Source organism: Lactuca virosa, chromosome 1 (genome assembly GCF_052849685.1).
Source record: "Lactuca virosa cultivar CGN04683 chromosome 1, Lactuca_virosa_CGN04683_v6, whole genome shotgun sequence".
Classification (NCBI taxonomy): domain Eukaryota; kingdom Viridiplantae; phylum Streptophyta; class Magnoliopsida; order Asterales; family Asteraceae; genus Lactuca; species Lactuca virosa.
In genome coordinates this window covers 114,878,419-114,950,507 of record NC_136426.1, presented here as the reverse complement: position 1 = coordinate 114,950,507, position 72,089 = coordinate 114,878,419, and the positions used below count along the sequence as shown (strand labels likewise).

At 40.3% G+C, this 72,089-nt stretch overlaps 1 protein-coding gene across 1 annotated transcript; it reads right to left on the bottom strand.

Moving 5' to 3' along the window:
* Positions 1-26,842: 26,842 nt before the first annotated feature.
* LOC145119385 (uncharacterized) lies at positions 26,843-45,104 on the bottom strand. Its single transcript, XM_079055039.1, has 4 exons — positions 44,993-45,104; positions 44,727-44,824; positions 27,856-28,689; positions 26,843-27,709 (listed from the first exon to the last, which is right to left on the bottom strand). Exons 1-4 carry the CDS (start codon positions 45,102-45,104, stop codon positions 26,843-26,845), a joined length of 1,911 nt encoding a protein of 636 aa, XP_078911165.1.
* Positions 45,105-72,089: the final 26,985 nt, after the last annotated feature.

Here is a 72,089-nt window from a genome sequence, read left to right as displayed (position 1 = left end):
ACCCAACTAGACAAGGCCCCAAAACCCTAATGGCCCAAAGCCCAAAAATGGCCCAAGAGGGTTTCCTATTAGTACGCCCTGCGTACTACCCATTACCCCCCGCGTACAACATTTGATGTGGAAGGATTACAGGGCAACGATCCAGTACGCGCAACGTACACATGGTTACGCCCGAGGTACTCTTTAGAAATCTAGACCTTCTATTAAGGTCTTAATGATTTAAGACTTAATGTCCAAACTTTAGATCTAGCTCTAGTAAACGTTTAAAACCATAAAGTTGCAACCTTTATGCCTTTGCATGGATACAAGGAGCCCAACACCAAAACCCTAACTCGTTTAACCGTCTAAAACTCCATAACTCTTGCATCAAAGAACACCAAGGTCCAAGCTTGCATTTTTATGACACTAAACACTGTAAAGTGCCTTAAAGGACATCTTAAAAGCTCTGGAGTATTCCTTACCCACAAAGATCAAGGTTTTGGGACAAAAGGACATAAATCTAATCTTAATAAAGATCTATAAAAGCAATCATCAAGATTTGAACTTTATACCTCCTAAAGATGCACAAAGATGTGAAGAATCTAGATCCAAAGGCTTGAGAGAAACACCACAACTCCGAAGGCCTTCCTTTACCACCAAGAACACAAAAATATCACTAAAAAGCTTCAAATTTTGCACCCAAGGATTAGGGTTTCGAGATGAGGGTTAAGAGGGATGGAGGCTGGTGGTAAGTAAGGGTTTGAGGCCATAAATTTCTTTAAATATGGTCCAAACCCTAAAAATTAGGGTTTGAAGTTTTTGTGAGTACGCCCAGCGTACTCTTTCGTATTCCCAGCGTACACAACACCTTCCCCGCTACCACTTAGTGCACTACGCTCGGCGTACCAAAAGGTACGCCCCACGTAAGGACCATTTTTTCAAATAATTTTATAATTTAAATAAAAATTAAAAGATACCTGGACCAAAGGGTGTTACAACTCTCTCCCACTTGAATCAGACTTCATCCTCAAAGTCCGCCGTTGCAAACAAATCTGGGTAGTGCTCCCTCATCTCATCCTCGGGATCCCAAGTCCATTCGGAGCCTTTCCGGTGCTGCCACTGCGCCTTCACCAGGTTCACCACCTTGTTGTGTAGAGCCTTGGTCTTCCTGTAGAGAATCACAATAGGCCTCTCCACATAATTCAGACGCTCATCGACCTGAATATCATCCAAAGAAATCACAGATGAATTATCAGCTACACACTTATGCATCTAAGAGACATTGAAAGTGTTGTGGGTCTGACTGAGCTCATTGGGAAAATCCAATCGGTATGCAACCTTGCCCACCCGGGCGGAAATCCTTAATGGACCAATAAACCGAGGGCCCAACTTGAACCAGATGACACCTTTTCAAGGTGACACCTTCAGAAGCACCAAGTCCCCCACCTGAAACTCGAGGTCCGAACGTTGCCGATATGCATAACTCTTCTGCCGGCTTTGCTCGACTCGCAACCTGTCGTACACCTACAAAATCAATTCAGTGGTCTTAAGCACCACTTCAGTACTCCCCATGACCCGATGCCCGACCTTGCCCCAACAAACCATGAGCCTGCACCTCCTCACATACAAGATCTGAAAAGGTGGTCGGTCAATACTGGCGTGATAACTGTTGTTGTAAGAGAACTCGGCCAATGGAAGGTAAGTATCCCAACTCCCTCCAAAATCTAACACGCACGCCCAGAGCATATCTTCGAGCGTCTGAATCGTCCGCTCACTCTGTCCATCGGTCTGGGGGTGGTATATTGTACTGAAATGCAGTTGAGTACCTAGCTCCTCATGAAACTTCCTCCAAAACCTAGAGGTGAAGTGAACATCTCGGTCCGAAACCACTGAAACTGGCACCCCGTGCCAAACCACCACCTCCCGAATGTAAATGTCAGCTAGCTTCTCAGTACATATACTCTCGGAAATCGATATAAAGTGTGCACTCTTGATCAATCTATCAACAATGGACCAAATTGAGTCAACTCCATGCGTCGTCCTTGGCAGTATCGTGATAAAATCCATGGTGATTTCCTCCCATTTCCACATGGAAATGGGTAATGGTTGCGTCTTGCCGTGGGGTTTCTGATGTTCGGCCTTGACTTTCCGACAAGTCAGACACCGCTCTACAAACCCTGCTATCTCCTCTTTTATACAGAGACACCAATAACTCAACTTCAAATCCCTATACATCTTCGCGGCCCCAGATGGATTGAAAACTTTGAATTATAAGCCTCTTCTAGAACTGTCTACCTCACCCCACCAGTAGTCGAAACCCAAACTCTACCACACTGAGTCAACAAACCCCGACTATCTCTGATGAATAAAGGAATCTGCCCTCTAATCCGCTCTACCTTCCAATTCACCTTTTTTAATCCCTCCACTTGATCCTCCGTGATCAAATCTAGCAAAGGAGAAATGAAAACCATCCTCAGACACATATCCTCGATAGGGGCACTCAAAGCCTTATGACTCAGAGCATCGTCCACCACATTGGCCTTCCCAGGGTGGTACACGATCTCACAATCATAATCCTTTACCACATCCAACCACCTCCGCTTCCATATATTCAAGTTCGACTGATCCATTAGGCACCTCAAGCTCTTATGGTCAATGTAGATAGTACACCTAATCCCATAAACATAGTGCCTCCAAATCTTGAGGGCAAAAACCACAACCCCCAACTCCAAATCATACGTAGGGTAATTCGCCTCATGAGGCTTCCGCTGCCTCGAAGTGTAAGCAATCTAATGACCCCTCTGCATAAGAACAACTCCCAAACCCGATATAGAGGCATCACAATAAACAAAAAAATCATCCATACCCTCAGGAAGTGTGTCAGGGCCTTGCATAATCTCTACCTCAGTGTCTCAAAAACGAACTGCCGATCGGGCCCCCACCGAAAGGTAACATTCTTCTTCGTCAAGCGGGTCAATGGTACAAAAATCTTGGAGAAATCATAGATAATTTTCCGATAATATCTTGCAAGGCCCAGGAAGCTCCCTTCTGGTTGACGATGTGCCGTAAGAACTGCACCTCGCGTAACCAAAACTCGCATTTAGAGAACTTGGCATACAACCTCTCCCTCCTCAGGGTCTCCAATACCTCCCATAAATGATCCTCGTGCTACTCCTTGGTCTTGGAGTAGACCAGAATATCATCAATAAACACGATCATCGACCGATCCAACATCGGCCTGCATACCCGGTTCATGAGATCCATGAATGTTGTTGGCGTGTTGGTAAGCCCAAAAGGCATCACCACGAACTCGTAATGACCATAACGAGCTCTAAAGGCCATCTTCTGCACATCCTCGTCTTTGAACCTCATCTCATGGTAACCTGATTGCAAATCAATTTTGGAAAACCAAGATGCACCCTGAAGCTGGTCATATAATTCGTTGATCATTGGAAGTGGGTAACGGTTCTTCACCGTTAGCTTATTCACCTCCCGATATTCAATACACATCCTACGTGAATCGTCCTTCTTCTTCACGAACATGATCGGTGCTCCCCAAGGTGAGCTACTCGGCCGAATAAATCCCTTGTCTAGCAACTTCTGAAGATGCGTAGACAACTCCTGCATCTCCGGTGGTGCCAAGCGAAACGGTTCCTTGGCTATTGGGGCCACTACAGGAACTAAATCAATCTGGAACTCGACCTACCTATCGGGAGGCACTCTTGGAAAATGCTCAGGAAACACATTGGAGAAGTCTCGAAAAACGGGCACCTCACTCAATATCGTCGTGCTCCTAACCCGAGTATCCGCCACATAAGCCAAAAACCCAGAACAACCTTGCTAAAGATATCTCCTTGCCCTCATAGCTGAATAGAGAGTCAGCCCATGCAAAGCTCCCTCACATGAATAATAAGTTCTCCCCTACTTGGGGTTCGAACTCTCACCATCTGGCGCTCACACTTAATCATGGCCCCATTGGGACCCAACCAATCCATCCTGATAATAACCTTCGACCCTCGTAGAGGAATCGACACCAAATCAATAGAGTACTTATCGCTGAACAAGTTCAGGACACACCCACGATATACCCTCGAAGCACTCACAAAACGATCATCAGCAATATCGACCTCCAACAGATAATCCAGAATCCTAGGAGCATCACTAAACTTCTTGCTGAGCGCAAGAGATACAAAGAATCGAGTCCCGAATTAAACAAAGTCACTATACATGATCAGATACAATATAAGAAAAAAAATAAGGAAAGCAACAAAGATAAAATAAAATTACATACCAGTAACCACATCCGGTGCTTTCTCGAGCCTCATCGGTAGTCAGCTGAAATGTCCTGATCTTCACCACAGGTGTCTCTACTTTACCCTGGCGGCCATCGGTAATCCTCAAGGTGGCTGGTGCAGGCGCCGTCACTTCCCCTCCTGACAACCTCTGACAATTGTCATTTTTATGGCTTGTGTTGTGACATCCCCATTTTCACGGCCAGAAAAGACCGATTTTGTTTATGCTTTGTTTAAAAATCAGAGTAACATTTTAAATAAAAGTGTTGCGGAATTTGTTCCCAAAATAAAATATGATAAAGATTTATCAAAGCATTTCCGTAGAAATGTATTTCATTAAAAACCTCGGGATGTCATGTTCAATACAGATCAAAAGCATAAACAGTACAATATAAGCCTTACTACATTTATTCATATCTACAGGCCTATATCCGTAATCTCTCATCCCAAACATCATATCTATGCTCGTGCGCCACTACCTGTAATACAAGAAACTGAGTGGGTCAGGCTTGGGAGCCTGGTGAGCACATAGGGTTTTTAACCCACAATAAATAAGTTTATTAATTTCATCAATCAACAATAACCCGATTACCCGTTCTCGTTATCCTCACATTACGTCCCTAAAACACCTATCATAAGGGACCTAGACTAAGGATCAATATCGGGATGGACACTACTGCCAAGGGGTTTCCTCAGCAATAAATGTCCTAAAGGCAACCATGAGGGGGATGGAGTACACCGGTGAACACATCGTTCACAAACACCTACAGGTTGCGAGCCTGCTAGCGTTCCACTGGACTGTCTAGAAGAGTCCGTGGTCGTCATCCATACTCCGCTAGATGACAGAATCAATAACAACAACATCGAGGCCTCTCATCATTTTATCACACATTGTCTTATTACATCTACCCATGTTTTACCCCAACATTTTTGTAGATATAAAATACATATACAGTTTAAATTATTTAAAACATGTATAAAAATCTTTCATCAGCATAGGCAGCAAGTATTCAGATAATATGCACACATAGCACGTAATTAATATAAAATACTTCATATCTATGTGTAAGATGAAAGTAACTATGCACTCACCTGATTAGGTGGTGACTCGGTATTTGAACAACACTTCGTTATCTCAAAACAATTTTTCCTTGACCAAAACCTTACTTACAGCGGGTTTTTCTCAAAACCGGGCTTCGCTGGAGCAGCGTTTCCGAGCCGAAAGGTTCTTTTCTCGGGACTCCGGGAGCCTCGGAACTTCCTTCGGGTGCTAGGGGGTTTACCTAGACTTTTAGGGGCTCAAGGGAGCTTAGAGAGAGAGAGTTTAGAGAGGGAAAGTGGAAGAGGAAAGGTGTAAGAAATGAGAGAACCCGGCACTTCTATTTATAGTGAGTTGGGGCATGTGGTGGCCTTCTGGTGGTGCCACTTGTCCAAATTCTGGTGGTGTCACATGTCCAATTTCTGGTGGTGCCATGTGTCCAATTTCTGGTGGTGCCACATGTCCAATTTCTGGTGGTGCCATGTCACCCAATATCGCGTATCGGCCTCCCGTCTTAGAAAAATCTTAACTCTCGCATACGAGCTCCGTTTTTGACGTTATTTATATCCACGCGAAGGCGGGAACGTAATCTACAACTTTCGTTTAGACTCCGTTGGCTAATTTTGAATTTATTTTAAAAGTTATATTTTTAACAGGCCGGGACAGGATTGGTCCGTTAAAATTTCATAACTTCTTCATCCGACGTCCGTTTTCGTCTGTCTTTTTATTGTTACGCCACAATTAAAGAGCTCTTCGATTCTCGTTTAGGTCGTGTCGGCTAAAAACTCGCTTTATCATAAATTCACTATTCACGCTTCCCGGTATCGTGCCGGTTCCGTCGTGAAACTTCGTCGGGTCATAACTTCTTCGTTATAACTCGGATTTCGGCGTTCTTTATATCTCCGGAATCCTTGTTTTGACCACTACAACTTTATATAAAGATATCGGGCTTATCTCATATTTTAATTTTGACGCTTATTTTTATTCTTTATTAATTATACATTTATAATTAAATAATAAGCACATAAATTCACAAAATACTCAAATATTTCATTTTTATTACATCAAAAGAGTTACAATAGTTGACCTAGACTATTACATCGTCTAAAAATGCTTAGCCCCGAAACCCGGGCGTTACATGTGTGGTTGTAGTGAAAATAGATAAATGCACTCCGGGGGCAATCCCTACTCATATGACCAGACTGACCACACCTGTAACAACCCGAACCCGTTAATCGACATGCCCCACTATGCTGCTTGTCGTAGCGACCCCGACCCTGCTAGCCCCTAGAATGCGAATAAGAAGCCTTGGAACTCTTAGTCTGGCCCATGATAGTCTGCACCTGCTTCGGCTTGCGCTTCGTCCGAAGCTCCAACTCAGTCTCCCGCTAGCGGGCCCTCTCAATGATATCATTCAAGGTCTTGCACCACGAAAAGCTCACGAACTCCCTAATGTCATCCCTCAACATTTCATGATATCTCGTATGTTTCATCTCCTCATCCGCATCGTACTGCAGAAAAAAAGATCCCTCTCCCGGAACTTGGCAGTGATCTCCACCACAGTCTCAGTAGTCTGGTGAAGGTCCTGAAACTCCCTCGCCAACTACTGCACCTCGATCGCCGGTGAAAATTACCTCTAGAACCTTGCAACAAACTTCTCCCAAGTCATGGATGCCATCGCCGCAATCCTAATGGCTCGACCGACCTCATCCCACCAATCACGTGCTCGGTCCCTCAGCACGAAGGGTGTAAACCCTACCTTTTCCCCCTCCGGGAAAAAACTCATCTGATGAGCATTCTGCATATCAGCAATCCAGCGTCGGCTAGAGATGGGGTCCTTTTCCTCGAAGAACTCTTGAGCTCCACAAGCCTTGAACTCCCGAAATGAGGGAGTTCGCGCTCCTAACTGACTTGCAGTAATCTTGGCTCAAAAGGCCCTGAGCCACTCATCTATAAGCTCCATAATCCCCTACTTGATGGTACTAAACATCACATGAGTAGCATCCACGATACCGCGAGTAACCTCAGCCGCAATAAACTCACGTAGCCTCACATCAATCGGTTCTATGCCCTAGCTAGAACTAGAACCAGAACCAGAGCCAGATCCAGAACCTCCTCCTCGAGTGATCTCCACCATACTCAAAATGAAGTACAAACGTATAAACGATCATCATAAAACTTGAGGGAAATCTCACTATACATGTCTCCTTAGAGTCCCCAGGTTTGTCTCTGTCTTGAGTACATATCCTTTGCTTCCAGTAGAACGAGCCTAATACTACATTCCACACCTATCTGTAGCCTCCTCAAGAGCCGACCTGATTCCTCTAAGTCACCATACTAAATCTATATACCAATCCTATGATATACATCATACAAAATCTACTATGGCATTACCGAGTCTTTCCTAGGAATTCTCAATCTAACGACCTCTTCCATACAAAGAATCTCAATCAACATTGTCGGTTGCCTTATGCATGCAAGTTATACACAGTATGAGATCACATAGACTGTCAAATAATGATTCTACCCTAAGTTCACAACCAGAAAAGGAACATGAAATGAGACTAAATCGATCATTCTAGCGTTATATCATCGTAATCGTATACAAATTTTAAAGCATACACTTAGCAATTAACTGAGCTGATATCAATTCCAAGCAATACATAGCATCCAAATCCCATAGGCTATAAGGAATGACACAAATCAGGCAATTCTATCATACGATTCCTAAAGGTATCCTTAGCCTTATTGTAGCATGCAATTCATATATTAGGCATACTAATCACAACACAAAAATATGGGTATTTTGGGAATCACTTACTTGAGCTTGGCTGATTGCACACATCGCACCCATTTTACTTGGTGAAACTCTTTTTAGAATTTGAATTTCCTTTTGAAAATATTATAATTTCCTCAGTTTTATTCCTGACACACCCGAAAGTGTGCCCGAATCCCTCAAACCAAGGCTCTGATACCAAATTGTAACGACCCAAAATCCATAAGTAAAAATTTCATTTTTCAATTCATCAATCCAAACATCACATGTCTCGAATACATCCAAAATACAAACTATCACAAAATATCAGAGTAAAAGAGATCATAAAATGCGAAAATCATGAGGGGGAAGATGTCGTGCCATCACGTTGGGCCCTTTCCTTTTGTACCAGAAATGTCTGAAACCAAAAACATATCTGTAAGCATAAAGCTTAGTGAGCTTCCCCAAAATACCACATATTCATACACATAAATATAACAACACGTGGCTGTGTCGGGTCCGTATCAATCCTATGGAACAACAAATGGTTGTGTCGGGTCTGTATCAACCCCGAGTCCATAATGACTCCGGGCCAAGATTGGTTCCATGCATATATCATATGATCACATCAATAATGGTCACATAAATGCATACATTCTACACATACAAAACAATGGGCCGGCCTTGGTGCCTTCGACCTACTAATGTGGTAAAAAGACTCACCTCTAACTAAAGATAACTAAATCGCACACTCGAGCTGCTGTTAACATGGGTCCTCACACTAAACATAACCCAATAACAATCCTAATTAATAAACGAGATTAATCCATAAACGAAGGTCTATTTCATCCTTTATCTATCTAAGGGAAAAAGAGCATTTTGCCTTTCCCTTTCATAACCCAACTAGACAAGGCCCAAAGCCCTAATGGCCCAAGGCCCAAAAAAGTCCCTAGAGGGTTTCATGGTAGTCAGCCCTGTGTACTACCCATTACGCCCTGCATATAAAATTTGATGCGGAAGGATTACGGTGCAACAATCTGGTACACACAACGTACACATGGTTACGCCCGACTTACTCTTCAGAAATCTAGAACTTAATGTCCAAACTTCAAATCTAACTCCAGTAAACATCTAAAACCATAAAGTTGCAACCTTTATGCCTTCGCATGGCTACATGGAGCCCAACACCAAAACCCTAACTCATTTAACCATCTAAAACTCCATAACTCTTGCATGGAAGAATACCAAGGTCCAAGCTTGCATTTTTACGACACTAAACAATCTAAAGTGCCTAAAAGGACAGCTCAAAAGCTCTGGAGTATTCCATACTCACAAATATCAAGGTCTTGGGGACAAAAGGACATAAATCTAAGATTAAACAAGATCTATCAAATCAATCATCAAGATTTGAACTTTATACCTCTTGAAGATGCACAAAGATGAGAAGAATCTGGATCCAAAGGATTGAGAGCAACACCACAACTCCAAAGGTTTTCCTTCACCACCAAGAACACCAAAACATCACTAAAAAGCTTCAAATTTTGCACACAAGGATTAGGAATTTTAGATGAGGGCTAAGATGGATGGAAGTTGGAGGCAAGTAAGGGTTTGAGGCCATAAAGTTATTTAAATAGGGTCCAAACCGTAAAAATTAGGGTTTGAAGTCTTTGTGAGTACAACCAGTGTACTGTTTCGTACGCCCAACGTACGCAACACCCTCCCTGCCACCACTTAGTGCACTACGCTCGGCGTACCAAAAGGTACACCCCACGTAAGGACCATTTTTGCAAATAGTTTTATAATTTAAGTAAAAAATGAAAGATACCTGGAACACGGGTGTTACAAGCTCTTTCTTGGTGATCTGCATAGTTACCTTAGTGTAAGCATCTACATTTCTTGTCGTATGAGTGAGGTTCTCTTTTAACCTTGTGATCCCTCCACATAATCTTTTGTCACATAAGTTGTACCAAATATTTTCTTTTCTTAGGGATCTTTTTGAACTCCCCACTCCCAAGCCATATCTCTATTTGTGCTAGTTGTATCAACATTCGATGTTGTATTAGAAGGAGTGCTGGTGGTGTTCAGATTCACAGAAGCATGTGAAGAATGACCTTCCATATTTGCCAATTCACAATTGGTTACACATGTTTCACATTAGTGAAACATTAGTTAATGATTATACAAACATATATGAGATTAATAATATGATATATGCATACAACACAGATTGAGAATATAAAACCATAACTGCATAACTTCATAATTCACTAATTTAAGTTCCAAAACTCCAAATCACAGCTTCACGGTTTGATTGCTTCATAATCATAAATTCACAGATTAACTAGTTTATAAGTTTGAAGCATTGAAAGGAAACATCATATTTAACATTTAATTTTTAACATAGACTCATCACAATGAATAATTGAAGAATGAAGCATTTGAAAGACACATATTCACATCAGGCATTTGAAAGTCACATATTGACATCAGGTCAAAGGTAACTGTTTGTCGTAGTGTGTGTGTAGAAATAAAAGGATTAAAGGAAATATTATATATCTGGTAGTATGGTACTATGTACTATGGAATGGAGTGTGGAATAGTGGAAGTCGATTGAAGGAGGGAAGCCGATGTTGGATAAAGTGTGTTGTGGAGATCAATTGAAGGAGAGTGAAGACCAATTTCAAGTAGTAGCTCAACCGATCAAGTCTTCATTAATCGTGGTTGATTTAAGGAGTGAAGTCCCAAGTCATAGTCTCGCAGGTGTGGGTCGATTTACAAAAAACCAAGATGGAGTTCAACCATAGCAACCACTTATACAAGTTGTCGTGAGTTTACAAAGAGATGAGAATGAGAAATGTCAGTACTTTCTTTGAACGCATTTTCTTAGGTTAGTTATTGGGGCTTTCTAAAATGTTAAGTGGGCTCATTAAAAACAATAGATTAAACATTAAATTAGCCCACAACCAGTTTTTTTTCTTTAACAAAATGAACAAATGGCCCAAATGTAAACGAAAATGCAATATCACATGTATCGTCGCTATATCGGTTATGGAAATCGCGGTAAATTATGGTAAAGAGCGCCACAAATTGCGCTACCGCGATTCTAAAATGGTAAGTTCAAAATAGCGGTTGGTGACCACCGCGAAGCACTATAGCAGCGCTATATCACCGCTATAGCGCGCGATTGATAGCTTAGGGTATAAGGAAACGACCTATAAAATGACTGTTTAATGGGTTTCTATTCTCACCCACCGCTCGCTTGCGTGGTGGAGGTTTGTTAGCTGAATGAGTTGATAGGACATAACCTCTTAAAAGTATAATGCTATAAAGTACTAGAACTCACTTTAAAAATCTCACTCTAGTTACTTTAGGAAAAATGTGAAATTGTATGCTAATCCATGAAAACGCACATCACTCTTTACATGTCGTTAGTGGAGCGTGTGTGGCTAATCGACACACTAATTTGGGACTATGAAGTTGAGGTGATGGATAAATCGAAAATTATCATTATTGATGGAGCGTGTGTGGTTAACCGACACATCAATTCAAGATGATAAACGAAATTGAGGTTGTCAAGCGGGTTTGCATGGTTTTTCACATCTTAATTGTGATCCTTGGCATCCCAGCCACAATTGGTAAGAGCATAATCGAGATTAAACATGCCATTGATAAGATTCAATGAATCTCAAAAGATCTAGGAGTTTCGTGTGGTTGAAATTGGTGAGATGACTCTACCTACCTAAAATAGATTCGATTTTGATTACGACATCCCTCTTTAAAGGTTGAATCGAAATATGGATCCTAGCCTTGATTTAATTTATGGGTTAGTAATTTAGGATTAAAATCAACTCACTTAAATTCTCTCTTCTCCCAAAATTTAGATGTCAAATCATGACAATGATGGTATTCCTCGTTCTTTTGAAAATGCTTTTCCTCGTTCTTCTGGAGATGGTCTTCCACCTTCAATTCAAGGTAAAAACGTTTTCCCGTCTTTGGTTAACGGTGGAACTGGACATCATCTCTCTTCAACTCTTCCTCCTCCTTCTATGACTCTCCCAACGTCATGTTTTCTTAGAGTTAAAAGATATGAAACTACTCAAGCCCTATTGGCATGTAAACACGAAGATGGAAAATTTGTGTGTACGCACGTTCTGAAAATGAAGTCGTACATCGATAAGTTGAAAAGGATGGGTGTCATATTCCCAAAGGAGCAATCCATTGATTTGGTTCTTCTTTTGCTTCCTAATTTATTCCAATTTATTAATCAGATAATAAATTACCAATTCAGCCTTTTCCTCCAAAAGTCATTCTATCTCAATACTAGTTTTGAGGGTAACCCAAAAAGGACTTTTCTTCTAATTCAAGAATATAACAATTTAGTTATTGGCTTAGACATCTCAATCCAAAAACTATTGGATTAAGGTGTCTAATCCACTAACTAAATTGGTATATTCTTGTAATTAGAAACAAATTCCTTTTTGGGTTGCCCTCAAAACTAGTATTTGGATGTAATGACTTTTGGAGGAAGAGACTAAATTGCTAATTTATTATATGATTAATAAATTAGAATAAATAGTTTATTAATATAACATATGATTAATATATTAATAAGAAATAATAATAATTAATTTGGAATTAATAAGGAATTAATTTTGAGATTATTTGAATTGATTAAAAGTGTAGGGACTGTTTGGTTATTTATTGAAGGTTGAAGCAGAAAAACTCTAGAACCCCATGGGATGGGGGTGAATGAAATTTGGCTAGGAATAACCTATAATTTTCGTTCATAAGGCTTAGGATAAGGAGATAAGACAACTTGATTATTATATTAATTGATCTAGGCCTTTTCCCAAAACCATAGCTTGGGCCTCAAGTTTCTTTCAGCTATATAAATCCCTCACCGGCTCTTATTATTTTCGTCCATTCCTTCTTGCCTTCATAGAGCCGAAATTTTGCTCAAGCATCCTCTCTCCTCAATTCTTCTTGCTAATAGGGTTTTAGGTACGAGCCATTAGAGACATCCATTCCTTTAGTGCTAGCTTTCCAAGATCTAGAAGAAGGATTCTACTTTGATTATTTACAATAATAATCAAAAGGTATGTTATCCTAATTTTGTATGAATTTCGATTTCATAGCTTCTCTCCTTGGGTTTCTTGATATTCATAGTTAGTCGGTATCAATATAGAAAACATAGATCATTTCTAGGTTGTATGTGAACTTAAGGGTTTAAGTGTTTTTCCGCTACATGTAAATTTTGTTTATAACCTAGAAAACCCATCAGTGGCATCATAGCCATAGTTTTCTATTGATTGTGCATAAAATGAATAGATCAAATAATTAGGGCTTATCGAAAATCAACCGTAGTCCATGAGATTTTCGACTTTGCTAGGGTTTCTTGAAACCTTAACCTCCCTAACCTTATTTTCGAAAATATGGGGGTTCATTTAGGGTTTATCTTGTTTTCTTTAATTATTATTTTAAATACCTTAAAGTTTGAATAATTAAAACCTAATAAACCTAACCCTAATTTTTTAAAATTATAGGGTTAATGATTAGGATTAAATTTGAATTATTTAATTAATTGTTTAATTGAAGAAAATTATTTAATCCCCAAGGATTGTGATTTAATTTGAATTATTTTATTAATTATTTTAATTGAAGGTAATTATTTTATAATTCCTAAAGATAATGATTAAATTTGAATTATTTAATTGAAGATAATTATTTAATCTCTAGTGATTTAAATTTGAATTATTTTATTAATTGTTTAATTGAAGATGATTATTTAAATCCTTAATGATTTAACTAAAAGATAATTGGTAAATCATTAATTGTTTAAAATTAATTAATTATTAAAAGTTTAATTCGAAAATTAACTTCGTTCCCTAGTATTTTTAAAAGTTGTAAAATACACCTTATACTATATATATGATTAAAAGTTTAATATATTATATGTATAAGACAAGTCAGTCAAATCACTAATATGCCTCATTCACGAAACCATACTATATGCAGGTATAAGGAAACGACCAATAAAATGACCGTCATTGGGTATCCACTCTCACCCACTGCTCCCTTGTATGGTGGAGGGTCATTAGCCGAATGGGTTTGTTGGACATAACTTCTTAAAAGTATAATGCAATTAAAGTACTAGAATCTTTTAAATCCCAACTCTACTTACTTTAGGAAAATGTGAAATTGTATGCTAATCCATTAAAAACCACATCACTCCTTATATGTCATTAGTGGAGCGTGTGTGGCTAACCGCCACACTAATTTGTGACTATAAAGTTGAGGTGATGGTCAAATCGAACTTATCATTATTGATGGAGCGTGCGTGGTTAACCGACATATCAATTCGAGATGATAAATGACCTCGAGGTTGTCAAGCGGGTTTTCATGGTTATTCACATCTTAATTGTGATCATCGGTATCCCAGTCACAATTATCAATTGGTAATAGCATAATCGAGATTAAACATGCCATTGATAAGATTCAATGAATCTCAAAAGGTCTAGGAGTTTCACATAATTGAAATTGGTGAAATGTTGTACCTACCTAAAATAAATTCGAATTTAATTACGACATCCCTCTTCAAAGTTCGAATCGAAAATATGGATTCTAGCCTTAATTTAAAATTTGGGTTAATGATTAATGATTAAAATCAACTAACTTGAATTCTCTCTTCTCCTGATTTTAGATGTCAAATCAAGATAATGATGGTCTTCTTTATTCTTATGGAAATGTTTTTCCTCAATCTTTTAAAGATGGTCTTCCACATTCAGATCAAGATAAAAATGTGTTCTCTTCTTCGAGTAATGGTGGAACTGGACATCATGCTTCTTCAACTCTTCCACCACCTCCTCTTGTGACTCTCCCAACATCACGAGTTCAAAGATATGAAACAACTCAAGCCCTTTTAGCATGTAAACGTGAAGATGGAAATCATGTGTGTGTGCACGTTCTAAAAATGAATTTGTACATTGACAAATTGGATAGGATGTGTATCGTATTCCCGAAGGAGCATGCCCATTATTTGGTTCTTCTTTCTCTTCCTAGGTGATATGGCCCGTTCGTTAAGAAATTTCATATGAGGAATCTCGACGTGACCCTAATTGATCTGACCCAAATGTTGATGGTTGCTGAGGCAAAAATGCTTAAGAACATATATGAAGCAGAGATGCTTATAGGGTCTGATTCCAAGGTTTCCATGAACATTGGCAATGGTGACATTGGTGGTCCAAAAAAGATTTTTCTTCCCAATGGAAAGGGTCGTCCAAGATCAAACCGTTTGATTGTATGGTTAAGAGAAAGGCTTGTTATGCGATCGTTCCATGTGTTAAACCCAAAGAGTCCATTTGTTTTTACTTCCAATTGAAGGGACATTGGTTGCGAAACTGCCCAAAGTACCTGAAGGATCTTAAAGATGGTAAAGTCAATTCGTGTGACTCTACATCCATTATCTAACTCCATTGTCTTATAAGTTCCTATTCTTAGACTCTTAAGACATAATATGATGATCATATTCTAATGGTATTGCATGATCTAAAAGAAAGAAGGAAACTTATGCGAAGTAAGCTAAATTTGATCATGGGAAATGGACTTTGATCACATGGTTCGATGATCATAATTTGGAGCTACTACTAGGGAGTTAGGATAATTTAATAGATTGCTATTACTCTTCAGAGATGTCTAGAAATATAGTTTTTCATTTTATATATTGTAAGGAGATGTTCCAATTTTCTTTTTAGCAATAAAATAAAATTTTGGTGTACTTAGTTGCCTTATCTTATTTCCTTGCACTGACATTAATGAAAGTGTTGGTTATGTTTTCTAATAATAGCAATATTAATTGTGAATTTGATTCTTATGATATCGCTTATGGTAATATCATAATTAACCAAGTGAAAAGAAATCTCAACACCAACTAGACAGATACTTGGAATCGTACAATTCGAATTGTATTATATATGAGAATATTCTTCATTGGAAAAATATGACTCAAATCATTGTTCACATGTTTATGTGAGGCAAGTGAAGGACTAATGAATCTAGTACATGTGGATATACACTCTTCAGATCCACCACAAGGGACGATAATTCTCTTCATCATGATTTACTGATGTTTCAATAAATATGGTTTTGTTTATAAGAATAAACAGAATTCTAATGTGTTTGAAAAGTTCATGAGTAGCAGAACGAATGGAAGAATATATGAGGTAGAAAGATAAAAGATTCTCTAATCTGAAAAGAAAGGAGAGTGCATTAGTATCATGTTATTAATTATGGAATTGTATCACAATTAATCCTCCAAGAAAATCTTAGTCCAATTGTATGACTAAGAAGAGGAATCGAACATTGTCAGAAATGGTTCGATCATAAGATGAGTCATACTTCATTCCAAATCAAGTTTTAGAGGCATGCTCTAGTAACTATGAATCATATCTTCAAAACTCATTTCAAAACTATGAAGGATTACAACGCCTCATAATATGTGGAGTAATAATGCTTTCTTACTCTAGCACATTTAGAATTGGAGTTTTGATGTTTTCGTTGATCGAAAAACAAAAACTGAAACCTATTCTATGAAGTGTTTTCTTGTCGAAAATCCGCACGAACTTTTGAATATCGGTTTTAGCTCGTAAGGAATGTTTCTTGAGAGAAAACTTATATGTCAAGAATTCAATGGGAGTCATATTGATTTTGAGAGTTTCAAGAGTCAACTGATAATAAACCTTTTGGTTATCACTGGCACGCGACCTAAGGTTGATAACCTGTTGCGTTGATTGACACATTCTAATTTCTGTGCACTTCCAGTTGAGTTGGCAATGCTTGTGAGTTATATTTTCTTCATTTAAAGGCTAAGTACGTTGGTTAGTGAAAGTACATTGATCAATATGGGTGAGTTGCTAACAAGATGGAAGCACTGGTGGGCATTGAACTGTCGTAAGTCAAGAAATTTAGATTAAGAGAAGTTCAGTCCATGAAGGAGAACTAAATGTGATTTTGGGTTTTCCTAAACCTTGTCTTATGACGGTAGTTTGGAATTGAAAGATTCACATGGATAGGAAAATATGCACCTTGAAAGTTAAATGGCTAAATGTTTCGCTCTAATTCCTAAATATGGTTATGAGGAAATACTTTTTGCTAATAGATTCTGAAGATCTGATCTATACGGATATAGGTTTTATTAATTGCATTCTCAAAATCATAATATGATTATGGCATCCCTATTCATATTTAGAATTGTGAGGAATGGTAAGGAACTGTTTAAACTTTTAGGAGATATGTTCATCATGTCTTGAAAAAGTTTGAACACATACACTATCCAGATAAAGTGCATAAGCTTAAGAAGCCTAATTATAGGCTTGATGAAGCGTCACAAAATAGGAATCTACACTTCCATGGGAAAGTCAAAAGGTATTGATTTCTAGAAGTCAAGTTGATTTCTGAGTACGTGTCAAAGCTAGTGGGAGCATAGGTGTTATGCTGGTACTCTTCATAGGGAACAATGTCTTTAGTTTGCAAGTTGCAAAAGTTGGAACTGTTTCGCTATAGTGGACTTAAGGGAGAGGGCACTCATACTTCATTACGAATTTAAAGGTTTACATTGTATAGTTTAATAGAACTTAGTCAAAGGCATATATGAATAGCACGTTGAAATGCTTCAACATTGGAGATTCTATATATGGAAATATTATAGCAAGGAATTGAACAAATATTGGACCCTTGTAATATTGAGTCGAGTCCCATATGTTCAGATATAAGATCGATTACATATGCTACAATATTCGATTATTCTATATTTCAAATGCTTTTAGCATTATGTGAAAAGGATTAGAATTGCATGTGACGGAATTTGTCAAAAAACTGTCAAGAACGTTCTAAGATTTTACTGAAGAATTGGTTGCTTGTGGACAGTTAAAAGTGTGACATTATTTGGGAAGGACTATAGTGACACGTTTTGGATTAAGATGATTATTGGTCAGAATTGATGGTCATATAGGAATATAGAAATGTTTCCATAATGGGAGATGTGTGCAAAATTCACATGTGAGTTGGAAACTTTAATGCAAGAGAAGTGTTCAAGGAGTGTACCTTGAATTTGAGACTTCATAACCACATAATTGTTTTTGGTAACAAGTTTCAGTGGAACATTCTATAATATCGAAGGCTCAGTCTCTGTGACTTTAGAACCCTGACATCACAGAAAGACAATGCATGTAAAGATGAATTTCCCCAACATCTTAGATAGTAATAAGAATTTAGAATCGTGAATTGAGCATCATTGAACTAATATCTAATTGATCTATTCACAAAGGAAGGACCGTTAAGAGGCATAGTATGTATGTTTATAACATGGCATGACTGGTGTTATTTAATTCAAGTGGTTAGTTGATTACTCGAAACATTATACAATGAATAAATTCATAACTGTTATGGTGATTAAATAATAGAGATTTATTTATGATCAACGGGTATGATGTCATAGTTAATTAAGTTATTATTGTGTTTGACTTTGCATGTTTTACTTCCCTGATTAATTTAAATATTATTCAAAATTCAACATTCGTTCATACTTTTGGAAGTGAGTAGTGAATTAAATCCGTCATGAATTGATTATAGATTGTCGACTGAGGTTAAGACATTGCAATTGGAATTGCCACAATATTCATGAGTACTTTGAAAATAGTAATTTTCGGTATTGGATAAACCCACACTTAGAGATTACTTCATGGATTCCATCACGAGTAATTATAAGACGATAATATCATCTATTCTCAAAGTAGAGATGTATAGTTCATTGTTTACAGATTAGTTGTGCATTGGTTTGCTCAAATGTATCTCGTAACTGGATGTTATAAATGGTTATTCCATGTGTGATTTGACATGTAAGTTATATGACTATATAGTCAATGAAATTCATTCATTTTTCCTGAATAAGTAAAAGTGATATTTGTGGGTCCCTTGGTGATTTGAGTTGATATATGAAAACTAGGCGCCTGTTCCGAACTAAATTGATGCATTCAATTTTGTAGTCTAAATTGATCACAAATCGGGAAATCGGGAAACATAACAAATGAACATGAGGTTGATCATTTAATCTATGACTCAGTTTATACGATATCTTGTAGAATGAAGGAATACCTATCTTAGGGCCAATAACTTATTTGAATCAGAGTTTGGTAGTGGCTTTGGAAAGCACTCTTGGTTATTTAGTTCAAGGTCTATACTTGCAATTGTAGTTACAAACTTATCCAAGTGGGATACTGTTGGATTAAGGTGTCTAATCCATTAACTAAATTGATATATTCTTGTAATTAGAAGCAAAGTCCTTTTTTGGGTTGCCCTCAAAACTTGTATTTAGATATAATGACTTTTGGAGGAAGAAGCTGAATTGCTAATTTATTATATGATTAAAAAATTAGAATAAATAGTTTATTAATATATTCTATGATTAATATGTTAATTAGAAATAATAATAATTAATTTGGAATTAATCAGGAATAAATTTGGAATTAATTTTGAGATTAATTGAATTGATTAAAAGTGTAGGGACTGTTTGGTTATTTATTGAAAGTTGAAGCAGGAAAACTCTAGAACCCCATGGGATGGGGGTGAACGAAATTTTGCTAGGAATAACCTAGAATTTTCGTTTATGAGGCTTAGGATAAGAAGACAAGGCAGCTTGATTATTATATTAATTGATCTGGGCGTTATCCCAAAAACCCTAGCTTTGGCCTCAAGTTTCCTTCAGCTATATAAACCCCTCCATGACTCTTATTATTTTCGTCCACTCCTTCTTGCCTTCATAGAGCCGGAATTTTTCTCAAGACTCCTCTCTCCTCATGTCTTCTTGCTACTAGGGTTTTGGGTACAAGCTATTAGAGGCATCCGTTCCTTTGGTGCTATCTTTCCAAGATCTAGAAGAAGGATTATACTTTGATTATTTACAATAATAATCAAAAGGTATGTAACCCTAATTTTTTATGAATTTTGATTTCAGAACCTCTCTCCCAGGGTTTCTTGATATTCATAGTTAGTTTCTATCAATAGAGAAAACATAGATCCTTTCTAGGTTGCATGTGAACTTAAGGGTTTAAGTGTTTTTTCCGCGACATGTAGTTTTTGTTTATAACATAGAAAACCCATCAATTCCCAAAGGAGCAATCCATTGATTTGGTTCTTTTTTTGCTTCCTAAGTCATATGGTCAGTTCGTTGAGAACTTACATATGAGGAATCTTGATGTGACCCTAATTTATTTGACCAAGATGTTGATAGTTGCTGAAGTAGAAATGCTTAAGAACACATCTGAAGTAGAGTTGCTTAAAGGGTCTAATTCCAAGAGCTCCATGGACATTGAAAATGGTAACATTGGTGATCCAGAAAATATTTCTCTCCCAAATCGAAAGTGGCCATCCAAGATCAAACCATTTGATCGTATGGTAAAGAGAAATTTCAATTTTGGGATCATTCCATGTGCTAAACCCAAAGAGTCCATTTGTTTCTACTACTAATGGAAGGGACATTGGTTGCGAAGCTGCCCGAAATACGTGGAGGATCTTAAAGATTAGGAAGTCAAATCATGTGACTCTACTTCAGGTGTATCCCTTATCTAACTCCATGAAGGGTTTTTGGTGTCACAAATATATAGTTTTTCACAAAAAAGGCAACGAAAGCTTTAAAATTTCTTATAAATTTCGAGTGTGACAACAAAACAAACCATCAACGATCATTTTAAAGAGGTTAGAATGATGTTACAACAACCATAGGGTGTTTAGAAATAACAACCTTTGATGCCTTTGGACCCTATTGGATTTGGGGTGTTGAAGTAGATGGCAAGAACAAGAAGCTTGATCTTCTCTACAAGTAATCCACCAACAAGAATAAGGTACTCAAATGCTAGTTTTCCTCTTGTATGACTTTGTTCTTTAAGCCTTAAGTGCTTAAACAATTAAGCACTAAAAGGAAGACACAAAGTGAAGAGAGCTTCTAGCTCCTCTTGCTCTCAGCTTTGTGCAAGAAGAAAGGAAGAAAGAAGACCAAAGGAACTCTTACCAACTTCATGCAAACACCCTCCTTTTATAGCCCATTCAAAGTAAGCCGTTTTGATTATAATACTCTAAAGTATCATAAAGCAGAAAGCAACAAGGGACAAGGTATGGATGTAAGATGTGAAGTTGACAAGTAAGCCCCATGCTTGCTTAAAAAATTCGGCCATATGGTCAACAAAAGAAGACCAAAATTATGTCTAGCTTATTTTAACCAAAGACTAGTCAATTAACTAAACCATGGTAAGCCAAAGTGTCCAAAACTTTGTACATGACTTATTATATGATAATATATCTTATTATGACTAGTTTGTTCTTTCTTTTATTATTATTTTCATAAAACAATAATTATTATCTAATTTGTAACGCCCGCAGATCCGGGCTAGCCAATTTAGAGACAATGAGCGTCAAAAATGAGTTTTTAATGGAAGATTATTTAGAAAGAATAATCTTAACCAAGTGGTAGTATATGTTACAAGGGTTCCGTACATATAAAGAACGCCGAAAGCCGAGTTATAACGAAGAAGTTATGGCCCGTCGAAGTTTTACGACAAAACCGGCACGACACCGGGAGACGTAAATAGTGAATTTACGATAGAGGAGTTTTTAGCCTTAGTAATCTAAACAAGAGTTGTAGTATACATTAAACCTAGAACATACAAAAAAAAGAACGCCCAAATCTGACCTCGTATGAGGAAGTTATGAATTTTCTAAGATTTGGCATAGCAGTACACGACCCGAAACTCGAATTTTAGTTCGAGCGGTTTTTGGCCTACGCGACCTAAATGAGAGTTGAATATTTCATTAATAGGAACTCAACGATAAAAAGACAGACGAAAACGGAGTCCGTATGAAGGAGTTACGAATTCTGCGGTCGTTTAACAGTCTAATCTCCTCCTACTGTTAAATTTAAGATCGGTCGAGAATTAGCCGACGGAGTCAAAATGAAAGTCGTAGATCTTGTTTTTACCTACGCGTGGATATAAAGAACGTCGAAAACGGAGCTCGTATGCGAGAGTTATGATTTTTCTAAGTCGGGAGGCTGCTGTGCGAAATCGGGTGACGTGGCGAAATCCTGGCCGTTGCTTCGTCCCGAAGGCTAGCCACCAGATGGTGACACCTGGCCATGAAACTCGACGAGTTGGAGGTCAACCCGACGAGTTTTGGTGATTTCCAGCCTATAAAAAGGGTGTCGGGGCACCCTCATTTCTCACACCTTCCAACTTCTCTTTCTCTCTCTAGAACCTCTTTCTAAGCCTCCCTAACCCCCCTAAAGCCTAGGTAAACCCCCTAGCACCCGAAAGAAGCCCCGAGGCTCCCGGAGTCCCGATAAAAAGGGTCCTTCGGTTCGGAAACGCTGCTCCAAGCAAAGTTCGGTTTTCTATAAAACCCGCTGTAAGTGAGCTACGCCTAACCTATCTTTAGTATAGCTTATGTTTTAATATAGTAATGTTATGAGGACCTTATAATAAGTAATTGGGCTATTATTATGGGTTATATAAGTATCGTTTAACGCTTATATAATAGTAATAATAGCTAGACTATTAATTAGTCTCGGTGAATATTAGACTAAACTCTAGTGGTAATGATACTAGGTTTTGTCCGAGGAAAATTGTGTTAAGAGTAACGAAGTGCTGTCCGAGTGCCGAGTCACCACCTTCTCAAGTGAGTGCATGGTCCCTTTCATCTTACACATAGATATGAAGTATTTTATATAAATTACGTGCTATGTGTGCATATTATCTGAATACTTGTTGTCTATGATGGATGAATGATTTTATACATGTTTTAAATGATTTAAATATATATTTATTTTATATCTACAAATATGTTGGGATAAAACATGGGTAAATGAAATAGTTGGTGTGTGATGAAATAAAATGATGAGAGATAGGTGATGATAGGAAGGTGATGATAATTAGGTGATGGATAAGTGATGATGAATCGGTGATGTAGGATGAAAGATACTATAACCTTGTCCGGCAATTTGGAGTTGTAGTCATCTACTAGAGTATAGATGGCGACCACGGACTATTCTAGACAACCCGTGGAAACACCAGCATACTTATAACCTGTAGGTGATGAATTACGAGTCCAGGTGATGTTGTGACTGTATATTCATGTGATGATACTCTAACCCTTACTGTGAATTACGAGTTCAGGCGACGTTGTAACTACGTATTCATGCCTTAGGAACGAGCATATATGGAAATGTGAGGTAAAAAGATGAGAGGTAAATATGATATAGGAGATGACCCTTAAGATAATTCTTTAAGGAATATTAAAGAAGATAACGGGGATGGGTAATCGGGTTGATTGTTTGATGTTTAAATATAATAATTATATTATTGTGGGTTGAAAACCCTATGTACTCACCAGGTTTCTCAACCTGACCCACTCAGTTTATTTGTATCACAGGTGTCGATATGAAGTTACATTACAATGATGATTTAAAAGAGATGTAGATCACTAGTGTAAATGAATGTAAGTTCTGTTTATGCTTATGTTTCTGTATTGACGATGACATCCCAAATGTTTTAAAAGTGAATAAAAATACATTTCTTTAGAAATGCTTTGATAACGTATTTATCATATTTTACTGGGAACAAATTCCGCATCATTTTTATTGAAAGAAGAACTCTGATTTTTATAAAGCATAAACAAAATCGGTCTTTTCTGGCCGTGAAAATGGGGATGTCACATAATTAAATACAATAGTTGAATTTATTTATTAATATCAAATACTTAATAAATATTCAACAAGTACCAACTTGATTAAGGTGTGCCCTATAGGATCATATGTTATTAGCAACATCACTCAATAATGATTCTTTAGCATATAGACCCAACTATCTCCCACTTACACAAGATTCATTAAAGACTGACATAGACAGTAGCTGACGTCTAGCAATGGGCTAATGCCCCTAATAATACACGAAGGGGTGCCATCAATCAACATCCAATTCCAGGAGGTCACTAGCTACAATTGAAGTATATGGTAAGTGTATCAATATTCTCTTTGTTACAGACATCATGTTGGATACGAGACATGGAACGTGATCATCCTCATTTGCCATCCAATTTATAAGAAAGGCGCCTTAGATGTCTAACTCTCAACACATAAGAGGAACAAATCCCATATTGACTACATACATACTCTCATATAGTTCATGATCTACCCAACAGAGGCTTTTTATAACTGTACAGTTACGAACAACGTTTAACCATGTCAAAGTATAACAATCTCCATACTTGAATTCTCCAATATGCATCTTAGGTCGAAAGACATAAAGATATTTACCTGTGATCAAGATTCACTTATGATATCATTCCATGAAGTGACTCTTGATGCGGGTCATTTCCAATAGTTGTTCTCAAACAAGTACATATGAATTTGGATGCAACACTTTGCTATTTCACCTTTTGAGATCAACCAAGCTGATTCATATTAGTCTTAATTCATAGTTGCTCCCGCAACAGTTACTGAATATGGACAAATTTTGAATATACATGTATTAAATAACATGCTAATATAGAACACAATAATATTCAACACAAAAGAGATATATCATATTCATAGGAGATTACATATCATTGCTACATAGTTCTGAATATCCAGATATTAGTCAAGTACAAATGTAAATCCAATCACTAGCTAATCGTAGACCGATTCCTTGTGCATGACTCTCAAACCTGCTTTGAGGTAGAGCCTTTGTGAACGGATCTGCTAGATTATCATCTGTATGAATGTTTTCAATGCGTACATTTCCCAATTCTAATTCCTGACGAATGAAATTGAATTTTCGTTGAATGTGTCTAGTCTTGTTGGTAACCATCGGGTCTCTTGCGATAGCGATGGCACCAGTGTTGTCACAAAGCATCTCAATGGCATTTTTGATGCTTGGAACAACATCCAGATCATCGAATAATTTCTTCATCCAATCAACTTCTTGAGCCGCTTCACACGCAGCTATGTACTCTGATTCTGTTGTAGAAAGTACAACCACTTCTAGCTTTGAACTCTTCCAGGAAATGGCTCCTCCATTAAGTGTGAACACATATCCCGACTTAGACCAGAAACATATCTTTAGTTCTTCTTAAGTACTTAAGTATGTTCTTAATAGCCACCCAATGTTTTTCGCTAGGATTAGCTTGATACCTACTAGTTATACTAATAGCATAAGCTACATCTGGCCATGTACATGTCATAACATACATAATTGAACCTACTACTGAAGCATATGGTATGCATTTCATTCTTTTGATCTCATCTTCAGTACTAGGGTTGTCAACCTTAGAAATAATGGTACCAGGCAGTATGGGAACAATTCCTCGTTTTGATTTATCCATTGAAAAACGTTTTAAGATTTTGTCAATTTATGTACTCTGACTCAAACCAATGAGTCTTTGGGATCTATCTCTATAGATCCTAATACCGAGTATGTATGCAGTATCCCCTAGATCTTTCATTTGAAAGGACTTACTAAGGTAGGCCTTAGTCTCCTTCAATGTCAGGATATCTTTCCCTGATCAGCAATATGTCATCAACATATAGAATTAGAAAAACAATATGGCTCCCACTTGCTTTGATGTATACACATGGTTCATCGGGACTTTCTGAGAAACCAAACCTTTTGATGTTTTCATCAAAACGATGATACCAGGCCCTAGATGCTTGTTTCAATCCATAAATGGACTTCTTCAGTTTACACACCTTCTTTAGGTTATCCGATTTGACAAAACCTTCAGGTTGTTACATATAAACATCTTCCTCAAGATATTCGTTAAGGAAAGCGGTTTTGACGTCCATTTGCCATATCTCATAGTCATAATATGCAGCTATGGCCATGATAATCCTAATAGATTTAATCTTAGCAACTGGCGAGAAAGTATCTTCATAGTCAACACCTTGAATTTGAGTATATCCTTTCGCGACAAGTCGTGCTTTGAAAGTTTGTACATTTCTGTCCATGTCGATCTTCTTCTTGAAGATCCACTTACTTCCAACAGCCTTGCCGTTAGGAGGTAAGTCAACCAAGTCCTATACTTGATTGTCATTCATGGATTGAGTTTCAGTTCTCATGGCTTAAGCCATTTGTCAGACTCTGGGTCTACAGTAGCAGCCTTGTAATTGATGGGCTCACATTGATCCATCAAGAAGACTTCCTCTTTAGGAATGACAAATCCAAATCTGTCAGGTTCCTGATGAGTTCTACCGGAGCGCCGTACAGTTGGTGTGGTTTCCGGCATCTGAACGATAACTTCAGGTTCAACAATGCTTTGTTGATTATCATTCTCAACTAAAGGTTGTGTCTCTCGAATTTCTTCGAGGTCAATGGGACTCCCACTTACTTTATGCGAGATAAAGTCAGTTTCAAGAAACATTGCTTTACGGGCTATGAACACCCGGTTATCTTCTTTCTAGAAGAAGTAATAACTCATGGTTTCTTTTGGGTATCCCACAAAGATACTCTTTTGCGATCTAGGGTCAAGCTTGTCAGAAGTTTCTCTTTTAACATATGCTTCATAACCCCATATCTTTAAGTAAGACATCGATGGCACCTTTCCATGCCATAACTCGTAAGGAGTCTTACTAACCTTTTTAGTAGGGACCATGTTTACAATTCGAGCTGCGGTTTCAAGGGCATAACCCCAAAATGAACGAGGAAAGGAAGTATGACTCATCATCGATCGCACCATATCAAGTAGAGTACGATTTCTTATTTACGAGACACCATTATGCTGAGGTGTTCCCGGTGGAGTGAGTTGTGACACTATGCCACAATTCTTCAGATGTTCATCAAACTCATAGCTTAGATATTCACCACCACGATCTGATCGTTTGGTTTTAATATTTTTACCAAGTTGATTTTGTACTTCATTTTGGAAAACCCCGAAGACATCAAATGCTTCATCTTTGTGTTTCATGAGATACACATATCCAAATCTATTGTAATCATCAGTAAATGTAATGAAGTATCTTTCACCGCTTCTAGTCATTGTTCTAAATGGTCCACATACATCAGTATGTATGAATCCTAATAGATCCGAAGCTCTTTCACCAACACCAGTAAAAGGAGCTTTGGTCATCTTACCACATAGACATGATTCACATACATCAAAAGACTTTGAGCATGTTGACTCTAAGATCCCATCCTTTTGGAGCTTAGCAATGCGAGTTTTACTTATGTGCCCAAGTCGACAATGCCATAAATAAGTTTTATTTGAGTCTAACTTTGTCTTCTTATTTAAGTTGATCACTGAATTATCCTTTGTGTATGAACCATTTAAATCGATTTCATATATTCCATTTTTGGGACTAGTCTCAAAATAAAACACATTATCTTTAAACACAGAAATGTTTTCAGAATCAAAGCCAAACTTATAATGAAAACCTTGTTCATACAAGCGAGAAGTAGAGATAATATTCCTAGTTATACTAGGTACATAACAACAATTGTTCAAAATAAGATTGAGGCCATTTGGAAGCAAAAGATGATATTGCCCTATGACTTTGACAGCTACTCGAGCGCCATTGCCAACATGAAGTTCCAAATTACCATCTCTTAGTTTTCTAACATTCTTTAGTCCCTGCAAATCATTGCAGATGTTAGTGTCACTTCCAGTATCGAATAACCAAGAATTAGTATGGAATGCATGTAATTCAATCACATATATACTTGAGGTGCCAACCTGGTTGGCCTTGATCTTCTTAAGTTCCTCTAGGTATTTAGGACAGTTGCGCTTCCAGTGTCACTTTTCATTGTAGTGAAAGCAACCAAAGTCAGCATTAGGCTTGGTTTTAGGAGTTGGGTTAGTAGAAGGAGGCTTCCCTTTGCCCTTTCCCTTGCCCTTGCCTTTCTTGGCAACTTTGCCTTTCCCTTACCGGTATTATTACCAGTTTTCTTCTTGGAGATTTGACCCTCACGGATCATAAACACTTGATTGTTCCCAGATTTCTTGATGTTTTCCTCAACATTTTTTAGCATGTTATGAAGCTCATTGATGCTCCTCTCCCAGTTATTCATTGTGAAGTTCATCACAAATTGGTTGAATGACTTAGAAAATGAGGCTAGGATCACATCGGTCGCTAGCTCATCCCCAAATGGGAATCCGAGGAGGGAAAATTGCTCAACATAAGCTTTCATTTTGAGTACATGTGCGCTCACAGAAGATCCCTCAGCCATCTTGCAACCAATGAAAACATTCAAGGTCTCAAACCTCTCCTGCTTAGCCTGAACTTGAAACATGACTCTTAGTTGTTCAATCATTTCAAATTCTTCATGAAACTCAAAAGTTTTCTGAAGTTCAGGAGTCATAGTTGCAAGCATGATGCAAGCCACTTCGGTCAAATCATTAACATGTTTCGCTCGAACATCTTTCGATGTTTTGGCAGCATTAGCTGGGAGCTCTTCTAGGATAGGTTCATCAAGGACATTGTCCTTTTTCTCAAGCTTGAGGACAATTCTCAGTTGTCTGAACCAGTCAAGAAAGTTGGGTCCACTTAGTTTTTCTTTTTGGAGGATGGATCGGATGGTGAGTGATGAGGTGGTTACAGTTGGGGTAGTCATCTACAAAATAATGATATTCATTTTATTATATTTGATATAAATTATTTTCAAAAATAATTACCCTTCAAAATTAGATTTTGAAAAGCTAAGAACCACATCACCCAAAATAACTTGAGGAGGTGATCCACAACTCAAGTGATTTTTTTGATCGGTAGGTTATGATAACCAATTACAACTCTTATGTAATTCTTAGATTTGTAGGATCCAAAAACATTACTTTGTTTTTAAATGGCATGTTCATCCCATCTATGCCTCAAAACTCTTATGCTTAGCTGACGTTTATCACATAAGAAATTGATCAAATCATCCATTTAAAAACATGTGAGTTATATTTCACAAATGGTTAGGTGAGCTTTATCCCATAAGCAAATACTAAAACATCTTGACTATTTTTGACAACTCAAATGAATAAGGTGACCCTAAAATCCATATGAATTGCACAAAAATCCCAAGTGATTTTTAAGTGGACTGCATGGATTTGGAGTTTTGTAAATAAATGTTTTTATTATCATTGTTTTATTATTCTAGCATTTTAAAACATTTTGTATCATGAATATTTCATGCATAAAATATTTCATGGTACATTTAAAGTGTTCTAAAAATCATAAAGTTGAATTTTTTTTATATGCAATTTTACCGGTTAAAATTTATATTCAATTTTAATTCAACGTTATACGGATTGGAACCTGTTTCTAACTTTGTTAATAAAACAACATTTTATTATTGAGTTATGGAGTTTAGATTAAGTTTTAAAAAAATTTATTTTAAACTTTTTTATATCTTAAAAAGTTTGGCTACTTTAGAGTTTTTAAAAAATATTCAAAAACTCTTTTTAACAAAAAAAAAAAAAACAATTTTGATATCTTATGTTGAAACTTTTATATAAAACTCTAAACCTCAAGTTTGATGTTATTTTTGTGAAAATGTTTTTGCATTGCAAACATATTTTCATACATACAACATTTTACAATAACCAAAATAACCATGACATGTATGCATTTTAAAGTGTATAAACAAAGTCATTTTTCTAGTAATATTTATTGTGAGTCATCACAACAAATATTAAGTCATTTCCTAAAGGACTTAATGTGACACTTCAAGGTCTTAAAAAAAAGGGACTCCATGTCTTTATATCAAGGTTGCAAAAATCGCTCGACGGTAGCTCGACGGTCGACTGGTGTTAAGGGATTAATCGGTATTGGCGGGGATTAATCGGGGACCATAGATTATTAATAATATATTAAAATTAATTAAATATTAATATATCTTAAGAAAAACAAGTACTTCAAAATTAGAAAATAAGAAAATTTGTAATTTGGAAATTTGAAAATACAAAAATATGAACATTTTGGTTTAATATTTGAAATTTTGAAAATTTGAAAATTTTGGAGTAAAAAAAAAAGTTGGTTTTTTGAATTTTTTTTAAATTTTTTTGACCTTTTTCGAATGTTTTTGACTTTTTTCGAATTTTGTTGACTTTTGTTGACTTTTGTTGACCGATTAATCCCGCCAAGGCCAATTAATCCTAAATTTCCGATTAATGCCCTAATCCTCGACGGTTGGAGAACGCCAAACGATTAATCCACGATTAATCGCCGATTAATCCCGATTTCTGCAACCATGCTTTATATATTCATAGGATATTCAAGCTCCATCTTGTTACATTTTTATAAAATACAACTAGTCTAAAACTAATTTATTACACATAAAAATAATCGCATGAAATAATACTTATTTATCTATTACATCATCATATGAATAAATAGTAATCACAAATGTCCTAATGGCTTGTTTATACACAACAAACATACCAACAAACAACTCTTTGTTTTTTCTAAGACAACCTTTATATAACCAAAATGCATGGAAAAATGGTTATATAAAAAAAACACTTTTAACAACAAGTTGCAAAGAAAACAAATATGGATATATATTTAGCCAAAAAGAAATCCATGCTTGTTTTCCAAAAACCAAAGATTATCATGACATAAAAATCATTCTAACATTAAAAAGATGGCTCTGATACCACTGAAGGATTTTTGTTTCATAAATATATAGTTTTTCACAAAAAACGACAACGGAAGCTTTAACATTTCTTATAAATTTCGAGTGTGACAACAAAACAAACCATCAAGGATCCTTTTAAAGAGGTTATAATGGTGTTACAACAACCATAGGGTGTTTAGAAATAATAACCTTTGATGCCTTTGGACCCTCTTGGATTTGGGGTGTTGAAGTAGATGGCAAGAACAAGAAGCTTGATCTTCTCTACAAGTAATCCACCAACAAGAATAAGGTACTCAAATGCTAGTTTTCCTCTTGTATGACTTTGTTATTTAAGCCTTAAGTGCTTAAACAATTAAGCACTAAAAGGAAGACACAAAGTGAGCACCAAAAGACAAGTAACAACTTCAAAGTGAAGAGAGCTTTTAGCTCCTCTTGCTCTCGGCTTTGTGCAAGAAGAAAGGAAGAAAGAATATCAAAGGAACTCTTACCAACTTCATGCAAACACTCTCCTTTTATAGCCCATTCAAAGTAATCCCTTTTGATTATAATACTCTAAAGTATCATAAAGCATAAAGCAACAAGGGACAAGGTATGGATGTAAGATGTGAAGTTGACAAGTAAGCCCTATGCTTGCTTAAAAAATTCGGCCATATGGTTAACAAAAGAAGACAAAAATTATGTCTAGCTTATTTTAACCAAAGACTAGTCAATTAACTAAACCATGGTAAGCCAAAATGTCCCAAACTGTGTACATGACTTATTATATGATACCATATCATATTATGACTAGTTTGTTCTTTCTTTTATTATTATTTTCATAAAACAATAATTATTCTCTAATTAAATACAAGAGTTGAATTTATTTATTAATATCAAATACTTAATAAATATTCCATAAGTACCAACTTGATTAAGGCGTGACCCTATAGGATCATATGTTATTAGTAACATCACTCAATAATGATTCTTGAGCATATAGATCCAACACTCCATAAGTTCCTATTCTATAGAATTTTAATACACAATGTGATGATCACATTTGATGGTATTGCAGGATCTAAAAGAAAGAATGAAGCTTAAAAAAAGTAAGCTAAATCAGATCGTGAAAGATGGACTTTGGTCGCGTGGTTCGATGGTTAGAATTTGGAGCTACTTCTAGGGAGTTAGGATAATTTAATAGATTGCTATTACTCTTCGGAGATGTTTAGAAATATAGTTTTTCATTTCATGCATTGTAAGGACATGTTCCAATTTTCATTTTATTTCCATAAAAGTGAAGTTTTGGTTTACGTAATTGCCTGATCTTATTTCCTTGCAATGACATTAATGAAAATGTTGGTTAAGCTTTTATTAATAGAAATATTAATTGTGGATTTGATTCATATGATATCGCTTGTAGTATTGTCATAATTGACCAAGTGAAAAGAAATCTCACCACCAACTGGACAGATACTTGGTGTTGTTTAAGTCGAATTGTATAATATGTGAGAATCGTGTTCAGTGGAAAGATTATAACTTAATTCATTGTTCACATGCTTATGTGAGGCAAGTAAATGACTAATAGATCTAGTACATGTTGATATGTACACTTCAGGTCCAGCACAAGGGAAGATAACTCTTTTCGTCATGATTTACTGATGCTTCAACAAGTATGATTATATTTATAAGATTAAGTATAATTCTGATACTTTTGAAAAGATTCATAGAGTAACAGAATAAATGGAAGAATCTATTAGGCATAAATATAAAAGATTCTCCAATCTGAAAAGAAAGGAGAATGCTTTAGTAACATGTTTTATGATCATCTTAGTAATTGTGAAATTGTATCACGATTGATCCTCAAAGAACATATTAGTGCGATTGTATGACTAAGAATAGGAATCGAACATTTTTGGAAATGGTTCGATCATAGATGGGTCATGTTTCATTCCAAATATAGTTTTAGAGTCATACCCTAGTAACTGTAAATTGTATCTCAGAACTCCTTTCAAACTAATAAGGATGATAACATCTCTTAATATGTGGAGTAATAATCGTTTCTTACTATAGCACATTTAGACATGGAGTTTTTGATGTTTTTCGTGGATCAAGAAACAAAAGATAAACTAAGTCTTACTCTATGAAGTGTTTCGTCATGACCTTTTGAATGTTTGTTTTAGCTTGTCAAAGAATGTTCCTTGAGAGAAAACTCACATGTGAAGAAGTCAGTAGGAGTGATGATGATCTTGATCTTGCAAGAGTAACTGGCAATGATCCTTTTAGTTATCACTAGCACACGACCTGAGGTTGATAGGCTGTCGTGTTTGACTGGCACATTCATATTTGTATGCACTTTCGTTGAGTTGGTAATGCTTATGAGTTCTATGTTCTACATTTAACTGCAAAAGCAAAGCGCATTGGTCAGTGAAAGTACATTGATCAATATGGGTGAGTTGCTAACAACACAGAAGCACTGGTAGGCCCTTGTGCTGCCAGAGGACAAAAAATTTACATTAGCAAAGTTCAGTAGATGAAGGAAACTAAATTTGAATTTGGATTGTCCTAAACCTTGTCTTATTATTGTAGGTTGGTTCTACATGGATGAGAACGTATGCACCTTCGAATCTAGTTGGAAAAATATTTCACTCTAATTAATGAAAATGGTTATGAGGAAACACTTTCGCTAGTAAATTTGAAGGATCTGATAAAAATCAATACATATATTGTTTGTATTAATTGCATTCTCAAATTCACAATATGATTACGGCATCCCTCTTCATATTTCAAATTGTGAGGAATGAAAGTAAAATGTTTAAACTTTTAGGAGATATGTTTATTACGTCTTGAAAGGGTTTAAACACATACACTATCCAGATAAAGTGCATACGCTTAAGAAGCCTAATTAGAGGCTTGACGAAGCATCGCGAAATAGGATTCTACACTTCCGTGAGAAAGTCAAAACGTGTTGATTTCTAGAAGTCCAGTTGATTTCTGAGTATGTGTCAAAGTTAGTGCTGGCAATAATTGTTATGATGGTAATGCATGTTTATAATACTATCTATAGGGAACAATGTCTCTAATTTGCAAGTTGCAAAAGTTGGGAACTGTTGCGCTATAAGTGGACTTAAGGGAGAGGGAACTCATACTTCATTATGAATCTAAAGGTTTAGATTCTATAGTTTAACTTAGTCAAAGACATATATGAATAGCATGTTAAAATGTTTCAACATTGGAGATTCTATATATGAAAATATTATAACAAGGAATTGAACAGATATTAGACCCATGTAATAATAATTCGAGTCACATACGCTTCGGATATACGGTCGATTACATATGCTATAATATTCGATTATTCTGATTTTCAAATGCCTTTAGCATTTTGTGAAAAAAGGATTAGAATTTTATGTGACTAAAGTTGTTGAACAACTATCAAGAAAATTATGAGGTTTACTGGAGACTGGTTACTTGTGGACAGTAGGAGTATGTTATTGGTACTAGGGACCATAGTGACATGTTCTGGATTGATATGATTCTTGTTAGGAACTGATTGTCATATAAGAATGTGGAAATGTTTCCATAATAGGAGATGTTTGCAAAATCTACATGTGAGCTGGAATCTTTAATGCAAGAGAGGTGTTCAAGGAGTGTATCTTGAATTTGAGACTTTGTTACCATGGAATTGTTCTGAATAACAAGTTCCAGTGGAACATTCTATAATATTGTAGGTTAAGTATATGTGACTTTAGAGCCTCGACATCACAGGAGACAATGCATGTAAAGATGATATTCCACTATATCTTACATAACGACAAGAATTTGGAGTTGTGAACTGTGCATCATTAGAATAGTGTCCAGTGGGTATGTTCACAAAGGAAGGACCATAGAGGGGCATAGTATGCATGTTCGTAACATAGGAATGACTGATGTTATCTAATTCAAGTGGTTAGTTGATTACTCGAAACATTATACAATGAATAAATTTGTAATTGCTATGGTGATTAAATAATAAGAATTATTTATATTCAGCAAGTTTGAAACCATGGTTAATTAATCTATTATTGTCTTTCACTTTGCATGTTTACTTCCCTAGTAATTTTAAGATTATTCAAAATTCCATAATCGCTCTAATTTTGGAAGTAAGTAGTGATTGAAGACTGTCATGAGTTGATTTTAGATTGTCGATTGAGTTTAAGACATTGCAATTGGAATTGCTACAATATTCATAAGTACTTTGAAAATAGAGATTTTAAGTATTAGATAAACCCACGCTTAGGGCTTAGGGCTTGTGTGCTGGATTTTGGAGGGAGTTGGGACACTTACCTTCCACTGGTACAGTTCTCCTACAACAACAGTTATCATGCTAGTATTGATCGACCACCATTTGAGATGTTGTATGGAAGGAGGTGTAGGACCTCGGTTTGTTGGGGAGAGGTCATAATTCGGGTCACGGGAAGCACTGAGGTAGTGCTTAAGACCAATTAGTTGATTCAGTAGGTACGCGATAGGTTGCGGGTCGCACAGAGTCGTCAGAAGAGTTACACTGACCAACGCCGTTCGGATCTCGAGTTTCAGGTGGGAGACTTTGTGTTGCTGAAGGTGTCACCTTGGAAAGGTGCCATCTGATTTCGGAAGAGGGGCAAGCTGGGTCCCCAATTCATTGATCCATTCAGGATTTCTACCCGTGTTGGTGTAACATTTGAATCCTGGTAAGTTTCTGTTATGCCCTTGTATTATTTAAATTGTCCATTTTAGTCCTTGAGTTGTACGTGGGGTGTACCACAAGGTACGCTTAGCGTACAAGATGTAAAGCAAGTACACGGGGCGTACCAAGTAGTACGCTTAGCGTACTCATGCGAATAATTGATTGGGGATACAGAGGTGTACGTTGGGCGTACAGAAGTGTACGCGGGGCGCACATAATGACTTTTGAAAACCCTAATTTCCGGGGTTGGCCACTATATAATCATCCTTACGGACAATAAACCCTCATTTACTCAGCCTCCTTTGTCCTCCTAGCCCTACACTCGAAAGCCTATGTCGCATCTATAAAAATCAAGCCAATTTAAAACTTTTCAAACATTTAAAAACCATTAAGTTATTACATTTTGTTTTCAAAATAGTTTAAACATCAGAGTATCCCCAGAATCAAATCATGAAAACATAAGGAGGTGTACGATCACGCCTTCTCCTTCCCGCGATCATCAGAAGTACCTGAAACATAATCAAAAACTGTAAGCCCGAAGCTTAGTGTGTTCCCCCAAAATACCAACGCCATACAGATATAACCATATCATATAAACAAACACAACATGCATAATGAGCAATCAGTCTGAATGGACCGCCTCACAGGCCATCAGTCTATCTGGACCGCTCTCCGAGCTATCGGCACGTCTGGACCGCCTCTCAGGGACTTCAACCTATCCGGATTGCTCGTCGGGCCTTCGGCCTGACAGTATGCCCTAATCGGGTCTGCAGTCTATCCGGTCCGCCCCTGGGTATCTTGGCCTACAGCACAAAGCAGGACCTGCCTCAACCCAATCCCCCAAACCAACAATCATGTGCACATAAATATCATATGCTAGCTAGCAAGTACAGATACTCGTACAGATCTAACGGATCACTAACATGGCAACCATCCTATAACCAGGATACCGATCTAACCGATCACTAACATAACAACCATCCTATAACCAGGATACCGATCTAACAGATCACTAACATAGCAACCATCCTATAACCAGGATACAAATCATAAAGGGTCGGCCTTGGTGCCTTAGACCCTGTTGATATAGTGAGAAGAACTCACCTCACGATGTCGAACTGTAGTGATAAGATCATACTCCCGAATCACCGCCACGAACTCAACCACCTATAACCACCATGGACCAAGTCCATCAGAATCCCAACTTACCAAAATACCCTCAAAAGTCCAACTGGTCAGCCCTCGGTCAAAGTCAAAGTCAGCGGTCAAAGTCAACAGTCCATGTTGACCCAACTCATCGAGTGCAGCTAGCAACTCGTCGAGTTCCTTAAGAACTCAGGAAATCATAAAAACCCTAATTGACTCGCTGAGTTTCCAACCAACTCGTCGAGTTCATGTGTGTCCAAATGTCGGGGAAAACCCTAACTGAATCGTCGAGTCCTTTTACTGACTCGCCGAGTTCATGCAGAATCTATACTGGCAATCTTCATCCGACTCGTCGAGTCGGCTAAGCTACTCGTCGAGTCTCTTCAGTCCATTTCTCATTCAGATGTTTTTAAGCCACCCCAAGGCTCCATATTGCAGATCTAACCTCCTAGGGCATGGTTTCCACGTAAAGTTGCAAACTTTACGTATATGCATGGTCCTAAATGCCAAAACCAAGCTAAGGGAAAGGTTTAACCCAAAGAGAAGGGCCAATGCTTGCTAAATCTGATAACTTTATGACTATAGGGACCAAGAGGAGTCTAGATCTGAAGTTACAAATTCAGATCATGCCCAATACCCCAAAATAACTCCCAAATATGCTAAAAATGGCCCTAAACCTAAGCATGAGGAGATCTAGCTAAAGATAAGTCAAGGTAACGACTTGTTACCTTCCAGATGATGCCAAAATGAAATAGAGTCAGATCCACAAACTTCTCTTTGCCCCAAGCTCCTTAGACTTCAAGTCTTCCTCACAAAATGCACCAAAACACTCTTTAAACCTCACAAACACTCAAGAACAAGGTCTAGACTAATTAGGGTTTCTTCTGGCCGTCAAGAGGTGGTAAGGGGATGGAGGAAAGGACTTAAGGTCCTTTAAATAGGGTGAAAACCCTAAAAATTAGAGTTTCATTTTCCAGCTCCTACTCGTCGAGTCGGGGTCCTCCGACTCGTCGAGTAGACCTCATAAAACACGGGGGCTGACAAATATCTACACGACGAGTTGGGGCCTCCAACTCGTCGAGTAGGCTTCTTTAATTGCTTTAAATCCTCAAAATCTTATTCTCGGAACTCGGGATGTTACAACTCTCCCCCACTTGAACTAGGGTTCGTCCTCGAAGCCTGCTGTAGTGGATAAATCCGGATATGCTTTTGCATTGCAGCCTCCGGCTCCCAAGCCTACTTTGATCCTTTCCGATGCTGCTACTTGTACCTTTACCAAAGGTACCCCCTTGCTACGCAGAACCTTACCTCTCGTTCCAAGACGGCCACCGGCCTCTTCGACGTAGTTCAGGCGCTCATCGTCCTAAAGATCACCCAATGATGCCACGACGTCCTCGCCCGACACGCACTTTCGCAACTGCAAGACATATGAAGTGCTATGAATCTGGCTGAGCTCCTTCGGAAGACCCAGTCGATACGCTGCCTTGTTAACCTTGCCAAAACTCGAAATGGCCCGATAAATCGGGAACCCGAATGCCTTTCTTCATGAAGCGGTTCACACCCTGAAAAACCTGGATTCCTTCCCAGGACACAATCATGGATCATACACGGCTGCCGATAATCCTCTGCTGGAGAAGGGATTATATATTCTTTCAAGGGAACTCATTCAATGACCGAATTTTCAAAGATAACAAGGCTACAGGAGGCAAACTAGGAGGAGCACCCTTATTAAGCTGACAGGATAATGCTTCCTTCAGCTCCCGAATCTACATACAGTAACAGTCAACTGTTAACGCATAACCACAACACCTACGACTGGCCCGATCAGCCTCGGGCCGGAATATCAATATGTCGAATCTAATCAACCACCGGATTGAATTTCTCAGGGTTTGTCGGCCTACCGCCTCTACCCTACCGCTCCTCTTGAGTCTTCGTGCCTACGACTTACAGTCGGCCCGCACCGGGTATCTTGGCCTACTACATCGAGCAGGACCGCCTCAACCCTCCCAATACAATGTGTTGCCATAGATAATCAGGAGCGAGATCCAACCCGGTTCTCAGAACCTGACAGACAGGGACGCTCTAACCCAACAACCCTTGATTTATGTAGATGATATCATACCTTTCACCTGCCACTCACGATCCATCCTACAAGAAAACGTTTTCCCCCTGTTTACCTCACCGACCTCTAGAGTGCATGCTTCACACGGATACACTTGCGATCCCCAACGCAAGTTTCCACTATAAGCCATCTTGAAATAGCCATCCATGAATCCACCCCAAGTTTCTGACTGAAACTACCACAAGTCATGCAGAGAAGACCCTCAAACCGGTTGATAGCGAACCTTTCACAATCTGAATCCATATGATACCCAAAACCTTAGTATAACCTCTGAATCTTTACCATGCCGTTACAAATCTTCGGCGTGAAAAAAGAAAATGATCAACCAAGAACCTCCACCTTACATCCGCCCCTAACAACAACTTGTAAACATGTAAGACTATGGGCAACATTCCACCGTACTCCTTCTGATACCTGACTGATACTCCCCTCAATCCTTACTGCTTCCGATAACCTATCGACACTGTCGTCTTCTCGTCAGTGGCTCATTGCTTCGGGCCCGAAGGTACCCACTTTCCTCTGCTGCCCGAAGGGCCAAATCAACATTCCTCACATCACCAAACAAGCATCACAATTACTGAAATTCTACCACGCATGATTCCCTTCTTGGAACAAGTGACTACACAAGGGTTTCCCGACCCTCCTATATGACTACCGACTGTCCCTAAGGGAACTCTATAAGTGATAACTCGCAAGCACGGAATGTACAATTCCACAGGTTATTATCATAAAGCAGTATGCTCAATACCAAAACGTAGGTCTAATCATAGTACATACAGAGTCTTCAGCATAACTGGACCGCCTCACTGGGCCTTCAGCCTATCTGGACCACTCTCAGAATCTTCAACATGTCTGGACAGCCTCACCAGGCCTTCAGCATGTCTGGACCGTTCTCCGGGCCATCGGCACATCTGGATCGCCTCTTAGGGCATTCAGCCTATCCGGACCGCCCTAAGTCTGTTGAGCATAACCTTAGACCCATCCTGGTGCCCTCTCCCAAATAGCCAGCTCTCCCCCACTTGGGTTTCAAACTCCTGATCCAATCCGCAGACTATAATCTCGGCCTAACTCTAGACCTCATGTTGATCATCCACCCTCTCGGGAAAACGTGGTCTGATCCCTGACCCGCGTATCCACCACATACGCTAAATAACCCGCATACCCGTGCTGAATGTACTGCCGAGTCCTGGCAGCTAAACAAAATCCTCAATGGCTGATGCTCCATCTGAGAATTCCCAATTCTCCCCCACTTGGGACACTAACCACTATCTACTGGTGGCGAAACCAAAACACAACTTAACAGTCCCTACTAGGTATTACCATACTTAACCATGGAATGAATAACCTCCGCAGAACAACCCTCCTGGCTCGGAGCAACCGAACTTCAAGAGAAGCCTGAATCCCAGCTGAACACTTCTGAAACTCCAAATCACAACTACTGACCCTAGAATGGTGATTATCTATCCTAACTTCTCATCCTCAATGCATCCCTGGATCCTAACCATCTACAATCCTTGATACTGAAATTCTCCTGATACTTCTAATGACCTAACAATTCACGCATAAGGCAAAGGAAAGTTCACAATATAATCATAAACAGTAAGATAAGAGGTAGAAACATACTAGCAACTGTATCTGGTGTTGTCCTGGCCTCCTCGACTGTAAGCTGGAAGGCCCGTCCCGGAGTCCTCGGGGGCGCTTCTCCACCCTAACTCCCATTAGTAATCCTCAGTGTAGCCGATGCTGGAGCCTGCGCCGGTCTGGTAGCTAGCTGTGGACAGTTGGTCTTCATGTGACCAACCTGATGGCATTGGTAGCAGATTCTCATATCCTCAACCGGGACTGGCTGGCGACAATCCCTCGCAAAATGCCCCTCCTTGTCGCATTTGCAACACACGCTACCCGATCTACGAACCCAGAGTGACCCTTCCCGCACTTGCCACAAGTGCGGCCCTACTGTCCTCCAAACCTAGAATCAGCGGTCTTAGACCGCTTTGGCGCCGGCTGTGACTGTGTCTGGGCCTTCCGCTACTCCCTCAACTACATCTCAATCTCTAGCTCATGCCGCCTAGCGGCCTCCTGGAAATCCATCAATGTATCACATCGCTGGGTAGCAACAAACTGTCAGATATCAGTCTTGAGCATGCTCAGATAATGTGTCATCTGAGCCTGCTCAGAAGCAAACTCCAGGCAAAACATCGCCCTCTCAGTGAACATACGGGTGATCTCCATCACCGACTCTGCATCCTATCTCAAATCCAGAAACTCCTGAGCTAGCCGCTCTCGCTCGACCTGTGGAATGTAGCGAGCGTGGAACATATCTCTGAACTGTTCCCAAGTAACCGCAGCTCTCTGATCATCATAATACGATCCAGTCATCAACCTCCACCAGTCCTTTGCCCCGGACCTCAGCAGGTTCAGGGCACATCTGACCTTCTGGTCAGTGAGACATGAACATGTGAAGAAACACCCCTCCACGTCAGATAGCCACCTCATGGCTTTGATGGGGTCCTGAGTCCCATCAAAAGTAGGGGGCTTCGTGTTATCTAGGTCCTGGTACTGGAATGCCCGACTGGCTCCTCCCCTAACACTGTTACAGCTGCTGAAGCTGTTACGGAAGCAGTCTCAGTGAGGGTTGCATAACGTTCATCAAAATAGTCCATCATGGCGGTCTTGATAGACCCAAACATCTCCGACAACTGAGCCCGGAACATCACAACAACCTCATCCTGCAGGATCTACCGGATCCTGGCGTCAATCTTGTCTGGCCGCATATGGCCGATAGTCTCAAGCAGTGTTGGTGCCTCCTGGCCGCCACCTCCTGTAAGTCCCAAATCTACTTGTGTATCAATCAGATCCGTTTGATGGTGCGGAATCCCAATCAAACGGATGATGCCAGATCTAATGAAGAAGAAGGAGAAGAAGAAGATGATGAATCTTGTATGATTTGATTAGAATGAAGATCCAAATACAAGATTCACACACAACTTACACACACTTAAGCTCATCTCTTCTCTCTAACTTTCTCTCTCTACCATACACTAATTCATGCACTCCTCACCTTACACATCTATTTATATGATGGACATGGGCCGTAAACAGGTTCACGGCCGTGAACCAGTTCACGGCCGTAAACACCACCTGAGCCGTGAACAGTTTTCAGTCATAGACAGAAAATTACAATTTCCTAGAAAAGCAAAGTATAAACCAAATTTTAGACCCATCAATCTCCCCCTTGGTTTATAGCTTTCTTTTCTAATTGACCCAACAACCTCCCCCTAAAAAAGTAGCTGGCCTTTCTTGTTAATCTTCATTTGGAGCTTGGCTTCAGCGTTTATCTTCGATTTCTTCACAACTTCAAGATGAACTTGATGAATCTTCAATGAATGACTTCATCTTGAGCAGTTGGGATTTTCTTCAGAATTTGACTCTGAACGCACATTGGGTGAGGAGGCTTGATGTACTGATTCTTGAAAGATAGCGCTTCCAGCTTGAGAATCGTCACAGAGAATATCAGAGAGAACTAATCTTCCGGATCACTTCAGCAGGTACAAGATAGTAGCAAATTGATTGAGGAGGCTTCAATGCAATCTGTCACATAATCTTCAAGAACAGCTTGACCTTGCTTCTGGGGTTGAAAGATTGAATGTTGAAAGAATAGTCTTCATTTCTTGCTCCTTCGAATGAGAATTCTTCGAAGATCATGGATGAAGCCTTGGCTCAGAAATCTCGATACAGTCTCCATGAGTCTCATCTACATATGAATTCACTTTTCAAGACAAAACAAAACTTAAAAGAAAATTTAGCACACAAAACGGAAACAAAAATATTTTTGAATTTTTGATTTTTCTTAACAAGAAATAAAACAGAAATAACACTATTTTTGGATTTTTAATTTTCTGCTTTTTGTTTGATTTTTGAATTTTTTTGATTCTCCCCCTAAATTTGTGCATAGAGGAAAAGTATGAACAAATTTAACAAAAACAAAAATATTTGGGATCAAAGTTGTCAGGCAATCCAATATCGTTTATCTGCACACACACCTGCATGTTTAGATCTGGTCAATCACCGGTATTGTGATACACTTAAACACAAAGGATGTTGACAATTTGGACAGATTATAAGTGACAAGTCATTGTGATATATATTCCTAAATGGACATTTAGCTGACGACGACCAAGGATATTATTTTCCACTTAAATTAAGCAGCAAGATCTACAGACAACCTATTAAATGGTTCAATTTTAGATGCACTAGAACATGTTTCCCACTTCCCGATATACCCCGGTAATCAAGAACTTCCAAAGAACTCCTTACTTTAGGTGAGTATTCAATCATTAAGAAAGAAGTCAGATATAGAAGTGCATATGTTGTATCCCAGGTCGGATGTCTTCCAATCACACAAAAGGGACAACATATGACTAACAGAGATAGAGGGATTGAGAGGTAGAATGTTGCATATGCTGTGTCCTAGGTCGGATCTTCCGATCACACAGAGGGGACATCATATGGCTAACAGATAGAAAGAATTTCATAGATAAGGAGGTGCGTAGATGTAGAGTTGCATATGTTGCAATCCAGGTCGGATCTCTTCCAATCACGCAGAGGAAGCAACATATGACTGACAGATAGAAAGCAAGAAAATAATTTCCTACAGACCTACTTTATCAGAACCCCCCAGTCGCCCTATCAGAACCAGAATTAAGGACATAAGTCTGTATATCAAGGAAGAGTTAAGCCACAGTTCTAGATGCGTATTAATTTAGTGTATCTCGTGGGTTCCCGTGTTTATCTCACTGCTCAATCTACCCGAGCGTCGTATGGTCAGTGCAAATGAAACTATCTAAGTCTATATTGTCTAGTCCTTTCATGTTCAATCAATGTCTAGTCCTTTTGAATCCTTTGTGCCTACCAGCACATTGAATACAGAGTCTAGACAATTCGGCTTTAGTGCATTACACACATCATAAATTGCCCTTTAGCACTATACTTCATATCACTTCCCAAAACTATACCTACTAAAGAAAGACATATAAGGAAATTAAAGAAAATTGTCTTTGAAATGAATCAATGTAAGATAAACTGAGGAGTATCGAGAAGAAAACTCAAACCGTAAGTCACCGATTGAATTTGCATTCAGAAGGTCTGAGAACAGCACGCATAATCTCAGAACATATCCGAAAATTCTTCACATCGTTAAGCACAAACCCCATGAGTGATCCCTTCCTTTCTTCCTTTCCCGCAAAGGACACATACTCTCAAACAATGTTCTGAGTGTTGTACAGTTGAGAGATGCCTCCTATCATGTGCCTGGAACAGCCACTACCAACAAACCGAAGTCTGATGATATGCCTCCATAGCTGCTCCGACACAGAGCGGGATTAGTTGGTCTTTGGAACCCAATCCATTTTGAAACTGGGTTTGACCTTTGTCATCTATGCAAGGAACTCTCTCCCATGACATATCCTGTTTATCACAAACAGAAGATGAAGAAATATTAGACGCATTAGATGATTTGGGAGATTGAACCTTTGGTACCCATCTGTAGTCGGGTTTAACCCATTTCTTTTTTGAGCGGATGGGTGCCTCGGCACTTGATTTTGAAATTGAGGTCTGCTGTCGAGATGACTTTGACCTAGCCGGTTTTGGTTTCGTTGGAGCATTTCTTGAAATTGGCTTCTGGGCCGACATTCCCTTCTTTCCCTTGGGAGTTGATTTCTTGGCCTTGGGAGTTGAACTCTTGCCCTTCGTGCCATTCCAGTCGCCATTTTCTGAACGTGACCTTGACGGGTTTCTTTTGGAAAATTTCCCTCTTGGCACGTTCTGCCACCCTTGTGCATAGTAGGGAACGTATGCGCGATTTGGACAATTTCTGGCAATGTGTCCAGGTGTTCCACAGTGAAAGCAAGTCTTTTTCTTCACTGGGAAGTTGTTTCTTCCTGCCCCTGGTGGCGTATCATTGCCTTGTTCCTGGTTGTTCCCACATTCACACTTGCAGCAGGCTGGCTGTTTCACTTGATTTGGTGGCCTGTATTTCTCAACAGCAGGTTGATCAGAAGTAACTGAGTTAGAAGCAACAGATTCAGAGTTCAAGGAGTTATTTGTTTGATAATCATCAAAATTTGCAGAACTAGAATTAGTTCTGTTCTCGTTGTCCTCATCGTCTACTACTTTACCTGCACAAGAAGTAGAAGCATTAGAATCGTTTAGCTCAACACTTTCTGGCACAACCACGGCAGAATTATCAAAGATATCATCAAATATATCGAAAAAATTTGAGTCATCAGACTTTGATACAATTTTATTATCAGACACACTCTCTTCAGCTGCTTGCTTGCAATGACTTGGTGGTTGATCTGCATAAGAAGAAGAAACATCAGTACTTGCAACCTGAGGACCACATTCCGACACAAATACATCAGGTTTGCCATATTTGAGATGTGCCTCTCTGTCCATTTCCTCTTTTGTCAAAGGGTTATACTGATAGGTGTGATTAAAAGGAGGATGCACTTTATCATACCCTAAACCCTTTTGCTGGTTATTTTTAAATCTCAAACTATTTTCCATCATTGACGCAACTACTTCACTTGACACATCAAATTTTTTGAAATTAAAATATGCATTTTCAAACTTATTTTTCAATGTGTCCAGTTCAGCAGTTAACTCAGCAAGTTGTTCTGTCATAAATCTATAGTTTGCACATTTATTGCTATACTCTTCCTGAAGTTTCCTAAAATCTTTTGTTTTGGCTTCTAGTTGTGATTTTAGAGGTTTCTGTCCTTTCCTGAGTTGATATCCTTCGTATTTTAGGTCCTCGTTCTCTCTACGTAATAATTTGATATGCTCAAGTAAAATTTTAACATTATCAATGCATGTTTGAGAACAAGAAATTTCATTGACTTTGGTGTTTGAAGAACTCATTGTTCTAAAAATATGCCCTTTGACTATAAACCGAGAAAGTCAAGCTTAAAAGTCAAATTTAAAAAAAATCAAACTTAAAAGTCAAACCGAAAAACTAAATTTAAAAATTTGAAGGTTAAACAAGAAAGTCAAAATTTAAAGTCAAAGGCAAACTTGAAAGTCAAAGTTAATTTTTTTTAAGGTCAAAGGTCAAAAATAAAATTCAAAAATTAAAAATCAAAACTTTTGATTGAAAATGAAATTTGAAAGTTTGGAAAATTGATTTTTGGGCAAAAAGTGCTATAAATGTGAAATTGGGAAGAAACAACGAAGCCTTAAGATTTTAAAAGGTGAAGCTGATTAACGAGTTCCTTTCTAGATCAAATGGAAGAGGCGTTGGTTGATGACACAAGGGACCCAGGTTCGATACCTGGCAACCCCCAAAACGTTTCCTCCTTTTTTTTAAGTAAACAAGCTGCTGCGAAGACTATATGATTTAAATTTCGAAGGCTCATAACGTTGCTAGATCAAGTGGTAAGGCGGCGAAGCAATGGGGCAAGAGACCCGGGTTCGATCCCCGACACCCCAACTTTTCCTTTCCCTTTTTAAGTGTACACTGCTGATGATCAAAGACTCGCTGGGCCGTAAACTTCGGGCCGTAAACTGATTACGGCCGTACACCCTTCAAAGGCCGAGAACCCTTCAGAGGCCGTAAACCAGCTTCAGATACGAAAAAAACAGCGATTTTTGCCCCTTTTTGCTCCAAAACTCGATCCAAAACTAGTTTTTACCAAAAATGCAAAGCACAACCCCCCTAATTTTCAGAGATCTATCCAAAAACGCAAAAATCCTTCAAAAATAAGATCAAATAAGCTCTAGATCTGACAAAATTGATTAATACAATCCAAGCTCTGATACCACTTGTAATTCCCAAATCTGCTTGTGTATCATTCAGATCCGTTTGATGGTTCGAAATCTCAATCAAACGGATGATGCCATGTCTAATGAAGAAGAAGGAGAAGAAGAAGATGATGAATCTTGTATGATTTGATTAGAATGAAGATCCAAATACAAGATTCACACACAACTTACACACACTTCAGCTCCTCTCTTCTCTCTAACTTTCTCTGTCTACCATACACTAATTCATGCACTCCTCACATTACACATCTATTTATATGATGGACATGGGTCGTGAACAAGTTCACGGCCGTGAAACAGTTCACGGCTGTAAACACCACCTGAGCCGTGAACAGTTTTCAGTCCTAGACAAAAAATTACAATTTCCTAGAAAAGCAAAGTATAAACCAAATTTTAGACCCAACACCTCCTAATCCTGACCCGGATCCAGTCACAAATCGTCGAGTAACCATCATGCTGAAAATATACCATGAAGATATCAGATATTCCGTATAATGATCCGGGAACCAACTCCCAACAAAACCCTAGGGGTTGTGACTTCCTTGCTATGTGTATGGGTCATGTGCTTTTAGTAGTACGGGCCCATACTACCTTCCACACCTACCCATATTTGTCTCAAGTATCATCACAACGCCATATCACTATATATAAGTATGTCGTGCACTCAATCCTCACTCCTAGAGGAAAGCTACACATCTCATAACTGGAGGACTGACCCCTAAATCACTCACCCATCCATGAAACTTCCACCAACCCTTCAACACTAGTGTATGCTAGTCATACATAACGCTGGACCCTATAGAATTTCGACTATATGATCCTACCCTAAGCCCTTAATCATACAAGAACAGGAAATAAGGCCAAACCAAACATTCTCCGGCTATAAGATCTTAATTATGTACAACTATGATGCATACACTAAGAAACTACAGTAATGATGTCAATTTCATATAAGGAAATCCCTAGGCTATCAGGCATCATATAATCAGGCAATTTTATCATGCAATTCCTGAAGATCCCTAGCCTAGTACTAGCATACTGTTCTAACATATCACATAAATGAAAAAATCCGTAAGGTATTTTGGTGTCTATTCGCGAGCTCCGACTGATCGTACACTTGCATCCTCCTTTATATTTTGAAAACCATTTGAAAAATCATTTTAAAATCTTGTCCTTAGTTTGAGACTGGAGACACACAGGTGTTTCCTCCAACTCACTCAAACCAAGGCTCTGATACCAACTTGTCGCATCCATAAAAATCAAGCCAATTAAAAACTTTACATACATTTAAAAACCATTAAGTTATTACAATTTGTTTTCAAAATAGTTTAAACATCAGAGTATCCCCAGAATCAAATCATGAAAACATAAGGAGGTGCACGATCACGCCTTCGCCTTCCCCCGATCATCAGAAGTACCTGAAACATAATCAACAATTGTAAGCCCCCGAAGCTTAGTGAGTTCCCCCAAAATACCAACGCCATACATATATAACCATATCATATAAACAAACACAACATGCATAATGAGCCATCAGTCTGACTGGACCGCCTCACATGCCATCAGTCTATCTGGACCGCTCTCCGAGCCATCAGCACATCTGGACCGCCTCTTAGGGACTTCAGCTTATCCAGACCGCTCGTCGGGCCTTTGGCCTGATTAGTATGCCCTAACTGGGTCTGCAGTCTATCCGGTCCGCCCTGGGTATCTTGGCCTACAGCACAAAGTAGGACCTTCCTCAACCCACTCCCCAAACCAACAATCATGTACACATGAATATCATATGCTAGCTAGCAATTATAGATAGTCATACAGATCTAACAGATCACTAACATGGTAACCATCCTATAACCAGGATACCGGTCTAACTGATCACTAACATAGCAACCATTCTATAACCAGGATACCGATCTAACAGATCACTAACATAACAACCATCCTATAACCAGGATACCGATCTAACATATCACTAACATAGTAACCATCCTATAACCAGGATACAAATCATAAAGGGCGACCTTGGTGCCTTAGACCCTGTTGATATAGTGAGAAGAACTCACCTCACGATGTCGAACTGTAGTGATAAGATCAAACTCCCGAATCACCGCCACGAACTCAACCACCTATAACCACCATGGACCAAGTCCATTAGAATCCCAACTTACCAAAATACCCTCAAAAGTCCAACTGGTCAACCCTTGGTCAAAGTTAAAGTCAACGGTCAAAGTCAACAGTCCATTTTGACCCAACTCATCGAGTGCAGCTAGCAACTCGTCGAGTTCCATAAGAACTCAGGAAATCATAAAAACCCTAATTGACTCGCTGAGTTTCCAACCAACTCGTCGAGTTCATGTGTATCCAAATGTCGGGGAAAACCCTAACTGAATCGTCGAGTCCTCTTACTGACTCGCGAGTTCATGCAGAATCTATACTGGCAATCTTTATCCGACTCGTCGAGTCGGCTAAGCGACTCGTCGAGTCTCTTCGGTCCATTTCTCATTCAGATGTTTTTAAGCCACCCCAAGAGAAGGGCCAATGCTTGCTAAATCTGATAACTTTATGACTATAGGGACCAAGAGGAGTCCAGCTATGAAGTTACAACTTCAGATCATGCCCAATACCCCAAAATAACTCCCAAATATGCTAAAAATGGCCCTAAACCTAAGCATGAGGAGATCTAGCTAAAGATAAGTCAAGGTAACGACTTGTTACCTTCCAGATGATGCCAAAATGAAATAGAGTCAGATCCACAAACTTCTCTTTGCCCCAAGCTCCTTAGACTTCAAGTCTTCCTCACAAAATGCACCAAAAACACTCTTTAAACCTCACAAACACTCAAGAACAAGGTCTAGACTAATTAGGGTTTCTTCTGGCCGTCAAGAGGTGGTAAGGGGATGGAGGAAAGGACTTAAGGTCCTTTAAATAGGGTGCAAACCCTAAAAATTAGAGTTTCATTTTCCCGCTCCTACTCGTCGAGTTGGGGTCCTCCGACTCATCGAGTAGACCTCATAAAACACGGGGGCTGACTAATCTCTACAAGACGAGTTGGGGCCTCCAAATCGTCGAGTAGGCTTCTTTAATTTCTTGAAATCCTCAAAATCTCATTCTCGGAACTCGGGATGTTACACCCTGACTCCATAGTTGAGTGTTCTTGAGCTTAGAAGGTCTTTTGGGGTGTATTTTTGGTGTTTTTAAAGAAGGAGATCATCTTGAAGCTTCACTGGAAGAATGGGAGCTTGTAGATCCGGGATATCATCATCATTTGGCACTCATTTGAGGTATAAAGCTCTGAACTTGTTGTGGTATAGCTTAGATCTAGTTCTAGCTTGGGTTTGGTTAACTTTTGGCCCTATGAGTGAGTTTTGGTGGCTTTATGCAATACTATAAGTTATGAGTTGCCCCTCTTGACGTTTTTGGGGTTTCTAAGTCTTAAAGTTAGCATCTTTTGGGTTGGATCTCACCCATGCATGAGTAATGGCCATTTTTATGGTAGTATAATGTTATAAATCGAAGTTGGGATCTTTTGGGGCATGTAAAGTCACCAAGTCAGTGACTTTATCGTTCTTGATACTCTTTGGGACTCAGATCTGTGTTTTGGACCTTTGAAGTTAAGCATTAAGAACTTAATAGGAAAGTTCGCTTAATGTAGGAGTACTCTGGGCGTATAAGTCTATACGCATAACATACAAGCCAAACAGCGTGTACGCTTAGCGTATAGCTGAGTACGCCCCGCGTACTCATTCTGTTGGGCTTCGCATCATTTGGGCTTCGGTTGAGAAACTTCTTTGGGCCTGGTTTCTTTGGACCTTAATGGGCCATCTGAAATCAAGATTTTGGACTAAGGAAAATTATTGGGCTTTAGGGTAAGACCCATATAGGGATTTGGGCCCAATTTGGAAAATTGGGCCATAAGTGGGCCTTGGATGATAATTGGATTTTGGGCCTTTTTAGGTTGTGATTTTGGGGCTTAGTTTTGGATCAAACTAGGTTAGCGGTAAAATGGTCATTTTACACCAAGTATGGATTATTGAATCTAGATTGGAACTCAAGCTTTAATTGGGTGTTATTTTGTACTGATAGCTTGGGGATTCGTCAGGACAGCAGCTAGGGATTTCTTTTAGTGAGATTCACCATTCGAGGTGAGTTTCCTCACTTGGTTTAGTGGGTCTAAGGCACCAATGTTGACCCTTATTGATTATGCTAAGATGCTAGGAGTCTGCGTGACCCTTGCATGTGTTATGTGTTGCTAGGTATACTAGGCGTGGCTCGATGTCGGGCGAGGCCCGATGACTGGAACATATGTTAGTGTTTATGATCATTATATGTGTGAGCATGACTATGTGATATATATATATATATATATATATATATATATATATATTGTATGTGTGTAGCGGGTGAGGCCCATTGACAGGCGAGGCCTGAGAATTAAAGATCTGTAAACCGAGCGGGGCTCGATGTCGGGCAGGGCTCAATGTCGGGCGAGGCCCGATTTAGGGCGGGGGCCCAGTATGTGATTTATTATGTATGGTATGGGGTAGATTAGGGAACTCACTAAGCTTTGTGCTTATGGTTTTCAGTTTATGTTTCAGGTACTTCCAGTTCCAAGGGGAAGAGCTCGGGATGATTGTATTGCACACACCACATGGATTCCGCACTTGATATTTCACTCTGATTTTATGATATTCGATACACTTGTTTTATTTGGGATGTATGGGTGATGTTGGAACACTGTTTTACTTAAATTAATAATGAAATTTTTGGACCATGTTTTTGGGATGTTTCAAGTTGGTATCAGAACCTTGGTTTGAGGGATTTGGGGACACTCTCGGGTGTTTCTGAACTCAAACTAAGGGTTTGGTAAAGTTTTTCGAAAGGAAGATATTTTATGAAAAGGTTTTTCTAAAATAAGAATGGGTGTGGTGCATGCAATCAGCAGAGCTCAAGTAAGTTTTCCCAAATTACCCATACATATTGTTTGATATGATTTGATCTGTGAATCTGTGAATCGCATGCTAGTAAGGGCTAAGGATCTGCTTAGTTTTTGCATGATAGAATGCTATTAGAGATGCCTTTGTATGCTTTTTGTATGAGCTTGTAGACTTGCATGCTAGTACTGATCAGTCAGTGATAGGCTGGCCTGATTAGGTTGTGCTTGGTTCTGATACTTGATGCTCGAATGTTGCTTGCTTTGTGCTTTTAGGAGTTCTAACTAGCTTCAGCTAACTAGTAAACAAATATACTAAGTTACTTATTATGGGAACTAAATAATTTTAGAGGGTTACGTTTTAACTCTATTGCACAGCTCTTGTTTGAGTCCAACCGTTGTAGTGTGTGACCTTTCATTCGAAGAATTATCTAGTTTTAGTGATATGTAATTGTTTTCGTGAGCTAATTAGAGGAACTTTGCGGGAGTTCCTTCTGCAGCTGATGGCAGAGAGTGGTACGGAGTTTGCCCTAGGAAACCCTAGGATGAGATCTAGTGCTAGGAGCCTTATTTATGAGTGAAGGTTGTCTGGATATAGAGTAACTTGGTTGAGTCAAAGCAGTTATTGAGGAAAGTACGGATAGATGTGGAAGGTAGTTTGGGCCCGTACTACTGGAAGCAGAGGATCCGTACTCGATTCCAGGAGAGTTGCGATATAATCAGGGAGCTTGTAGGGTTGTAATTCCCCGATATATTTCGATGCATATTCTGATGGTTTATATGGTATATTTTTTAGTATGGTAGTATTGCGGGGAAGACCTGTTGGCAGTTCTGGTGCCGGAGAGGGTTCAAGCTCAGGATCTGGAGCTGGGCAACTCGATGAATAGACTAGGGAGTTTCTCTCGTTAGAGATTACTCTTTGCATTCTTGATTAGACTCCTGTAATCTTCGTCTCGGTCAAGGAGGGTATCCTGGAGGTTTTCGATGAGCGATTGAGCTTGTTTCGTTCTGAGATGATGGCACTAGCAGGAGCTCGATCTTTAACATTCAGGGAGTTCTGGGTTTGTGGAGCTCCGAATTACCATGGGTTGAAGGACCCCATTGCGAGTAGGCGTTGGTTAGCAGATGTTGCTAACGCTTTCCACACCAGTCGTTGTCCCGAGGGGGACAAGGCCAGATTAGCTTCCTATCTTTTGAAGGACAGGGCACGAGATTGGTGGGAGGAGGTTGGTCGTGCTGTTGGTGATGATGTTGTTGATCGGATGACCTGGGATGATTTTTCGGCCAGGTTCCGAGCTGGGTTAGTGTGACAACCCGAAATTTTGTCCGTTTCCGTTACGCGATTTCCGTTAATAAAATTTCGAATTCATTAACTTTTCCGTCAAACTTCTTGGTTTAGAAAATAATCTAGTTATATATAATTAAATTATTTACGAGTCGGAACCAAAAATCACGCGGAAACCCAAATATCTCGAAAAATCAAACAATTCCGGCCTAAGTGAGTTTACGACCGTAAACTCGTTTACGGTCGTAAACTCGTTTACGGCCGTATACCCGTTTACGGCCAGCAAAGGGGTGGACCCCCCCACCACCGACCACAAAACCCCTATAAATATGAGACCCCCACCCTCATTTGAACACTTCTGGCCGGAAACTCTCTCCTTCTCTCTCTAAAAACCTTGACCGTAAACACCTAAAAACACCTTCAAACTTCGGGAAAACATCGAGAAACACCGTTTGGAGTCACTTCGGGACGTCTGGAGCACTTATCTCTTCGAAACCAGCACCATTGTTCTTGAGTTTACGGTCCATTTTCAAAGACCGTAAACCCTGTTCTTGAGTTTACGGTCCAAGCCTTCAAAGACCGTAAACCCTGTTCTTGAGTTTACGACCGTAAAATCACCAAGCCTTCAAAAAACGTAAACCCCAGTTCACGGCCGTAAACCCTGTTCATGGTCGTAAACTGTCTGTAGACCGTAAACCCTTGTTCACGGCCGTAAACGCCTTTTTAAGTGGTGCTTTTGGCTGAAAACCCACTTTCATCGATTCGATCAAGTCCCGGTAACATTCCTCAACCGAACACAAGTGTTCTTCTAACACTTTATCTAAGCAAATCGCTAATTTAGATACATATATGTATTTATTTGATAATAGGATTCCATTAAGTGTCACGTGCAACAACTCGAGGATCTTTATTTCAGTCAGCGCTTTCACGCAACAACTTTGAGTTCATACCCCTACATTTTCCGTATTTTTAATGTTTTCAGGGGGGAATACAAGCTAAACATAAATGTTTTCAAAAATTATGCAAATCTCATACTTTAACCCTTTTGTACAGTGTTGAGCATAAGGGACGTTTTCACTAAAATTGCATAGTGTTTCGGACACGCTATTCACTACATTATACATGCAAACTATAATCGGTATAGTTTAGGATTTTCTAAACATAACAAGTACAAAACTTTCACTACTGAACATATGCACTAAGACATAAACAGTTTACAGTTTACATCACCACTTTATCATGGTATTCATAACTGTAATTATCACTACATACGGTATACATACGGATTTTCACTACGGTAGAACGCTACTACACTACATGTAAACAAGATTGTACGATACCGTGAGACGCTACTTCAATACTGTACCCTTAGGTGTACAGGGATAAATCCTATCATAGTATAACCAGAGTCTCCTGGAGGGAGAGCGTGAGATTTGTGAATAGATCTATTCGGGACTGACAATCCCACATCTGAACTGCTAGCTACAGTTAGGCGGGCACGCCTGGGATGTACAAATGTCATTTAACTCGACGCCTGAAGAACGTTGGAAAGGTCTCTAGTCATATCAAGCATGGTTATACGACTCACATTATGTATAAATCACCTTTAGTTTACAACTTGACACTCTTCAACAGTTTTATTTATACTAAATAGAACTAATACACACTACGACTGGAAAACTTTCAGAGTTTACAAACAGAACTGAACATACAATGGTTTCACGTACGAAATACTTATACATCATGATTAGCATATGCTAGTCACATGAAGTATTACTTTCGCGCATCACTGCAGTTTCAGTAACAAACATTCACGATTTCATACAGAATTGAGAACACTACATTTTCATTAAATAAAATATCGGATTTTCTTGAAGCTATACAAAAACACTTTCACGAACTCATCAACGATTTTCATTACAAACCACCGCTTATGAACTCACCAGCTTTATGCTGATATTTTCAAACTGCTTGTATTCTCAGGAAATCAGTAGACAGGTACTTGCTGGATTTTCGAGAAGCTGGAGCAATAAGAGTTTTATGTTTATACTTTACAAAGCTAGTTGATGTAATTCAAACAAGTATCAGACAAAGTTTCAAACTGATGTAAACATTTTCATATAAGTATTCACTGTAATGGTTGTGTTGCTATGATTGCTATTACTCATTGGTTGTGATGCTACACAGGACGTCCTCCACCCCAGAACGTTTCCGCCATTCTGGTTTTGGGGTGTGACAGATTGGTATCAGAGCCCTTGTTTATAGCGAACTAGTATACCGAACCTTACGTGGTATACAACTATAAACACTAAGGGGCCTAAGTGCTTTACGCTAAAAGTATACTTTCAAAAAAAAAATATGAGTATTTTTATAAAAAGTATACGAGCATGCATACATAACAGAATTCGTGTCACTAGTAGAACAAAACAAAAAGTATTTGGATGTTGGAACGCTGCGGTTAAACCTGGGCAGTTATGTAATCATGTCTAGGATGAATATAACCTGATCAACTATATTCAGTCGAGACATGACCAACATGTGCTTGGGAGTGACTGTGGTGTTACAGCAGGCCTAAAACTTACCAAAATCATCTCACATAAAATACTATAGGAGTATTTTAGTTAGAGCCAAACTCAGTATACAGATTCACTCTAAGCGTTGCTACCTCTTCTTCCTTAAGCGATAACTTACTTGTGTTAGTAACCTTTCTGTGCTTATCGCTCGGTAGTATACTTTTGCTATCAGGATGAGATATATCTTGTTTTATAGATCTCGAGGACTTATCATCCTCTTCTTCCTGATCGTTTTCTAGAACAAGATGCCTCCCCGACCAAGACCCATCAGAAGAAACGACGACACTCCGCCACCACCACCACCCCTCAGTTCGACCATGTCATGTTTCAGGCAGCAGTTAAAGTCATCGTGACTGCAGCAATGACACAAGTGAATGCTGGTGGGGCTGGAGGTGGAACCGACCCACAGAGACAAGATGGAAGTCAGGGACATCAAAAAGAGTGCTCCTACAAGGACTTCATGACTGCGAAACCCAAGTCCTTCGACGGAAATGGAGGTGTCATCGCCCTGACTCGATGGTTCGAGAAGATCGAATCCATCTTCGAAATTTGCGTCTGTTCTGAAGCAAACAAGGTGAAGTTCGCCACCTGCATCTTCACCGACAGAGCCTTGACTTGGTTGAATGGTCGATTCAAAACCCTAACCCTGCCAGTGGCTAATGCCATGGGTTGGGAAAGACTGAAGGAGCTCATGCTCACGGAGTACACCCCGAGGGGCGAAGTGAAAAAGTTGGAGCACGAACTCTGAAACTTGAAGATGAAGGGTTCCGACATCGTTGCCTACACCGCTAGATTCTGCGATCTGGCTCTCCTTTGTCCGGGAATGGTCACCCCGGAAAGCAAGAAAATCGAAAGGTTCATCTGGGGACTGACACAACCAACAAAAGGGAATGTCTTGGCTGCTAGATCGATTACTTTTGAAAGCGCCAAGGATCTGGCACAGACTCTGATCGATCATGGAATCGATCTGGATGAGGTGACAGCTGTCTCCGAGCCACAAAAGAAAAGCGGTGGGAAGAAGAAGAAGTTTGGTAACAAACGGAAGGGTCAGTCTTCGTAGGAGCCCTCCAAGAAACAACAAACAGTGGCAGTTCATGTTGTTACTGCTCCTGCTGCTGCTCCCACTGCTGTTCCAACCACCCAATCTCCTACCGGTGGTTATGCTGGAAAACTACCCCTGTGCAACAAGTGTAACTTCCATCACCACGGACCCTGCCGTGAGTTGAGTTGCAACAGCTGTGGAAAGAAAGGACACACAGCTCGATACTGCAAGGTGCCAACCCAACCAACCAACCAGGCTCCGGGAGCGGGCGCTGGTCAAACTTGTTATGGATGTGGAGAGGCTGGGAACTTCAGGAGAAACTGCCCCAAAGCAACAACTGGTGGAAATACAGGAAGAGTTCTGGTGATGGGCCAGGAGGAAGCAGTTGCTGATCCTACCATTGTTACGGGTACGTTCCTCCTTGACAACTCTTATGCATGCATTCTCTTCGATTCTGGTGCGGAGAGGAGTTTTGTTAGCCATACATTCAAACATCTAATCAAATGTAAATCCCAACCTCTAACCGAAACATTTACCGTCGAGATGGATAACGGAAAGAAGGAGAGCACTAACGACATATTCATAGGCTGTACTCTTATCCTAGACAATTACTCCTTTCCCATCGACCTTATGCCTGTGTCCATCAAGAGCTTCGATGTCATTATCGGCATGGATTGGTTGAGTTCCAATCGTGCTGATATTCTTTGCTTCGAGAAGGCTATCCGTCTCAATCTACCCTCTTGCGAAACCCTTATGATTTATGGTGATAAGCTCAGTTCGAACCCCCGTATCATTTCGTGCATCAAAGCTCAGAAGTATCTGCGGAAGGAGTGCCATGCATTCCTAGCTCATGTTGTCGACGAAACGCAAAAAGTTAGAGACCTCGAGAGCATCCCCGAAGTCTATAACTTTCCTGATGTTTTCCCCGAAGATCTCCCAGGAATCCCTCCCGAGCGCCAAGTCGAGTTTCGTATCGAGTTAATCCCTGGAGCTACTCCTGTAGCTAAATCTCCTTACCGTTTAGTGCCAACGGAAATGCAGGAATTATCCAGCCAGCTCAATGAGTTGATCAGCAAAGGATTCATAAGGCTGAGTTCCTCACCCTGGGGAGCTCCGATCTTATTCGTGAAGAAGAAAGACGGATCTTTCCGGATGTGCATCGACTACTGAGAGCTGAACAAGCTTACCATCAAGAACCGATATCCCTTACCCAGAATCGACGATCTCTTCGACCAACTTCAGGGAGCCGGCTATTTTTCGAAGATAGATCTAAGATCAGGATACCATCAGTTGCGGGTTCATTAGAATGATGTGCCTAAAACAGCATTCCGAACTCGCTATGGACACTACGAGTTTGTACTAATGCCCTTTGGTTTGACCAACGCACCGGCCGTATTCATGGACCTGATGAATCTAGTGTGCCACCCTTTCCTGGACAAGTTCGTGATCGTGTTCATCGACGATATACTCGTCTATTCTCGGAGTGAGGACGATCATAAACAGCACTTGAGACAGGTGCTGGAAACATTAAGGGCGAAGAAGCTTTATGCAAAACTTTCAAAATGTGAGTTCTGGATCAGGAAGGTGAATTTCCTAGGACACGTGATTAGCAAGGAAGGAATACACGTGGACCCTTCCAAGATCAAAGCGATTGAGAATTGGTCTGCGCCAAAGACACCCACAGAAATCCGGCAATTCTTGGGTCTCGCGGGCTATTATTGTTGATTTATTCAGAATTTCTCCAAAATCGCAAAGCCTTTAACCACCATGACACAAAAAGGTGTAACCATTAGTTGGGGAGTTAAGCAAGACACTGCGTTTCAAACCTTGAAACAGGCCCTATGCAGCGCACCTATCTTGTCCCTGCCCGAAGGGACGGAAGACTTCGTAGTCTATTGTGATGCATCCAATCAGGGCCTAGGGTGTGTGCTTATGCAGAGAGGAAAGGTCATCGCCTATGCCTCGAGGCAGTTGAAAACACACGAGGTTAATTACACAACTCATGATTTGGAGTTGGGAGCAGTGGTCTTTGCGTTAAAGATCTGGAGACACTATCTCTATGGAACCAAGTGCACTATCTTCACCGACCATAATAGTTTGCAGCATATTTTTGATCAAAAGGAGTTAAACATGAGACAACAGCGATGGGTAGAGCTACTCAGTGACTACGAGTGCGAAATTCGTTACCATCCCGGCAAGGCCAATGTGGTAGCAGATGCCCTCAGCCGAAAGGAGTATTCGGGGCGTAAGGTGAAGGAACTAACCATGACTATCCATTCCCATTTATCCGCGCAAATCAAGGAGGCTCAGCTGGAAGCCTTAAAACCAGAGAACATGCCGGGTGAAGCCTTGAGGGGAATGGAAAAGAACCTAGAGATCAAGGGAGACAGAGTCTATTATTTCATGGACCGGATCTGGACCCCAAAGTTCGGTGGTTACAGAGAGGTTGTAATGAACGAAGCTCACAAGACTAGATACTCCGTTCACCCAGGTTCGGACAAGATGTACCCCGATCTCAAGAAACTGTATTGGTGGCCGAACATGAAAGCAGAGATCGCTACCTTCGTGGGCAAGTGCCTGACTTACGCCAAGGTGAAGGTCGAATATCAGAAGCCCTCAGGTCTACTCCATCAGCCAGAGATACCTGAGTGGAAGTGGGAATGGATAACGATGGATTTTATCACCAAGTTACCCAGAAATCCGAGTGGGCACGATGCCATCTGGGTAATTGTCGATCGGTTGACGAAGTCCGCCCACTTCCTGCCAATCAAAGAAAACTTCAAGATAGAGAGACTCACACGGATCTACCTTCAAGAAATAGTTCGCCTTCATGGTGTACCTGCATCCATTATCTCCGATCGAGATAGCGGGTTTACATCGAGGTTCTGGCAGTCACTACAGAAGGCTCTTGGAACTAAATTGGATATGAGCACAACTTATCATCCGCAGACTGATGGACAGAGTGAGAGAACAATTCAGACCTTGGAAGATATGTTGAGAGCCTGCGTCATCGACTTCGGCGCGTCATGGGACACTCATCTTCCTTTGGTTGAGTTTTCCTACAACAACAGCTACCATACCAGCATCAAGGCTGCGCCGTTTGAAGCTCTTTATGATCGTAAGTGCAGATCCCCTCTGTGCTGGGCTGAGGTGGGTGACACACAGCTAGCCAGGGGTCAAGTCCCCGGCTGTACTCTCACTGGTCCTGGGATCATCCGAGAGACAACTGAGAAGATAGTACGAATCCGGGAACGACTGAAAGCCTCACGAGATAGACAAAAGAGCTACGCCGATAAGAGACGAAAGCCCTTGGAGTTTCAGGTTGGTGACCGCGTCCTTCTGAAGGTCTCACCCTGGAAATGCATGATACGCTTTGTGAAGCGTGGAAAGCTAAACCCAAGGTACATTGGACCGTTTGAGATCCTTGCTAGGATCGGTCCCGTAGCATACAAACTCCAGTTACCACGGGAGCTCAGCAACATCCATCCTGTCTTCCACGTATCGAACCTAAAGAAGTGTCTGTCCGATGAGACACTTGTGATTCCTCTCTTCGAAATTGAAATCAACGAGAACCTCAACTTCGTGGAAGAACCGGTCGAAATCATGGACAGAGAGATCAAACGAACGAAACAAAGTTGCATCCCGATTGTGAAGGTTCGCTGGAATGCCAAGCGGGGACCTGAATACACTTGGGAGCGCGAAGATCAGATGAAACAGAAGTATCCGCATCTCTTTTCTAATCCATGATTTGTATTTTATGTTCGAATTTCGGGACGAAATTCCCTTTAACGGGGGGATGATGTGACAACCCGAAATTTTGTCCGTTTCCGTTACGCGATTTCTGTTAATAAAATTTCGAATTCATTAACTTTTCCGTCAAACTTCTTGGTTTAGAAAATAATCTAGTTATATATAATTAAATTATTTACGAGTCGAAACCAAAAATCGCGCGGAAACCCGAATATCTCGAAAAATCAAACAATTCCGGCCTAAGTGAGTTTACGACCGTAAACTCGTTTACGGCCGTATACCCGTTTATGGCCAGCAAAGGGGTGGACCCCCCACCACCGACCACAAAACCCCTATAAATATGAGACCCCCACCCTCATTTGAACACTTCTGGCCGAAAACTCTCTCCTTCTCTCTCTAAAAACCTTGACCGTAAACACCTAAAAACACCTTCGAACTTCGGGAAAACATCGAGAAACACCGTTTGGAGTCACTTCGGGACGTGTGGAGCACTTATCTCTTCGAAACCAGCACCATTGTTCTTGAGTTTACGGTCCATCTTCAAAGACCGTAAACCTTGTTCTTGAGTTTACGGTCCAAGCCTTCAAAGACCGTAAACCCTGTTCTTGAGTTTACGACCGTAAACTCACCAAGCCTTTAAAAACCGTAAACCCCAGTTCACGGCCGTAAACCCTCTTCACGGTCGTAAACTGTCTGTCGACCGTAAACCCTTGTTCACGGCCGTAAACACCTTTTTAAGTGGTGCTTTTGGCTGAAAACCCACTTTCATCGATTCGATCAAGTCCCGGTAACATTCCTCAACCGAACACAAGTGTTCTTCTAACACTTTATCTAACGAAATCACTAATTTAGATACATATATGTATTTATTTGATAATAGGATTCCGTTAAGTGTCACGTGCAACAACTCGAGGATCTTTATTTCAGTCAGCGCTTTCACGCAACAACTGTGAGTTCATACCCCTACATTTTCCGTATTTTTAATGTTTTCAGGGGGGGAATACAAGCTAAACATAAATGTTTTCAAAAATTATGCAAATCTCATACTTTAACCCTTTTGTACAGTGTTGAGCATAAGGGACGTTTTCACTAAAATTGCATAGTTTTTCGGACACGCTATTCACTACATTATACATGCAAACTATAATCGGTATAGTTTAGGATTTTCTAAACATAACAAGTACAAAACTTTCACTACTGAACATATGCACTAAGACAGAAACAGTTTACAGTTTACATCACCACTTTATCATGGTATTCATAACTGTAATTATCACTACATACGGATTTTCACTACGGTAGAACGCTACTACACTACATGTAAACAAGATTGTACGATACTGTGAGACGCTACTTCAATACTGTACCCTTAGGTGTACAGGGATAAATCCTATCATAGTATAACCAGAGTCTCCTGGAGGGAGAGCTTGAGATTTGTGAATAGATCTATTCGGGACTGACAATCCCACATCTGAACTGCTAGCTACAGTTAGGCGGGCACGCCTGGGATGTACAAATGTCATTTAACTCGACGCCTGAAGAACGTTGGAAAGGTCTCTAGTCATATCAAGCATGGTTATACGACTCACATTATGTATAAATCACCTTTAGTTTACAACTTGACACTCTTCAACAGTTTTATTTATACTAAATAGAACTAATACACACTACGACTGGAAAACTTTCAGAGTTTACAAACAGAACTGAACATACAATGGTTTCACGTACGAAATACTTATACATCATGATTAGCATATGCTAGTCACATGAAGTATTACTTTCGCGCATCACTGCAGTTTCAGTAACAAACATTCACGATTTCATACAGAATTGAGAACACTACATTTTCATTAAATAAAATATCGGATTTTCTTGAAGCTATACAAAAACACTTTCACGAACTCATCAACGATTTTCATTACAAACCACCGCTTATGAACTCACCAGCTTTATGCTGATATTTTCAAACTGCTTGTATTCTCAGGAAATCAGTAGACAGGTACTTGCTGGATTTTCGAGAAGCTGGAGCAATAAGAGTTTTATGTTTATACTTTACAAAGCTAGTTGATGTAATTCAAACAAGTATCAGACAAAGTTTCAAACTGATGTAAACATTTTCATATAAGTATTCACTGTAATGGTTGTGTTGCTATGATTTCTATTACTTATTGGTTGTGATGCTACACAGGACGTCCTCCACCCCAGAACGTTTCTGCCATTCTGGTTTTGGGGTGTGACAGTTTGCACCAGTTATTGAGGTGCAGCAGTTGGCGCGAGAGTTCCAGGATCTTCGCTAGACTACTGAGATGGTGGCTGAGACCACCTCTATGTTCAGGGAGAGGGTGCTTCTGGTTCTGCAATATGTGGCGGACGAGGAGATGAAGAAGGCTCGATATCATGAGATGTTGAGGAGCGACATTCGGCAGTTTATGAGCTTATCCAGCTGCAAGACGCTAGAGGAAGAGGAAGCCAGATGAGGTTCAGACATCAGAGGGTTCAGGAAAGAGGACCAAGGTATCAGATTCTAGATCGAGGGGTCATCAGAGCCATAGCTGCTGTGGCAAGTGAGGCAAGACGCACGAGGAACCGTGCAGGAGTGGTGGTGGTGGTGGTTATGTCTACTTCATGTGAGGCCGGACGGGTCATTGTAGCAGGGATTGTACTGCTACCACCACCCAGGGATCAGACCTGATTTGCTTTCATTGCAATCAGAGGGGCCACAAGAAGGCCCAATGTCCGAGTTTGGCTGCAGCAGGACCGGTGTCAGCACCTGCTCCCGTGACTCTTCGGATTACTGACAGCCACCAGGGTCGGGCAGATGCGCCTGTGGTGAAAAGCAGGGCTTTCCAGCTGACGGAAGAGGAGGCGCGTGCTGCTCCCGATGTTGTGACGGGTATGTATCTTCTCATTATCTCTTTATTTATATTGAATTGATTGCTTAGGTTTATGTGTTTCCTTTTAGGATCGTTCCTTGTGAACGGTATCTCTGCTTTGCTATTATTTGATTCAGGGCTACCCGATCCTTTGTATTGCTTGCGCTTAGCAAGAGATTTGTTGGAGCTCCGGGGGAGCTGGTTTGTCCTCCTAATGTTGAGATTGCTGATAATAGGACGGTCCAGGTTGTGAGGGTTCATCGAGGTTGTACTCTCCAGTTATTCAGCGAGCAGTATCCGGTTGATCTGGTTCCCATTCCACTGCGTGGGAACAAGGTCATCGTGGGCATGGGTTAGTTGAGCCCTAATAGGACAGTGATCGACTGTGAGCAATAGTTAGTTCGGGTTCGGACCCCAAGTGGGGGAGAGTTGGTGATTCAGGGTGAGAGACCGCAACGTGGGCTGATTATGTGTTCTGCAGCAAAGTCCAAACGCTATCTTCATCTGGGTTGCTCGGGTTTTGTCGCCTATGTCAATGATACCCAGGATAAGGGTAAGGCGACCGTGGATGATGTGTCGATTGTATAGGATTATCTGAATATGTTCTCAAAGGATTTTCCTGGGGTACCTATGGAGAGACAGGTGGAGTTCAGGATTGATCTGGTTCCAGGTGCGGCTCCGATAGCCAATGTATCGTATCGGTTAGCTCCTCCCGAGATGAAGGAGTTGTCTACACAGCTGCAGGAGCTGTTAGACAAGGGATTTATTAGACCAAGTAGTTCCCCTTGGGGAGCACTGATTCTATTTGTGAAGAAGAAGGATGGGTCTCATCGTATGTGTATCGACTACCGGGAGTTGAATAAAGTAACGGTGAAGAACCTTTATCCCCGCCCGAGGATCGATGATCTTTTCGACCAGCTTCAGGGTGCATCTTGGTTCTCCAAGATTGATTTGTGATCAGGTTATCATCAGATGCGGTTCAAGGATGAGGATGTGCAGAAGACAACTTTCCGGACTTGATATGGTCATTATGAGTTCGTGGTGATGCCTTTTGGGCTCACCAATGCTCCAGCCGTGTTCATGGATCTCATGAACCGCGTGTGCAGACCGATGTTGGATCAATCTTTGATAGTATTCATTGATGATATCTTGGTTTATTCCAAGACTCAGGAGCAGCATGAGGAGCACTTGAGGGAAGTGTTGGAGACATTGAGGAGGGAGTGACTTTTAGCAAAGTTCTCCAAGTGTGAGTTCTGGTTGCACGAGGTGCAGTTTCTGGGGCACCCTTTCAACCAGAAGGGTATTCTGTTCGATCCGGCCAAGGTCAAGGCCGTGATGCTGTGGGAGGTTCTGAAGTCTCCATCTGAGATTTGGAGTTTCCTGGGTCTGGCTGGTTATTATATGGGATTCATCTAGGATTTCTCCAAGATCGTTGTTCCTTTGACCCGACTGACCAAGAAGTCAGTGACATTTCGATGGGGACCTGAACAGCAGGCAGCTTTTGAGACTCTTAGAAAACGGATGTGTGAGGCGCCGATTCTGATCCTGTCTGAGGGTGTTGATTATTTTGTAGATTATTGTGATGCTTCGATTTCCGGTATGGGGGCATTGTTGATGCAAAGGGGTTGCATGATCGCTTATGCTTCGAGGCAGCTGAAGCCTCATGAGGCGAATTATCTGACGCGTGATTTGGAGTTGGGGTCGTGGTTTTCGCCCTCAGGATTTGGCGGAATTACCTCTATAGGGTTCGTTGTACTATCTACACAGACCACAAGAACCCGAGGTATTTGATGGACCAGTCGAATATGAATATGAGGCACCGTCGATGGTTAGATGTGGTGAAGATTTATGATTATGAGATCCTTTATCACTCGGGGAAGGCCAATATGGTGCCTGATGCTCTTAGCCGCAAGGTAGTCGTGACTTTGATCAAATATATATGTTTGAGGATGACCGTGATTACTCCACTGTTGGCGCGAATTCGTGAGGCTCAGGCTGAGGCAATGAAGGAAGAGAACCGGAAGAGTAAGCGCATTGTGGTTCAGGTGGCTTCCGTCAATTATGATAGTCGTGGATTGTTGACTCTTCATCGGCGAGTTTGGGTGTCTTATTGGGGCGGTGTACTCCAGGTTCTGATGGAGGAGGCCCATAAGTCGAGGTTCTCCATTCACCCGGGGTGATGAAGATGTATAGGGATCTTCGTCCTGATTATTGGTGGCCCTGCATGAAGCAGGATGTGGCATGGTATGTCGAGCGGTGCCTGACTTGCAGGAAAGTCAAGGCCGAGCATCAGCGTCCTCATGGAAAGATGCAGCCATTGGAGATTCCCGTATGGAAATGGGAAGACATCACTATGGATTTTATCACGAAGCTTCCCAGGATTGCACGCAAAATGGATTCTATTTGGGTCATCGTGGATTGTTTGACCAAAAGCACGCATTTCATTTCGATCCAGGAGAGTATTCCTGCAGAGAAGTTGGCCGAGATTTATATCAGGGAGGCAGTGCACGTCATGGGGTGCCGGTATCAGTGGTTTCGGACAGGGATGTTCGCTTTATTTCCAGGTTTAGGAAGCGGTTCATGAAGAGTTGGGCACTCGTCTCCATTTTATTACAACATTTCATCCGCAGACTGATGGTTAGAGTGAGCATACTATTCAGACTCTTGAAGATATGTTGCGTGCATGCGTGTTGGATTTTGGTGGGAGTTGGGATACTTATCTTCCATTAGCGGAATTTTCATATAACAACAATTATCACGCCAACATTGATCGACCTCCTTTTGAGATGCTCTATGGGAGGAAATGCAGGACCCTGATATGTTAAGGCGAGGTCGTTCAGCGAGTCATGGGGAGTACTGAGGTGGTACTCAAAACCACTGAGCTGATTCAGTAGGTTCGGAGCAGGCTCCAGACAACTCAAAGTTCGCAGAAGATTTATGCTGACAGGCGCCGCTCGGAATTGGTGTTTCAGGTGGGAGATATGGTTCTGCTGAAGGTGTCACCTTGGAAATGTGTCATCCGATTCAGGAAGCGGGGCAAGTTGGGCCCCAGGTATATTGGTCCCTTCAGGGTTTTGGCTCGGGTGGGTCGGGTTGCATATCGTATAGATCTTCCAGCCGAGATCAATCAGATTCATAGCACGTTCCATGACTCTCAGTTGCGAAAATATTTGGTGGACGATTCCACAGTGGTACCATTGGAGGATATTTAGGTGGATGACCGCTTGAATTATATTGAGAGACAAGAGGCAATTTTGGATCGGAAGATGAAGACCTTGAGGAACAAGGTTGTAGAGCTAGTGAAGGTGCAGTGCCTGCACCGCAAAGGGTCAGAGTGGACTTAGGAGCCCGAGGATGAGATAAGAGAGCACTATCCGGATTTGTTCGGGGCAGCAGACTTCGAGGAAGAAGTCTGATTCAAGTGGGGGAGAATTGTAACACTTGAATCCTGGTAAGTTTCTATTATGCCCTTGTATTATTTAAATTGTCCATTTTAGTCCTTGAGTTATACGTTGGGCGTACCACAAGGTATGCTTAGCATACAAGCTGTAAAGCGAGTACGCGGGGCATACCAAGTAGTACGCTTAGCGTACTCATGCGAAGGCCTGATCGGGGATCCGGAGGTGTACGTTGGGCGTACAGAAGTGTACATGGGGCGTACGTAATGACTTTTGAAAACCCTAATTTCCGGGGTTGGCCACTATATAATCATCCTTATGGACATGAAACCCTCATTTACTCAGCCCCCTTTGTCCTCTTAGCCCTATACTCGAAACCCTAACTCCATAGTTGAGTGTTCTTGAGCTTAGAAAGTCTTTTGGGTGTATTTTTGGTGTTTTGAAGGAAGGAGATCATCTTTAAGCTTCATTGGAAGAGTGGGAGCTTCTAGATCCAGGATATTATCATCATTTGGCACTCATTTGAGGCATAAAGCTCTAAACTTGTTGTGTTATAGCTTAGATCTAGTTCTAGCTTGGTTTTGGTTAACTTTTGGTCCCATGAGTGAGTTTTGGTGGCTTGATGCAATACCATAAGTTATGAGTTGCCCCTTTTGACATTTTTGAGGTTTCTAAGTCTTAAAGTTAGCATCTTTTTGGTTGGATCTCACCCATGCATCAGTAATGGCCATTTTTATGATAGTAGAATGTTAGAAATCGAAGTTGGGATCTTTTGGGGTATGTAAAGTCACCAACTTAGTGATTTTATGGTTCTAGATACTCTTTGCGACTCAGATCTGTGTTTTGGACCACTGAACTTAAGCACTAAGAGCTTAATGGAAAGTTGGCTTAATGGAGGAGTAATCTGGGCATACAAGTCTGTACGCGCAGCGTACAAGCCAAACAGCATGTACGCTTAGCGTACAGTTGAGTACGCCCCGCGTACTCAGTCTGTTGGGCTTCGCATCATTTGGGCTTCGGTTGGGCCACTTTTTTAGGCCTGGTTGCTTTGGGCGTTATTGGGCCATCTGAAATCAAGCTTTTCGACTAAGGAAAATTATTGGGCTTTAGGGTAAGGCCCATATAGGGGTTTATGCCCAATTTGGAAAATTGGGCCATAAGTGGGACTTGGATGATAATTGGATTTTGGGCCTTTTAGGTTGTGATTTTGGGCCTTAGTTTTGGATCAAACTAGGCCAGGGGTAAAACAGTCATTTTACCCCAAGTATGGATTATTGAATCTGGATTGGAACTTAAGTGTTAATTGGGTGTTATTTTGTATTGATAACTCGGGGAGTTGTCAGAACAACAACTAGGGATTTCTTTCAGTGAGATTCAACATTCGAGGTGAGTTTCCTCACTGGGTTTAATGGGTCTAAGGCACCAATGCCGGCCCTTATTGATTATGCTCGGATGCTAGGAGTCTGCATGAACCTTGCATGTGTTATGTGCTGCTATGTATACCGGGCGAGGCTCGATGTCGGGCTAGGCCCGATGACTGGAACATATGCTAGTGTTTATGATCATTATATGTGTGAGCATAACTATGTGATATATATATATATATATATATATATATATATATATATATATATATATATATATATATATATATATATATATATATATATATGTTATATGTGTGTAGCGGGGGAGGCCATGTGACAGGCGAGGCATGTGAATAACAGATATGTAAACCGAGCGGGGCTCGATGCCCGACGAGGCCAGATGTAGGGCGGGGGCCCAGTATGTGATTTATTATTTATGGTGTGGGGTAGATTGGGGAACTCACTAAGCTTTGTGCTTACAGTTTTCAGTTTATGTTTTAGGTACTCCAGTTCCAAGGGTAAGAGCTTGGTATGACTACATTGCACACACCACTTGGATTCCGCACTTGATATTTCACTCTGATTTTATGATATTCAATACACTTGTTTTATTTGGGATGTATGGATGATGTTGGAAAACTGTTTTACTAAAACTAAAAATGAAAATTTTGGACCATATTTTTGGGATGTTTCACTTGGCAGGGTTGCATACTGGATGGATCTCCCTGATGAGCTTAGTCAGATCCATAACACTTTCCACGTATCTCAGTTGCGGAAATATGTAGCCGATGATTCTGCAATGATCTCGTTAGATGATATTCAGGTGGACGAGCGTCTGAATTATGTTGAGAATCCCATTGCAATTCTTGATAAGAAGACTAAAACTCTACGTAACAAGGTGGTGAATTTGGTAAAGGTACAATGGCAGCACCGAAGAGGCTCCGAGTGGACCTGGGAGCCAGAGGACGAGATGAGAGAAAAATACCCAGAGTTATTCGCATCAGCGGACTTCGAGGACGAAGTCTAGTTCAAGTGGGGGAGAGTTGTAACATCCGAATCCATGTATGTCCATTTCTAAGTTTTTGATATAATTTAAGTTGGCTAGAAGACCCTCCGTATGTTGGGCGTACATGCATGTACTCTTAGCGTACATGGGTGCGTTTGATCGGGCAGCTGAGCCTCGTACGTGGGCCGTACGATCATGTACGTGGGGCATACGTGGCCTAAGGACTAAAACCCTAATCTTCGGACTTGAGCCCTATTTAAGCTCACTTATGACCTTTGGACCTCACTCTTAATAGCCTCCACTGCCTCTAAACGTCCCTAAAAACCCTAAGTTACCCTTAGAGGTGATCTTTGAGCTTGAAGTGAGAAAATTAGCCCTTTTTGGTGTGTTTGCAAGAAGAAGAAGGTGGTGAGCAAGTATTGGACATGGTTGAGCTTCTAGATCCTGCATATACATCACATTGAGGAGTTTTTGGAGGTAAAAAGTTCATACCTTGCTATTCCTTTTGCTAGTTTGAGTTAGGGTTTGGTAATGAGTTCATTTTGGTCCAAGGATCCTCTTTTATAAGTTTGAGCAACTCCATAGGTTAGAAATGTTAGATCTGAGTCCCTTTGGCATGTTAGAAGCATAAAAATGCTATCTTGATGGTTGTTAGGGCTCCATGCATGAGTTTAGGTCCCTAAAGTGAGTCTTAATGGAAAAAATGGGATGTTGGGCTCCCATAAGGCATGCAAAGGCATAAAGTTGCCAAATTTATGCCCTAGGACTCTTTAAATGATCAAGATCTGAAAGTTGATGAAGTGGTTGCATGGATTAAGCTCTTAATGGCCAAATGTGCTTAGCAGCTTAGTACGATGGACGTACTGATATGTACGATGCGCGTACCACCTGAAGACCAAGTATGCTAAGCGTACTGATGGCACGAGAGAAAGACCGGTTGCGAGATTCCGAGGAAGCAATGCGGTATCTGAGTATGATGCCATGAGTATGAGATCAGTGGTAGAGTCAAGACACTGCGAGGCGTTGTGATGGTATTTCGGGGTATCCGAGCTTAATGTCCTAAATCTCGGATTATTTTGAGTTTTGAGTTTGAGATGACGAGTGGTGTATCAAGTGTCTATGGTTCCGGTGGGGGCCCTTCAGCTAATTGACATCAAATGGATTTATTTGAGAATGTGAATTGCAGCGAGAAAAAGAGGCCAAAAGGAAGTGGATCAGTGAGGTACGCATGGGTTGCGGGTCATGAGTCATGATTTGAGTGGTTCATTGGGGCGAGTGGTTCCAGCTCTGGTTCAGATCAAACTCTCGAGTTGAGTTTGGCTCTGGTAATGCGTTGAGTAGGCAGGAGGAATTTCCGGATTCAGAGCTGAATTTCATTTGGAAGGGGGTATTGCTTCCATCTGGTGCGTTAGACCTGAGTGGGTCAATTCGTTGGTGTGAGAAAACCGCGAAACGTATGGAACTAATAAGTAGTAGACGACAGAGATCGAGGGTGAAACGAATTCCGTATTCGCTTGAGGAAAAGCGAACTTCGTGACTAGTGTGTCACAATGGGCCAAGATAGCTAGTGCGGGAAGGAAGCCAGTGAGACATGTTGAGGTATGCAATGGGTAACCCTTGGAGGTTCAACTGCTTGGTCGGGAAATGACCTGGTGCTCTGTGTTGAAAAGGATTTGGAGAAGGGAGCTGGGGTTTGATTGCAGTTCAGTGGATGAGTCCCTGGTGTGATGTGATCCTTCCATTCCTTGGTATATGATCTAGATTGTTTATCATGTCTGGGACGAGTGATTGGTAGCCAGTTTTGGGCATGGACTTGTTTTATCGGTTCCCACTAGAGAATCAGAGGGGCAGTGAGCTATCGGGGTTTGTTATTCAAGGAGCGAATAACGTGGTGACATCTGGAGATGGAGGTCTGGCTGTGTGTCAGGCTACTAGAGTTCCAGATTCTTGAGAGTCAGAAGGGGTAGCATAGTGGCAGATGGGTCTGTCCTTTTCCAGGGAGGAGTTCCTGTTTGGATTCAGGTGTCCAGAAAGGAAGATAATTATGTGGTATGAGACCCTTTCGATGGTGCTGTTTGGTTATTTGATTACATATTTATGTTGTGAAGGAGCGATTTCGAGGGCGAAATCTAATTCAAGTGGGGGAGAATTGTAACATCCGGATTTTCAGGGACATTAATGTGTATGTTAATCTTGAGATTTAAGGAGGGACTCGACGAGTTGAGGGACCAAATCGCCGAGTCGAGTGGAGTTGCTCGCGTGGATTTAATGAATAGACTCGACGAGTCAGAGGAGGGACTCGCCGAGTAGGTGTTGGGCAGAGAAACCCTAATTTCCCGGGGTTGGGACCTATTTAAAGGCATTTATAGCCTCATTTGTGGCTACCTTCCCCTGAGAGCAAACCCTAATTGCTATTGGAGCTAGAGAGTGAGAGAGAATCTCATATTGTGGTTCTTGGTGCATTTCTATGAAGAAGGATAAAGAGCTTCATGATGGGGAACAAAGGAAGGCAGTGGATCTGTGGTATTGAGTGTTTCAGCTGCTAAAAGAAGGTAAAAATTCCTGATCTTGTTCATTCCTTGTACTAGATCTCATTTTGGGAGTTTTAGGGCTTTGTTTCCATCCTTTTGAATCTATGAGTCGAATGAGACCTGGTTGTGGTTGGAAACCTCAGATCTGGACCTCCTAAGGTCCTTAGAGTCTAGATGTCTCAGCTTTAGTGGTCCAAATGAGGGTTGATGAGCAAAAACCTTCATGAAGAGCATGTATTGGCGTTTTGAAGCAATAGCATCATGTATGAACGTAAAGATCGAAGCTTTACGTAATTATTGAGCCTTGGGATGATAGATCTATAGTTTAGAGTGATAGATCTGGTTGAAATCGTCTGAATGAGAAATCAGATCAAAGGGACTCGCCGAGTCGGCGAAGGTTTGTCCCGATGGATTGATTGTGCGATAACTCGGCGAGTTGGGGGTCAACTCGACGAGTTGGGCTGGACTTTTGAGACTTCTGAGGATACGAGGGGACTCGACGAGTCGCAGGAGTGCACTCGACGAGTCAGATCAAACTTGGACTGTTGACTCGAGTTTGACTTCTGTTGACTTTGGGGTTTTGGTCAACATATGTGATAGAGACCTTGGAGGGGTAAAATGGTCTTTTACCCACTTTAAAAAGTTAGAAAGAGAAAGAACCGCCTTCGATTATCTGAGTCGTGAAAAGAGTATTAATAAGAGATATTCATCCTTTGTGTTAGGAGGAGGCTAGTTCGAGATCCGAGCGCGAGGTTATTTGCTCACCTGTTAGCCGAGGTGAGTCTTGTCACTATACATTACCTAGAGTGGTAACTATATGCAGATTGGAGGGTCTTATGTGTTATGTGTATGTTTGAGTTTATGTGCA

Bases quoted from the DNA above. Each gene is read 5' to 3' on its own strand.
- LOC145119385 (XM_079055039.1), bottom strand. From the start codon at position 45,104: ATGGACAGAGAGGCACATCTCAAATATGGCAAACCTGATGTATTTGTG. The intron at 44,825-44,992 runs GTCATTGCAAGC...CTTCTTGTGCAG, and splicing joins TTATGCAGATCAACCACCAA to GTAAAGTAGTAGACGATGAG. The intron at 27,710-27,855 runs GTCCTAAATACC...AATGATTTGCAG, and splicing joins GTGACACTGGAAGCGCAACT to GGACTAAAGAATGTTAGAAA.